Genomic DNA, 62977 nt, shown 5'->3' with positions numbered 1-62977 from the left:
GTATTACCATCACTATTAATTTGGAGTTAATTTGAAGATCGGGTCTAGTAGGGGGTTGATTGGTGGATGGATTTTGGAGTTAAGTGGTGATCTATTGGACTGGTTACTCTACTTGAAAGTTGACGGAGTGTCAACTGCCACTTGGTGAAGCTATGGCGGAGTTAACTCGCAAAAGTTACTGTATTCTTTTACCTGAAATTGTTGGATATCTAATGATTTGTTATTTGAAGTGTTATTACTCATTTTTATGAACTCTTATGCTCGCTAACTTAATATTTCAAGTTTTATACAACGGTTAATTCGTTACTTGGGTTTGCATGAAGTTTTGGAACCTCACTGAGTTTTGGTTCACCCTATTAGTTTTGTTTTCCTTACAGGGGGTACGAGCGTGGGCGTGAGACTGGTACAGGCTAGCGTCATTTAGTTTTTAATTTTTGTGAATTATACTCGCGCTAGTGCTTGATTAAAGTTGGAAGTCATCTGGATCTTAAATCTTTTGTTGTATTTTGGGGAATGTATGAATATTTGAGATAGACTTGAGCATAAATGTACATTCTAAATTTGGAATTGTTGTTCATTTCCTTTCGAAATTATAATTTGTTTTCTTGAAGTGAATGAGTGAGTTCTGGCGAGAGCTGAATAGGCGGTCCGCTAAACCCTAGGGTACGCCCTAGAGAGAGGTGGGGTCAGTATGAGTAGCATGTAATATATTTGTCTTTGATTTTACTAACAACTACAAATAGCTTGTTCGGGTGAATCAAATAGAGATATATTCTATGTGTATTTGTATTGTTCAGGTTAAATCAAATAGATATAGACATGGGTTTTCAAAAATAAGAAATTTTTTTTTTTATCCATGATGAATGAGGGATGAAAATTTTCATTTTATGAAATGTGAGGGGCGAAAGAATTAATTTTGACAAATGTAAGGGATGAAAAAATTCATTTTAGAAAATGCTAGAGGCTATGGGTCAAATTTTGTGAAATGTGATTCGATAATTTTGTCCCTAAAAAATGATCACATGATGGATTTGGGCAAAAAATTAGTCGAAAACCTAGATAGGAATTAAATTTGACAAATGTGATTTTCTAAGGGACTTAAAATTATACTTTTAAAAATGAGGGACGAAAAAAATTATTTTATAAAATGTGAGGGACGTTTTGAATGATTTTTTCTAATTGAAATTCCAACTTTTATTGGATCCTTCAAAACTTAAGATACCTCAACCCTCTCTAGTGCAGTCTTTGGTGGAGAAATTCCAAACCTTTCCAACTTAGAGAATCTTCATCTTGGTTATGCAACCGAAACAATAGCATTCAATAGTTCTCTAGCCATAAAGAGTCTTCGATGTTTTGCCCAACTTCATCCGTTGAGAACTTTGGACTTATTTGGGGTGCACATAAAAGAGAGTCAAGATTGGTTATGCTCAGTTAAATGCTCTCTTCTTTGGCATAATTGAATTTGAGAATGTGTGGACATGATACCCTTCCCTTTCTCTTTACCATGTTAATCTAACATATCTTTCTTGATATTGGTGTAAACATTCTTTATTCTACATTTCCCCTCTGGTTGTTTAATCTGAGCAACCTTGTGACACTTGGTCTGGACGTTCAAATTCCTGACGTGTTAGAAAATCGACCTCTTTACTTGTATCGATCTTTCTGGGAACAATTTTAGTTCTTCACTGCCAACTTCATTATACACTGAGGCTGGCCTAATTCATATATATGAATCTGGAAGGAAATCAATTCAGTGGCTTGCTTCCTTTTCGCGATGGGACTGGACTTCTCTTATTGTACTTAATCTGCGAGGCAGCAAAATTCATGGTAGAATACGTTGTGAATACGCTATCTGGGACAACTTAGCAAGATCAACCTTGCTTCAAATTAGTTGGAAGGTTTAATTCTGTCAAGTCTGGGGCACTTATGAAGCTTAAGAGCCTAGATCTTTCTCATAATACTTGTTTGGCAAAGTACCTTCAACACTTGGGAAACTAAGAAAGCTAGTCTTTTAGATATTTCTTCTAATTCATAAACTGGCGTTCTTTCTGAATACCACTTTGAAAAACTTGAATTGAAATTTCTATACACCTCTTTGAACTTCCTCACTTTGAGTGTGGACTTGGAATGGATTCCTTCATTTCAACTTCAAGGAATTCACATATATTCTAGCAAATAGGTCAATTTCCTTTATGGCTTCAAACATAGAAGAATGTTAAGATATTTAACTGACGAGCATGGAATATGTATATAACAATTAAACTCATTCCACAATCAAATTTTATATTTATAAAATTTTAAATACCCTATACACGATTTTCTGCAAGTATACAGGTCGAAATTGAGTATAAGGTATTAAGAGTCGAACCCACACGAAAGGTTGTCAATTACCAATGGTTTTTGAACTCCTTCATTATTTAGACTATCATAAATGTAAGAAATTAAATTTACACTATAAACATGAGATAAAAATAATAAAAATAACAATAGAAAACTCTTGGAGAGATGGAATTCCTCACTATTCTTGCAAATGAAATTACTGTTTAATTGAATATTATTATCTTAGCTAATTATGGCGTAATTTCTTAATGTATGTGAAACCTACTCTCATAGTAAATCAATTATACTTGTAACTAAGTCATAACTACTCTCATGGTTATGAAATTAACTTCCAAACTCATTTCTTCGATAAAATTATATGAAATAAGTCACTAAAGTAACAAAGGCGCTCCTCTACTCTCGTGGGTGTACTCCTTAAGTTTAGCACTTTCTTGAACTAATGTTAAATTCCAATTCTCATTGTACACTTAACACCTTAAGATTATCACAATTAATGGCCAGTTAATCATGATTAGAAAAGCAAAAGTGTCAAATAATTTGCTCAAAAATAATATCATCAAATAACTAAGTGAACATCACAAACAAAATATAGAAAATTCATCCATAACTCTAGGTATAAACTTTAGCAAAACATGATAAAAAGATCCAAACTTGTATTATAACTAAATATGAAATCAAATACAAAAGGGAATGAGAGAAGAGAGGTCACCTTTGTCACATGAATTCCAAACTCTCCATCTTGCTTCTCAATTTTTCATCCAAATCTAACTACAAGTATAAGAAGGATAAATTCCAAATCTAACTTCAAGTATAAGAAGGATAAATTACACTAACTATACTATACTAAACTAATAAACTAAATTAATGAAGTAAGAAAAACTAGTAAAAACTACATTTTGGTAGCGTCTTTAGCCTTCTAAAGTTATCAAATAAGCTCTTCAAAAGCCTCTATAAAAACTCAAAGTGAGTTGTTTTTAGTTAGCAAATTTGTCTCTTGAAATCACTAAAAGTTGTTTCTTGAAGTCACTATGCTTGCTTGCTCAAATCTAGTCAAAATTCTTGCAGAAAAATTGATTAAAAAACTTGTGTGAATAGAACACAAGTTGCAGAACAAGTTGCAACTGCAATTGAAGAAAACGCAACCTCACAAAATGTGGTTTAGGTCACGTATTTACCCCACGTTTTCTTCTTTTGCAAGTTTTCTCATTTCTGGTCAGTTTTTAAATTTGCTCTGTTTTTGCATCAAATTCAACTGGTATTTTCTAGGTGATAGAAGTTGAGCTAGCTCTTGTGTATAACATAAAAGTTATACATTGAGTTAGCTTTCCAATGCATTAAGAATCATCCAATTTGGAGCTTTGTAAGTTGATAAAGAATGAAAATACCCTTGACTGGTCAAAACTCTATTTCATCTTTTGACAACAGAAATGACTGACTGTATTTTCATTAGGAAAACTCATGAACTAGATTTCGATATTTTCATAAGAAATGTAGAGTTATAAAGTAGCTTCAAAATAGATAAAGAATCACGTCAATCCGATACTTGTAACTCAAGATATAGCCAAAATACCAACGGGCGTCAAAGTTGTCAAACTTTTCCTCTTTTGTACTTAAATTGTATTTCATCTTTGCACTTCATATTCTATTTAAATCACTTCAAATCATCAAAAATCATCCAATTATCTTCTCTAGTCACACCAATTGATGATTGAATTATTAAACCCTACAAAAATATGAAGTTTTCACCACTTTAATCCATATAAATGTAATTTTTATATCAATCTTCACTAGAAACCTAGTTAATTAGCTATGAAAATGACTAAAACACACCAAAACTAAATAATAAAATGCTTAAAACATGTAAAATATATACTTATCATTAACCATGAGTAATGCTATAGCATCTTAGATACAACTCCTGATTGGTTTGAGATGGTGTTTTCTGGCATTCGTATGTTAGATCTCTTAAGTGGAAAACTACCAGACCTTAGAGCAGCTAAGAATAATTTGAATCAATGGATAGTTCTTAGTTCTAGGGGTGGGCACGGATCGGGTACCCGGCCCGAACGACAATTGGCTGACCCGACCCTAACATATCGGGTCGCTATTTTTTTGACCCTAATCCGCTCCGATCATCCTCGGGTACCCGATCCTCGGATACCCGAAAAAATAGGAGCGGGTCATAGGGTACCCGCCCCTATTTAAAGCATGCAAATTCTTGTATATGAACCTGCCGTACGTGATTAATCCAGCCAAAACAAAGACAATAGCAGCATTCGTTTCAAACTAGAAAGCCAATAGCATATTCAATTCTCAATAGTTCAGACTTGTGTCAACAACTTGAATGTCAACAAATACAATAAAATTTCAAGAAAAATTACAATCCCTAAAATGTTTTATCAACCTCAACCTTCTACAACACATTAAGGAGCACAATCTTCAAGAATCATCAATCTTCAATATTAATAATAGAATGGTCCTCTGTCAAATCTGAAAAAAAAATTAGCTCTGCAACAAGACACGTTAGGATCTATGCAGCTTATTTTGACCCTGAAACTAGTGAATTTGATCAAACACAGATGGACAAACTTACTCTTATTCTTGATCCTACTGATGAGTTCGTTTGGACTGATGATACGTGTAATCAGGTTTACTCTTATTTCCAAGAACTTGTGGATCATTACGAGGTAACTTTTTTCTTTTTTTTTCACTTTGCTTAATTATTTAATTCATGGAACAGGAACTTGCTTTTTCGTTCTCTTTTTTTTTCCCAGTTTTTGTCATGTTGGCTGAATTAGGATGATTAGTACTATAGCAGGTCTTAAATTACGTTTACATTATTATTTTCTGGACTATCTGTCCTAGGCTCCTAGCCATCACAATTTGCAAGATGCAGCATTCAAGCACTAAGCCTACTCAACAAATCAAAGTTTTCACTGAAGGTCGGCATTCTAAAAAAAACAAAAAAACAAACCTGCAGATGAAGGTCGGTGTAGAACTTCTGCTTGAGGCTTGAGAAATCTGTTGAACAGTCTGCTTGAGGCTTGCAGAAATCGAAATCCAAAGTCTCTGTTGAATCGTCTGCTTGAGGAGGCTTGCAGGCTTGAGTTCAACTTGACAAAATTGAAGAGATGGAGAAAGGGAGTTTTCGAGAAAGAGAAGGAGAAAGTAAAGTGTCGGCCGCTGATATGAATGGATGACCATTCCAAATTTTCCAATTGACCTTAGGGTTAATAACTTTAAGATATTACACAATTACCCCTATATTTTTAATATTTATATATTATACCTCCGGGTCGGGTACCCGCGGGTTTTTATTTCTATGATCCGTATCCGTATCCGAATGTTTAGGGTACCCGACCCTATCTAATCCGTTGATAAAAATCGGATCGGGTATCCTATTTTTCGGTGCGAATCGGATCGGGTTTCTCGGGTTTTCGGGTTTTCGAAATTTTTTGCCCACCCCTACTTAGTTCAAATAATTTCCAGGGCCCTCTGAACCGAATTCAATTTCGTCAGATGCTTTTGTGTTGAAGTTAGTGGACAATTCTTTTACAGGAGATCTTCTATTTGATGGTAACACAAAAAATTTGTCCCTCCAATATCTGATTCTCGGTAATAACAATTTGACTGGTGGCTCCCCTACTGAATTATGTAACATCCGTACTTTGTATGCCATTTTTCTGCCAAACAACTACTTGTCAGGAAGAGTTCCTGAATGCTTGGTAAACTTTCAACAATTGGAGGTGCTAAATCTTGCAAACGACAGTTTTTCTGGTCAGCTTTTTACTTCATTGGGTGATCTGAAGTTCCTCAAATCTTTGCATCTAAATGAAAACAAGTTCTTTGGCAACCTTTCATCATTATTGCAAAATTTGAAGCTGTTGGAAACTCTTGTTCTTGGTGAAAACCAACGGGAACAACCTACCTGATTGAATAGGCAAGGAGTTGTCGAAGTTAAAGTTTCTTAGACTTATAATTACACAACTTCCAGCCAAATAACTTCTATGGTGATATTTCTCAATATCTTTGTCAACTGTCATTTCTTCAAGTTCTAAATCTACCACAAAACGAATTAAGAGGATCCATACCTCATTGTTTCCAGAACATGACTATGATGGCATCTAATGCCATGGATTTGACATATAATGTTCCTTTTCTGCTTGAATTCCTTCTAAGCTTTGTGAAAGGGAGATAAGTTCAGTACTCATCAAATCTTATGTACGTTAAATCCATTGTGCTTTCACATAATAGCTTAGCTAGAGAGGACCTGTTGGAAATCAAAGACGAGCAAATTCGGGTTACCTCACTTCGAAGCTTTGGTCGCAGCGAATTTTTCTGAGCCAATATTACAGCTGAATCACATGCTCTTAGACGGGTGTGAGTGGAAATCACACACTTGCCACCACCCAAATCCTAGGCTATATTTGCTCTTTTTTTAGAGGAGGAGAAAACTGAAAGAAAGACTAGAAAGCTCTCTATTCTTCTCGCTTCTTCTATCGATTCTTATAGAGACATTTGTCGGTCTCTATTCTTTCTTGAAACAGTGGGACGGTAGGGCGGTGGAACCGGTTTACCTGTTCTCCCCTTTTCCTTCCTTTTTGTTTTGGTTTTTACTTTCAAGTAGAAATCGGGTCGGACAACCCATCATGGGCTCCCACCCATTTCTCTTACATTCTCCCACTCACACATGATGGGATAGACCCATCTAAAATCTCCTCAAACTCTATTTCCAAGAACACCATAACCTTCATACAGGAAAGTGGGTCGTGTGACCTATGAGCATACCTGCGCTTTGGGAGCCAAAAAACTATGCACCTGTTAGGGAGAACATAGCGGCTTCAACCCAAAAGAAAGTACAAGAATACATTATCTTGTTGTGCCTCAGACTCATTTTACCACACCATCATAGTATACCCAATCTCTCAAAGGTCATACTTGATATCCATATTTCATAATGCATTCACAATTGTATTACACCTCAAATAGTAAATACAATTGGTCGACCAGTGAATACATGTGAAAGGTGTAACCAAACCAGTTTTCTTATTGCACATATGTCACTTGGTAATGCACAAATGGCTTTCCCAGTCATGCCCAGAAGGTAGAATCAATCATAACCATAAGGAACATGCTAGAGTAGCAAACATTTATTTATCACCTTGTAACATTGTCAAAAGTCACATAGGGCACAATTGAAGGAGCTCATACAAGTGAGGAGGCAGAGATTTCCAAAATGAAAACTCACTCACTTTCCTTCTATGGTCATCATAGCACATGTGGTATGAATCACATGTTATGGTGGGTAACTCTTTATAAACAGAGCATATGTCTTTACTTTTTAAATATACCATCATATGAATCTTGACTTAATCGCTATCACATAAGCGCCTGGTCTGAAATCTTTAATAGCTCGCTGTTCTAAGCATCTCATTAAGATTTCGCATTCGGCTATAATCCAAGCTTACATAATCGTGGGATGTCATATCTGGTCTGCTATATTTAGACCTCATCTTCACTTTGGTCAAGGCGACATTTCTATTGTACAGTCATAAGTGACCTGAAGTTGTCAGCTAATCAAAGAGTGTAATTTAGTCTCATCTCAACTCGCTCCCATAGCGCCTGAGGTGGTCACTCATATGAGAAAGTCGACCAATGCTTGGAGACATATTCATTGAAATATGTATCAGTGCTAACAAATGTAAATAACAAATAACACATCTATTTCATTATAGATATGAAATATTTACATTACCAATTCAAAAAATCATACAACAACTTATCATAATCTACGCAAGCCCAGAGTTTTAACATGATACAAGAAGGCATCTCTAGGAATCGGCTTGGTAAGGGGATCTGCAACCATCTAGATATATGTTGCAAAATTATTTTCTTTTGCGTGATAATATTTCTAACAAAATGATATTTAGTGTCTATATGTTTCGTTTTACCATGATATTTGGGGTCTCTAGTATAGTCAATGGCTGCTTGACGATCACAATTGATCGCAGTAGGCACAGAGGAATTGACACCCATCCACAAATTTTGTAAAAACCTTTTTAGCCAAATAGCCTCTTGTATAGCTGTAGCATATGCAATGAACTTAGCTTCCATGGTAGATAAGGCTATGCATGTTTGTTTCTTGCTACTCCAAGATATGACACCATTATTTAGCAAGAATACGTATCCTGACGTAGACTTCCATTCATCTAGATCCCCACTCCAATCTGCATCAGTGTAACCTACCAAATGTAGATTACCATATTGATAGCACAAAATATAATTGGAGGTACCTCTAAGATATCTCAACATCCTTTTTACTGCTCTCCAATGAGCTGATCCAGGATTTGACCGATATCGACTTGCTATTCCAACTGCATAGCAAATGTCTGGACGAGTACACATCATGGCATACATTAAACTTCCCATAGCACTTGCATATGGAATTCTGTCCATATTTTTAATTTCTTCTGGAGTCTTAGGACACATTTCTTTACTAAGGGAATTGCCTTTCATTATAGGTGTGTCAATAGGTTTACAATTTTGTATATGAAATCGTTCGAGAATTTTCAACACATAAGGCTCCTGTGAGAGGGTAAGAAATTTCTTCGAACGATCTCTATGTATTTTCACACAAAGAAGATATGCTGCTTTGCCCATATCTTCCATTTCAAAATGTGAAGATAACCATTTTTTAATGGCAACTACAACATTCATGTTGTTTGCAGCCAATAGAATATCATCCACATAAAGTGACAATGTTACAAAGTTATTGTTTTGCATTATTTATTCTCATGAATGTTAATGCATACTAAATGTATGTCGATGCATGCATTTTATGTCATTGCTGTATATATTTTATGCAAGTGGGAGGCATGGGTTGGTAGAGTTAAAATTCCCACCCAAAATTAGCGCGAATATATTGGAATAATACTATTTTAGAAGTTTTAGTTTACAAGAAATGATTGGATGCTATGCGAACTTTCGATCTTGTACTAATTACCTCTAGGAAATATTATTTTAGTAATATTGGCTGCAAATGAATAATATGTTTTCAGTGCTACTTATTTTTCTTTTTTGTGCCTTTGTCTATGTGTAGCTTGATTCAGAACATGGCTATTGCGACAAAAAATATTGTGGCTGAATTAAACAAAGGGGAGAAACTGAACGGAGACAATTTCTATGTTTGCTATTGAAGGGTTCAGTATATTCTTGAAGAGCAAGAATATTTGGAGGCTCTTCATCATACCATGAGTGAACCAGAGTATGGGGATACTCCTCACCATCAGAAGAATCTAGAGGCTTATCAAGCCTAGAAAAAGAAAAATAGTAATGCTCGCATCATGCTGCTGAGTAGTATGCAAGATGATCTGATGGTTGAGTATGAGAAGTATCCAATAGCTCATGAACTATGGACCGCTTTGAAGGCAAAGTTTGGAGTGACTTCATCTACTAAAGTCAGACAGCTTACAATCAAGTTTGACACTTATGTAAAAAAACAACATCACTCGATGGAGCAGCATCTAAGAGAAATGTCAAACATGATTACTGAGTTGAAATCTGCTGGACATATATTGACTAATGAGCAACAAGTACAAGCTGTCATTAGATTGCTTCCCCAGAGTCGGGAGCATATGAAAGTCAACATCACCCACAACATTAGCATCAAAACATTTGAAGATGCAAGGCATCATGTTGAGTTGGAGGATGAGCGCCTAGAGGCAGCTAGATCTTTCAGACAGGCTTATGTTGTTGAGTCAAACACAAGTAAGCCTTTTGACTCCAAACGTAACAAGAAAAGGAAGTTGACCAAGAAAGCTATCCCAGAATCTAAGAAAACTCAAACTGGCAAGCGCAAGAGAAGTAAGTGTGGTGGTAAGAAAAAGGACGAGAGCTTTAGCTTTAGCTTTAGCTTTCTTCACATCTATTGACACAGATCAGGGCATAGTTTCTGCATAAACTCCACAAGGCCTCTTTGAACCAAGCTTTATTCAAATCGGTCAATTAGCGTAGCCTCCACAACAATAATATCCACAACTGAATTTGGGTGTATAAATGCAAATTGATCATCTAGCGTAGCCTCCACATCAACCATGATTTGAGCTTCAGCTTTCTCCACATTTATTGATGGTGAGTTTGCAAGGGATGATGGATGGCATCGGAGATCAAGGAGTCTTAGAAGCTGACGGTGTCTTTGGAGGCTCGATGTTTGGGATAGTCAATATCCAAGACTCCATAAACTTGGCATCACTGAGAGTCTCAGTCGGAACATCAATGAAGAATGGGTGGCACCAACTCATCACAGAGGAAGTGGCTCTTGAAAGCAATTGGGGTTTCGAGATGGATTTTTCACTTTCCAAAAACAAAAATTGAATATTTGCATCATGAAAAAAATATCGACTAAAGATGATGAAGTAAAGAGGGAAGGAATCTAGTTGGGCATATCCATAGTTAGGAGTCAAGATGGGAGTATCTTATAGCTTTTACGGGATGGAAATTGTAGAGAGGAAAATGTGATCATCTACTCTAAGGCCCTGAAGAAAAATCTAAAGAATTTGATGTTGTGCTCTAAGGAAGAACATGGCTTTTGATTTCTGATGATGTGTTTCTGGGGAGAAGGAAAATGAAGAAGGAAGAAGACACAAAAAAAATAGAAGGAAGAAGGAGAAGAAAAGAAAATTTTGTTTAATTACAAATTTCTAAGGTTTTTTTTTGTCTTAGGTCTCGTGAAATTATATTTATATCCCTGCTAGATTTGGTTAATTTTAGTTATAATAATAACTAACAGAATTGACAACCATTCTATTAGGTTTTGTGCATTCCGTCAAAAATTGGGCTACGGTGGGACGGATTGTGTAGTTCAAAAATTTAAATGTCCTATTTTGAAGTTTAGCGACTTAAGTGGGATTTTGGATATAGTTTGAGGGGACAAAGTGGAATTAACCCTTTTCTTAACTTCCAATGCTGATGAAATATGACATTTGGTATTCAGACACTTTCAATAAATCACGGGAATTGCCATTTGATAAAGCCAAAAAGATAAATGAGACCATGAAACACAAGAAAAAATATTCTACTTATACAAAAATAATGAAAATTTCAGTAACATGAAAACAACCATTCACCTTTATTGAAAGAAAATTGACTTTAGAAAAATGAATTTGTACACTCAAAAGTTTATGTTTTGTGACAGCCCCACCTCACCCTAAGGCGAACCAAAGGGTTTGGCGGACCGCCTGCCCAACTCTCGCCGGGATTCAGTCATACCTCAATCAAATCCGAAATAAAACCACAAGAGAGAAACATAATATCAAACCTAAACTTAGGGCAAAACTTATATACCTCCATCTCAAGAGGGAGTACCAACTCAAATATACAAAGGTTCTTAATTCTTCATACATCCAACCCGTGTCAAGCGCTAGGGCGAGAACCATTACAAAGATTCAAGAAACTAGTCTATGCTAGTCTATACAGAGCTCTCGTCCTTGCTCGCCTTCCCCTGTTAAGGAAAACAAAACTAAAGGAATGAGCTAAAAGTTCAGTGAGGTTCCAGACACATAAACAAGTAAGTAACAAGAACATTAATCATATAACAACAAATAATCCAGAAAACATTTCCAATATAAAGCAATGATAACACATACATTAAAAGGATACGGGCTCACAGGGAGCCATTTATTCGTTCGTTTGTTCGTTCTCCTGTCATTCCCCTTATTCCTCCAATCATTTGAAAATGCATTTTTGTAAGTAAAATCCTCGTTCATTCGTTCATTTCATTCACCCCCTCCTGGACGTTGGCCAGGTTCCACCCGACAACAAGGTAATACTCGAGTATACCATACGTTCACCCAGGGTCACCATATCGCCCGACCGACTCTGCTTCTGACTCGAGTCGATCGGTAACGAAGGGTAGGGCCCAGTTCAACCAAAAACTTACATCATGCACAAGTAATGTTTCAATCCTTGAAATCATTGAAAATTTCACATTCATTTAGGTCGAGTACGATAAAGTACACATTCGGCTAGAAAACTCGTTTTGGAAATCCTTGAAAGCACTTAACACATTATCAAATAATAACACAAGCCATGAAGTCAAGGAAAATATAGCAAACAAGGAACACTCATCTCTTTACGTAAAATAACGTCCAAAATATCCTTCCGGATAACACCCTCAATCACCAAGGAACCCTAATAGTAATCAAAAGAACACATTATGCTTCAACCATAAAAAACCTAAGTGATTCAAAGAGAATCCAAATACGTACTAGTGCAATACATAAATATGAGTTTTAAGGTGAAAAGTGTATATTTGGATTAGAGGACATTAGTAACTAAGAGTTTTCCCAAATCAAACACAAAACCATACCAAAAAGGTTTTTTAGAAAATTCCATAGAAAATAAATTAATAGTGCCACGTCAAAATACGGTCGGATATGAAAAGACAGTTGTTCAATTTTCGTAAAGCTCTTCGTTTTGTCCGAAACTAACTCATATGCAAAGAAATAACGTATAACAAGTGTCTTGGGCAAAATCATATGAAAAGGAAGCTAAACAAACCCTAATAATAACCAAGAGAAAATATTACAGTTAAACCCTCAAAATTTAGGTGAACCAAAGAAAATCCGAATATTTACTTGTACAAAGCATAAATATAGTTTTGAAAGTGAAAAGAGTACATCTACCTAGCCCTCGGGTGCAAATTTGGGCAGCACGCCCTTTGTATTTACCTATTTTCCAGCCATTTATGACTTCATTCTTTTTCTCAATCAGTCCCAAATTCATACACAACGTAAGCTCATTATAATAGCCGTTCAGTAGGCTCAGAGGCATACAAGTACAAAATCAAGTTAGGAACATGTGCGGAAATGAAGTTTAAGTTGGAAAACAAAAGACAGATTTGACGTTGCTTAGCGTATCGGACACAACCGAAGTTACGCTTATCGGATTGGGGTGAAATTTATTCCGTTTCGAAGCTAAGATAGAGAGCTACAATTTTGATGAAGGCCACTTAGTCCAGTTCGTAGTGTATCTAGGTCAAAATTTTGAATTACAAAACCAGAATCTCACAAACAGGTCAGTTAACCACACTATGCGTAAACGACAATAAATCAGGCTACCGAAGTCCGATTGAGGCATTCTCAGAGGCGTTGGACAGATAAAACATAGGGTTAAAAGTTTCATGTTTTGTCCAAAGACTGGATTGATATGAATCAAGGTGAAAAATGCAGCCAACGTGAGCAAATGTCAAAACTGTCTGCTGGACTCTACCTAGGGTAGTCTCAGGGGTATTTTTGTCTTTTCATGAGCTACAGTGCTCGGATTGAGTTGAAATTTTGTAGTCATCTATAAAACATCATTCTATAAAACTTTTATGTTTTGTACTAAGCCTAATTTGGCCTCTATCATGGTGAACTAAAATCGGGCAGAACAGGGCACTAAAGATTTTCACTTCTGGAATTTTGTTACACTCAAGGTATAATTCACATTTCCAGCTCAAAACCATCACTACTACCTCATAGACAAGCTTGTATACATCATATACCATCCACACAATAAGAAATAGGGCTGAACAATACAAAACCCTACCTTACTAATGCACCCAAAATCATCACAACTACTTGAATAGCTACCAATTTAATCAAAACATGGGTTGTATAGCAACTTAAGCAAAACTAAACGAACCAAAGATAAAGGACAGCCAATATACCTCAATAACAAGCTTACAAAGGATATCCTCCACTACTTCTTGCAAAGTTTAACTTCCAAGCTTCCTAAGCTTCCAAACTAGTGTTTAATCGGTTTAGTTTTTTCTTGTTTTCACTCAAGATGTTGGATTCAAGGTTGGAAGTTGGAAACTCTCTTCACTTTTCTCCCTCTCTTGCTCTCGGCCGTCCCTCTCTATTTCTCTTAGTTTTTGCTTTGTATTTATTTTGATTTGCTAGCTTAGAAGATATTTAAGCCAAGGGTCAAAGTATGCTTTTTGTCCACCAATCAAACTTGGGCATAAGAAAAGCCTAGAAACTCTTAGATTACTAGTACCCTTACTTTGCTAATCCTCACACTATGGCCCCAACAACTTCTAATCTTTGCAATTAACTCTAGCACCTTGTATAATAATAACACTTAGCACAAAAATCACGTAATCACCAAAATTTTATCGCACTAGCGGGTCCCACGTCTATAATTCGTTTCAAATTTAACATACACTAACTTATACTAGGAAAATGATTTAAAACTGTACTTACTTATAAAAATGCATAGAAACTTTAATATTTTAAAGGCAAGTATAAAAATGTAGGCAAAAATAAAATAATGCCTAGAAAATACGAAAATTTTCGGGTTCTCACATGTTTGGCGAACCAAAACACTTTGATCTCACACAAAATACCACATTTGACCCTTTGGATATCGTCTCTCCGGAGTTCAATGTTGGCAACAAAAGCACAATGTAAAGAGAAATTCAAATGAACTGAGTCACCAGCCCTTCAAATCCAAACTCACTTTTTCTCATAAAACCCTACCTTAGCGCCCTTTCGGGTTTTCACTAAGGCTACCCCTACCTTTTTATTTTCTTTTTCGTCATTTTTCTTCTTTTCCTTTCTTTTTTTTCTCTTTTTTTTTTCTTTTTCAAAGGTACCCTTTCGGGTTTTTACTTGATAAACAAATCCTGCCGATAGCTTTTATCAACTCAGAAATGTGTTTTAAGAAATGATAGCATCAGTGCGACAATCCTTCCCTTGCAAAATTGGTAAAGATGTATTGACATTATTTGCCACTTGATTAGAAAATTTCCTAAAAGAGGTAATGCAAAGAATGGAAGACAGGACTTTCAATTTTTTATAATGTGGTCAGGTAAGGTGCTAAGAAAAGGTTAAGGCTTGAAGGCAGATTTTATAAGTGTTTAAATCACCTGAGGTCGTATCTTCAAATTAACTCTACTTAGGATTAAACTAAAATTGCCCCAATTTATTCTCAACCGAGATTCTTTTCTTTAATTTTCTTTTCCTTTTGTTCCTCTATCACTTTTTACTTCTTGAGGTTTTTCTTTCCTTTTCTTTCAACTCAAAACTTGCTCTAGTGTGGGTTTGCAATCCTCAAGGGTTGCCAAACAAAATAATTTATTCTGAAAGTTCAAAAGGGATAACTAGGGATGGAATGTTTAATCGAAAAGGAAGAAGGCCTGACTTTCATTCTATTCTTCACATTAACCATGAAAGGAAACTTTCATTTATCAAATGAATAATTTCTTACACATTTTCGAATTGATTGGCTGTGAGAAAACTTGTCCATCCATTTCTGCGAGAACAAGTGCTCCACCAGGCAATACCTTCTTGACAATAAAAGGACCCTGTCAATTTGGGCGAACTTGCCTTTGGCCTCCTCTTGCACTGGCAAAATTTGTTTCAACACTTTATCTTCTTCTTTGAATAGTCCCGATTTGACCTTCTTGTTGTAAGCACGGGCCATTCTCTTTTAATAGCACTATCCATGAAAAATGACATTTAACATTTTCTCATCAATTAAAGACAACTGCTCATAAGGTTGTTTAATCCAATCAGCTTCATCTAGTTTAGTCTCCATTAGTATGCGCAATGAAGGAATTTTGATCTCAGTGCCAATATTAATGATTTCTGTTTCTTCTAAATTCGGTTTGAATTTCTCTTCATATTATTCAAGAATCTTTAACAAAGATTCAAATTCTTCCTCGTTATCGCTCTCGTCCTGAATTTCGGATTCGTGAGAGATATCGAGACTGCAGTCATCAAATTCCAGAATATTGATATCCAAAAGGTCAATGTGTTTTATTTTTGGCCATCTGAAAAAGAATGAGATAGATATAGCAATACGTAATTAAAATAATTAGAAAATGAACACTGTGCATTTCACTGAATTTCAAATAAAGGACCAAACGTCATGCTATTTAACAAATGATACGCTACTTAATATAAGACTCCTATTGAAAAGATAGTTGATTCAAAACTATTTACAAAACTGAAAGGTAAAAGATGAACAGTGCAAATGATTTCTTTCATAGTTCTCAACCAAAGACAATCCCTTAGATTTACCGAAATTTCCTTCGAGAGGGAATGTGCTTTGCAGTCCAGTTTTTGATGGCTCCTTTGAGCACAAAAGGCTTCTGGACTATTTCAATTACTTTATTCTCTTCCACAATGTATTTGGCAGGCGCCTCAAACTCCTTCGTCAGTGGTAATGGCCCCTACAGTATCTTTATGCTCAGGAAGAGGGTTCTTGCTGACATTCGGCCCTAACTCATCTCTTTTCCTTAAAATTATGTCCCCAGCATCAATTATGTCTTGGATTTTATGTTTTAGTGCCTAACAATTGCCAGTAGAGTGGCCAGGACTTCCAGAGTGATATGCATAAATGGCTTGCAGATCATAGCCAGTAGGAATGCCCCTCGGGTAGGTTTTAGGAGGCACCACGCTAATTTTACGAGCAGTCTTAAGTTGCTCGTATAATTGGTCGAGGGGTCAGCCTAAATTGGTACAGGTGCGGTATTGGATTTTATTTTGGGTTTCATTGGTTTGAGGATAATTATAGGTTTGGTTATTTGGCTGAACAGGTCTTGGATTAAAAGAAGGTCGAGGTTGAGTTTGCAAACTTGATTGAGAAATCTGGAAAGGTGGTGTATGTATGTTTGTGTAGTTGGGCCGAGGTTGAGGATGGTTAACGGTAGTGTGGTAGACAGGATGAAAGTTTGGGTAATGCGGGTAGGGAGATGAGTAGGTGAGGCGGTTTGAAAATCTAGGTCTAGTTGAGGAGCCCTGGTCCCACACAAAAGCGGTTTCTCCTTCTTTCTTGTTGAATTGAGGTTTTTTTCCACTGTTATTTTGACCTTGCAGGGCTTCTAGTTGCATTTTCTATGTAGACACATTAACTATCTTCCCTGCCTTGACGAATTCGTCAAATTCCTCTAACTTGTTCACAATAGCTGCAAACGAGCATCTAGTCATTCTAAAAATTTTCTCAAAATATAGCGGGTCATGAGTTTTGATAAATGTTCGAACAATTTCGTTTTCGGTCATAAGAGGTTCCATCTTGACAACCAATTTCCTCCATCGCTTGGCATATGTCTTGTGATCCTCAGATGGCTTTCTTTTAGTACCTTCAAGTGTGGTCCTCGTCGGAGCAAGCTCACAATTATACTCGTATTGTCTTACAAACATAGTTGACAAATCCATCCATGTCCTCATCTAATCAGACTTCAAATTGCAATATCAATCCAATGCATCGCCTTCTAAGTTTTCGGGAAACAATCGAACTGGCAAATTCTCATCATTTATTGGTTTTCCTAATTTGTTTGCAAACATTCAGAGATGTGTCTTGGGATTGCCCGTTCTGTCATACTTGCTAAATTTGGGCGCTTTAAAACCCACAGGCAGTTGCATATCAGGAAACAGGCACAATTCATTATAGTCCAATCCTTCTTGTTTGCTCAAGCCTTGGCTCTTTCTCATGAATTCGTCAAACCGATCCAACCTCTTTAACAAATTCTTGTCAATTGGCATGGAGGATTCTTCCATTTCAACTTTTCCTTGTGCAGTGGTATCTAGCGTGAATGGCTCAACAGTAGAATAATAATATGGTCCTTGAGGTTCAAGTGGTATGTTCAGACTAATAGGTGGATAATTTTAAGGTGCTTGCATGTGAGAAGGATTGATTTGGATATTTGGTGCATAGGTATGTGTTAGGCCATGAGTAGGATAGGTGAAAGCTTCCTCAAGTGAATTTACGACATGTGGAGCAAAAGAGGTTTGAGTATAGGGTAGGGATAATGGTTGAGGTTCAGGTTGGCTAGCAGGTAAGTGATCTTGCTGGACACCGTTGCTACTACCAGCAACCAATTGATCAATCACGCGCCATTGTGCGGCCATCTCTGTGCTTAATTCATTGAATTTGTTTAATACTTCGCTCAGTTGAGCTCCCAGATTTGCAAGGTCAGGTGATGACGTCGCTGCAGACCTATCGGATGATTCAGAATGCGTACTCATGTTTATACTATTTCTCGAAACTTAGCTACGTGATCGTGTAATGATGGGTCTTTTTTATATAGCTATGTTTACAATTACCTGAAAATTTAGGAAAAATCCTATTTAGATTTCCCTCTTGATTAACTGCTGACAAAAAGAAAGAAAAAGACGCGAGTTAGTAAAAATTTAAGTAATTCGGATACATGTCCTATTGGGGAGCCCTTTTTATGCCAAGAGTTGGCCTAGAATGAAAATGCAATCCTCTAGGGTAGGCACCATATAATACTTGATGAATCCGCTCAACTTATTGATATTCGAGTGAAAAATAATTTGAAAAATTTGGTCAATTGGAGTGGCAAGAGACATTTGTCCTAACAAAATGAGAACAAAGTCCGAATGGATTGATTACTTTGATTAACACATAAAGTGATGTGTGAAAGAGCCTACTCTTGAAAAGATTGCAATGTCTCGACTACTTTATTCAGTGAACCTTAGATCGAAACCCTAAAAGAGAATAAACGGGCTAAATGGATCGGATGAAATTGATGATTTATTCAAAAATTGGTTGGACCACCCTAAAAATGGGTAAACTGGTCAAATGGATTGAATGAAATTGATAATTTATTCAAAATTGACCGGATCACCTTAAAAATGTGTAAACTGGTCAAATGAATTGAATGAAATTGATGATTTATTCAAAATTGACCGGATTGTCGTAAAAATGAGTAAACTAGTCAAATGAATTGAATGAAATTGATGATTTATTCAAAAATTGACTGAATTATCCTAAAAATGAATTGATCAAATAGATTATATGGAGTGGATGGTTTATCCAAAAAAAAATCGATTTAATCATCCTAGAAGCGAATAAACTCGTAAAAATGGAATTGATGGCTTATTTGAAAATTGACTAGATTGCCCTAAAAGTGAGTAAACTAGTAAAATGGATTATTTAAAAATTGACTCAATTGTCAACCCATTTGTGGTTTTCAAATTGTACGAATTTCGTTACAATGCATTAGTTTATGAGCCTTCTAAAATCAAGATTTGGTCTCGATATATTTATCATCTCAACAATGAGAAATTATTTGTGAATTTCTTTAACTTAATGTCCTTTACGCAAGGAAATTTTACCAACTACGATAAAATGATCAAAAGATGATTGTTAGATGCTCATATGCTAATGTGCAAAAGTTGCTTTATTATTATAGAAAAGATCGGATCTTACCTTACCTTGCGCATTACCCCTTTAGATGATACAAAAAATATAAACGAGCAAGTCTCATTGGATTACATATCCGAAACACAAAGTGGCTTATTCCTAACGTGGGATTCCCTATACGGCATTCTCTCTAAGGTTTATGCATGACGCTAATTTATCAAAATAATTAAATATGCAATTTGAAATGAAAACATGACCTAAAAGGACCCTTTGTATGCCAGGGTGGTGTGAGAACTCGAAAAATTATGTGCATACTTCGAATTTATTTCATTATATTTGACTTGTTATTAGAAATATTATATATAACAAATAAATGGTTAAATTAAATGCATAATTGAATTCCTATAAAATTGAAAATTTAGAAAAAAAAATAATAAACAAAATAATAGAATGGTGTAGAAAATTTTAGAAATCAAATAAACATATGATAGGCATATTGTAAATTGTGATAATTGAATTTATTATATAATTGAATAAGTACATGTCCAGTTAATTTCTTTAAAAACGAATGCATGAAAATTTATTAGATTAATGTAAGCAAATTTTTCCAGGGAAATACAAACAAGGTTAAAAGATGAAATTACCCTCGGAACCTAAATGAATAACCATGCAGGCCAAGCAAGATAAGTTATTAGCAATTTTGACAACAGGAACCGAGGGGAAAAACAAATAATGGGAGAATCTGGAATTGAGTGGAAGTAAGGCTAAACAAAGCCTGGGCGGTGATCAAATAATTGCCAAAATAATTGGGCGGTGATCAAAGATGAACCAAAGGAAGGCAGCTGCCAATGAGCTGCTAGGTCCACGCAGTGACTAGTGGAGCAAATAGAGATTGCTTCATAAGTTGGGCGGTGACCGAAAGAAAGCTAAGAGAAACCAATTACAACACTTAGGCGATAGCTGAGTAGAGAAGCAAAGCTTCAAACCTTTTCTGCCCAACCTAACAACCGAGAGGAAAAAAAAAGAGAAAACCATCTGCTGATACATTTGGACAGTACTGAGAGTGTAGAACTGAGTGTGAGAGTGGGAGAGGAAGCTTGGCCAGCTTCATTGCCAACTAAACAAAAGCAAGAAAAGTACTGCAAGGAAAGCGGGAGAAGAGGAGCTAGGACCTGAAGGAACTGAAGCAGGAAGCTAGAGCAGCCTTTTGTTATCGGATTTTAGTGAGAAAAAGGGGTAAGAATCTTCACTAATTTTCTGCTTATTTAGTATAACTGGAACCATACATGAGTTATAACTTGAGCTTAGCCAGTAACTTAGGTTCTGGTACGAGGAAATATTAAGCAGAAACTGTGAAAATTGCAGAACTGGAATTTGTAACTGTTTTAAAAATTTTGGGATGATAATGCTAAGAATCTACAATAATCTCAAGCTTATTTGGTAGAAAATGAATGAATGGATAAGCTGCAGGTTAAGTTCGATAGGAGAAAGATTCGATTATGCAGATGAAGTAAATAAGTGACTAACCTGGTAGGAGCTGAGAAGCTTGAGTATGGAAAGCTGATGCATGCTGTTAAGCATCGGAATTTGTAACTGACGACGGAAATAAGCTTTGATTATGTTAGTCTCTTGAATCTTAGACTCACGTTTTGTTAAGTAAACCTGTAACCGAATAGATATTCCTTGCATGCTGTGTGTGCTGGAATCTAGCCAAGAAAAACTAAGTGTTGTTGCAGGAGAAATTTTGTTTTGAATCGATTGTTTGCTAAGAGGAAGTTCTGACTTCTAACCATGAGATAAGTGCTAATTGTGTGGCTAGTTATCAGAAAAATGGGAACTACAGCTAGGAAAGCATGAAATACGTCCACTTTAAGTAGTAAAAGAAGGATTAACCGTAGGAGTTGTAAGAATTGGAACTGTGGGCATGAAAGTAACCTGGTGCAGGCTGCTATGCACCAGATGTAGCAGGCTTGTGCAGACTTGTGATTTTATTCAATTTTCCTCTGAAATTTTGGTCAAGAACTACCTTGTCTAGCTTAGGATAACCTGCAACAAATTAAGTATCGACTGCATGAGTGATTGAGACCAAAAATTGAAGAAGAAAAGGGGAGAAAATGTCAAATATTAATGATAAACTATTGTTTTGCTGAAAATTTAGTGACTGCAGCCGAAAGAGAACAGAAGGAAACTTTGATTGTCCTCTGCAAATTTTAACCTCTAGACAAACGTATAGAACTGTAGCATGTCATAAGCTCTTAACTTCAACAAGTAACACAACCATGAATTGAAACTAAAGGGAACCTTGAAGGAAAAGTAGCAATCTGCTGCAACAGCTTCTTACACTCTAGCTGAGAAAAAATTAAAACTTGATCCAGCATTGCTCTCTGATCTTGGTGGTAACCTTATATTCTTGCATAAAATGCTCTCTAGTTGGAGTTGGGAGGAGGAAAATAAGAAAATGTGGGGAAAACAGGCTTGCATTGGATTGTGTAGCTACTTGAAGACCACGATATCTGATGGCAGTTTTTGCAGGGGAATTTGGTTGAATAACCTGTTGAAATTATGAGACATTGACCTTAATTCATGTTGGACAGAATGTGTGTCGTGTGTTTGGAGTTTCGGGCAAGAAAAAGATGGAAACTCCACCAAAACTCTGAAGTAATGTTGCTGGAAACTTGTCTAATGGTAGAGAGAAAGAGGGGCTGAAACTTACATGTAATATCTGAAAATTTCATGATAATTAGCTGCCATCTTGAGTAAAAAATTGTGTAATATTTTGTCCCTGCTCTCATATACACTCTATTGACCTTTAAAACTTGGAAACGATGGTCAAGCCTTAGAAAATTCTAGCTAAAACTGGCAAGGAAAGCTGGTGCAATCTGTTAGGATGCCGAGAGGAAGGAAATTATCTTCTGACTAGTTTTCCTCCAATTTCCAACACTATAAACCTTCATAGATGATAGTCAAAGCTGCTCTGTAGTTTAACAACTATGTTTGGCACTATGAGTAGAGTTAAACTAAGGCAAATAAGGAGGAAAGCTGTGAATCAAGCTGCTGAATTACTTCATGGCCGAGAGAGAGGGAAGAGTTTTGATCAGTCTTTCCTTTGAGTTTAGCTACAAATTTTCCACGTTCTGTACAAAGCTACTTTGTAGCTTAATAAATGTAACTAACTTGTCTAGTTGGGACGTGAGAGTGAAAGGAAAGATTTGAGGGAAACATACCGAATATTGGACCGATACATTGCTAGAAAGCCTAGTTAATGGTTGCGATTGAAGATGACAAATTTTGTATATGATGTGGTCAATCGACATGCTGAAATTATGAGTTATTCACCTTGAATGAAATGTATACTAGGTGACTAAAGTTTAAGCAATTAAAAAGTGGAGTTGTAGGTTAAGGAACATTTGAGCTAAAAAAAACTGTTTATGCTGACCGGATGAAGGGAGAAATGAAACTTTTATGAAATCTTGAAATTTAAGCTAATTCATTGTGAAACTCCGCTTATGAGCATTTAAGAAATTTAAACAAGAAAACTAATAAGTTTATACAAAACTTAAATTATAGACAACTTAGAATTTGATTTGGAAAAAAAAAAAGAAAAGAAAAGAAGGATGAAAAGTTTATTTATTTTAACTTTAAGATATAGAGTGAGAAATGGTTTAATCCTAATTTAAATATTTATAAATCATAACCTTAGAAAATATGTATATTTCTTGGTTAAAATGACAAGGTCAATAAGTTTAGAAATAAAATGTAGAACAAATATTGAATACATTATATTTTGTATTTTAAAGTCAAACTGGATTTTAATAGTTCAAATAATAGGGTAATAAATAATAAATGAATATCTACAAATTGTATATTTACTTTGGACCTATACACTTATCCCAGGGAATAGGTGTGAGCCAGGAAACAAACTCGAGACTCAAGAGTAATTTAATTGGATATTTGGTGAGTGTTTCCGAATTGTGTGTTTAACTGTTTATGTTTATTTAATTAAAATTATGTGTTAAAAGTGCTTATTATGGGATATTGCTAATGATTCCTTGTAAAGTGTATCTCAATTGTCCCTCATCTTTAAGTCAGTGGTGTACTTTATCGCACTCGACTTAGTTGAGGTTGAAGGTTGATAATTGACTAAATGTTACTGTAAATGTGCATGAATATAAGACGTATGTGTACTTTACCGCATCGGTTGAACTGGGCCCCAAAACCCTCTGTTCAACGGACTATTCGAGCCAGCAAAGGGCTTGGTCGGATAGGACTGAAGATTTGGGTAACTGTTTCGGTATATTCGAGTATTACCCTGAAGTTGGGAGATTATTGAACTGATTATTGAATGTAGGGGATTGTTTATTGTTTTGGAGGACATAAGGAGGTGAATCGGCGGAGTGTACAATGATATTTAAATGAATGTACAATGATATTGAATAAGTGTGCAATGATATTGAAATGAGTGTCTCTTGACACTGAAATGAATGCTGAATGACATTGAAATGACTCCCAGAGGGAAGTGGCTCTAATGCGAGCACCGTATCCTTTTAAAAGTGATTGTTCAGTGAAGTGTTCTTTATTTTACTCAGTGAAGTGTTCCTTAATTGCTTAATTTTGTTATTGGCTTATCTGGTTTAAGTGCTTATTGACTGTTGCTTGCATGGAAACCTCACTAAGCTTTAGCTCAACCCTTTAGTTTTGTTTTCCTTACAGGAGTTGGTGGTCAAGAAACGAATGAGGGAGCTTAGGGAGTTAACATGAATTCTTTTGTGATTGTAAATTATCTAGTATCATATTACGACTGAAGTTTTGTATTAAACTTGGTATTGTAAAAGATTTGAACGTGTGATTTTAGTATACCACAATGTTATCTCTGAAGTTAATATGAGTGAGTGAGCCCTGGCGAGAGTCAGGCAGGCGGTCCGCTAACTTCTAGGGTACGCCTTAGGAGAAGGTCGGGTCGTCACAGGTGGGCCTAAAATGATGTGCACTTATTAATCTACAAATGCAATACATCGAAATTTAAACGTGCAATAACCTATCTAAGAGGGTAGGTTGTAAAAGAGTATCATGCCAGAACTCTTATTTCTAAGGCTTTTGAATGCAATAGAACAAAAAAAATGTTAGTTCAATTGATAGATGACACATAACATATTGGAGCAAAAATAATATGAAAAATAGAAGGCAATTAAAGAAAGAAGGGTGTAATCCCTCCCCTCGTGCCTAGTGTTCCTAAAGTTGACTCTATCCTAGATAATTTCTAATATGGATGCATGAGGTTGGCTCACTAATGCATCTAGATTCTATAAAGTTTCAGGTTCCCAAACCTTCAGACCAAAGGCGAAAGGTCTTCAATCCCAAGGCTTAAGAGTTGATGGTTCGAGTGATCCCTCAGACATTGCTACGCCCACGTCGTACCACGGTCACATGTCCAAGTGGATCGATCCTAATCCTAATAAGGAAGAGTGGTATGACAACCACTAAAAGTAAAAAGATATGAGGGATTATAAAGTAAAACGTATGCACGTATGAAGTGCTTCTTTTGAAGGGAGGGATTGAATACCATCAAATGTGGGTGAAGGCTTTAGGGTGGCTATCCCCTCCTTCCCAAGATGCAAGCTTGATATATAAACATAAGTGAATGAAAAAAAATAAATACATTATTTATCACATACACGGATATCGAGATGATTGCACGTGTTAAATGCAAGAAACCCTAAAAAAGAAAAAATGCAACCTAAAACCTCCAAATGTGATATATATATAGATATATATATAAAGGTTAGAAAAAAAAAGGATTGACTAAATCAAATGCTTGGATTCTCTAAAGTTCTCAGTGGAGTCGCTAAGCTGTCGTGCCCCATTTTTTGAAAAAATAAAATTTACAAGTTGTAAAAATGAATTTTTTGATTAATTTCGAGTGAAAGGAGTTTTTGATTTTTTGAGAATAAATAAACAAAAAGGGCCTAAAATGGGACTTAAAAAATGCGATGGTTTTGACTCAAAATAATAGTCTAAAAAAGGGTTTTTAAGAAAAATCAGGAGTCACCACTTGATATTGAGTTAAAGTGTACCAAGTCACCTGAAAATGAATTTTAAATGAAAAGTAGAGAAAACCCTTTTTAAACGACTCCAAGTCTACGAAAATCAAGAGAAAAGGGATTGGGAGTCACGGTTGAAGAAAGGGAAGGCAAGGATAAAATCCAAAGCACCCTTTCAACCTAATCAAGGTTAGTTGCATGATTTAGTCGAAAATTTTCTTAATTTAACCTAAAAAACTTATCACATTTGGATGTCACTATATGAATGCAAACCTAGATCTAATGTATATCAGCGGGTCGAAATATCTTTTCAAATCTTGATTTGTGACAGCCCCACCTTCTCCTAGGGCGTACCTCAGGGTCTAGCGGACCGCCTGCCCAACTCTCGTCAGGACTCACTCACTTACATCAAATAAAATAGGGTGCAACGTTAATAATAAATAACAGTTCCCAAGCTTAGAATGTATACTTGCATACATTTCTATCTCAAATAGTAATACAAACCCAAATATAAAAAGGTTCTCAATTCTAAATACATCCAACCCTATCCAAGCGCTAGCACGAGTAAAATCGCAAAAATTCAAAAGAACTAGACCGTACTAATCTGTACAGGTCTCACGCCCTCGCTCGCATCCCCTGTAAGGAAAACAAAACTAACGGAATGAGTGAAAAGCCCAGTGAGGTTCTATACACATAATCACATAATTAAGTCCAAGACATTAATCATTGAATAACAAATAATCCAGAAAATATTTACAATATAAAAGCAATAATAGCACATTTATTAAAAGGATACATGCTCACGTGGAGCCATTTGTTCCTTCATTCACCAACCATTTCCTTATTCCTCCAATATAAACAAAATGTATTTTGTAAGTGAAAATCCCTCCATTGATATTGCCATTCGTTCATTCATTCCATCTCCCCTACTAGCCAATTTACTGGCCATTCTCTACCAGATTTCGTGGTAATACTCGAGTATACCAAACATTCACCCAGGGTCACCAATCGCCCGACCGAGTCCGCTTCTGGCTCGAATCGACTAGCAACGAAGGGCAGAGGCCCAGTTCAGCCAAAAGGCTTATATTCATGCACAATTAGCATATAATCATTTAATCATAGAAAATTTTGGATTCATTTAGATCGAATGCGATAAAGTACACACTCGCCTAGCAAAATTCATTTTTAGCAATCATTGAAAACATTTAACATTTAATCAAACATCCACAACAAGCCACATAGTCGATGAAAGCATAACGTACAAAGAACACTCACCCATTTAAGCAAAATAACGTCCAAAGTATCCTTTCAGATAATACCCTCAATCACCAAGGGACCCTAAGAATAACCAAGAGAAAATATTACGGTTCAACCATCCAAAGTTTACGTGAATCAAAGAAAATCCGAATAACTACTAGTACAATGTATAAAGATGATTTTTGGAGTGAAAAGAGTACATTTAGACCAAAGGACATGAATAAAATATTTGTAAAACTCATGCTCGCTCTTAAAACTTTGAAATCTACATTTGAATCGAAGTGACGAGGAAAACGTATTTCTATTAGTCGTTACTTTTATTTTTTCCAAGGGTACAAGTTTCAGGCGAACTCTAGCTTATATACCTCTACAAAAAAAGGACTCGAATAACCTAGACAATTTGAGTTAGATTCATCCTCAAATTCTTACTCAAGTCGCGAGTATATCTACCTAACCCTCGAGTGAAAATTTGGGCAGCATGCCCTTTGTATTTACCTATTTTTCAGTCATTTATGGCTTCATTATTTTTCTTAATTCAGCCCCAAAATCACACACAAGTAATGTTACCACCATAGCTCTTCAATTAGGCTCCAAAATCATCCAAGTACAGCACAAGTTTACTAATACAACCGCAAATTAAGTTTTGAAGACAAAAGGCTAAATGGCAGATTCGACATCTTATAGTATTTTGGTCACAACTAGAGCTATGTTTATCGGATTGGTGTGAACATCATATTGTTTCTAAGCTAAGACAGAGGGCTACATTTCCTATGAAGGCATCAACATCCAATTCGGTCATTTTCAAGGTCAAATGTGCAATCTCAAAGGAGACAGAAAACTGTCCGCGAAACAGTGCATTTGGCAGTCAGGGGTAATTTTGTCATTTAACATGCTACATGGCTCCGATTGAACTTAAATTTTACAGGCCGCTTCCTAACTCCATTCCCTACAACTTTCATTTTTTAACCTAGGCCTGATTTGGCCTCTAATATGGACGAATGTGTTGGTCTGTGTGGTTCTTAAAACAGGGCAAAATTAGTACTAAGTGCTGGAAAGTTAAACCCTAAGCTGGAAATTTAGAACTAAAACTGGAAAATCCTTATTTGGAAGCTAAAAGTCATATTAAAGCTAGAAATCTTCATATCATCTCTCTCAAGTCCATAACAAAGCTAGGTATAATCATCTCATGGCTGGAAAATATGAATCAAAGCTAGAAAAGTTCCACCAACTTCACAACCCATGAAATCTTTCATAAAACTTCCATATTCAAGTAATATAGCAACTTAAATGCAAGATTAAAAGGAAAAAGTAGTTCCTTGCCAAGAATACCTTGAATCCCCAAGATGAACAGAAAAATACAGCTTGCTTTCTCCCAAAATAGCTCCACTCCAGCCCACCTTTCTTCCTTGTGTAACTTCTTATGAATTGGTTTTTGATTAGAGAGTGATTTCCTACTAGTTATAGCTTGGAATCAAGGTGAAATTGGAGCAGTTTTTCTTTCTTTTGTTGTCTTGAAGGTTACGCCAAGAGAGAAATCAAAATGAGGGATGTTTGGTGAATTTGCAAGATAAGGACTAGAAGTTTCATTGGTCAAAGAATGCCTTGACAATGCCAACACTTGGCTTTCCCTCAATTGTCCTTTATTTTGGCTTCTTTTCCCTTCTTTTCTAGTCAAGGATTTCGGCCACCCTTAGCTAAAATGGAATCAGAATTTCGGCCATCCTCAGCTGGAATGAAATCAAGAATTTTGATTGAAATGGAAACTTACACCAAAGTAAAGACAAGACTAATGTTAGTCAAGGTCTTGGTCCAAAGTTAGGTAGTTGATTGAGACTTGTGAAGGCAAGAAATAATGCCTATTTATTGAAAGAATATTGTAGACACCAAATTTTGATTTCAAACTTCAATCATTTAAATTTTTATTTTATTTGTTTCGATTTTAGGTCTTTATTTGATTTGATTTTATTTTTGTTTTGATTCGTGTCTCTTGTCTTACTTTAATTGAATTAAGAGTTTTTGGCACTAAATTTTTGAAAAAGAAAAATCAATCAAAGGGACAAGAATAAGACACATGGACCTATTTTGAGGATGAGATCTTGGCCTTTCATTTTAGGGTTAGTTTTAAGGGCAAGATACAAAAAGAAAGGGCTCGGCTAAAATAAGTGGAGGGACGACTGAAGAAAATTCAAGGGGGCGAGCAAAAGAAAAGAAACAGAAAAGAAACAGAGGAGGCCAAGAGAGGTTGCAGCTAAAAATAGAGCAAGGGGGCTGAGGGCAACAACAGAGAGTGATAGAAAGGGGGAGGCGGTTGAGCTTGGAAAAAACAAGAACTGGAGAGTAAAATGGGGCGGCAAGAAAGGGCGAGAGGAAGTTTTTGAGTGGAAAAAAAGGGAATAGGAGAAGAACAAGGAAAAAGGGGAACGGCGGCCAGAAAAGAAAAAGCCATGGAAAGGGGACAGGGGGAAAAAGAGAGAGTGAAAGGCCGAGAAAGAGAGAGACCGAGGGGGCTTCGTCCAGGAAAAAACCAAAAAAACAGAGAGTCGGGGGTTTTGGGAAACAGAGTTGAGAGTGAAAGAGAGGGCAAGAAAAGAGAAGGGCAGAGGAAGAGAAGGAAAAGGAAAAAACCTGAAAAATTGGTAAGGAGGGCGGCGGACAGACAGAGCTTGGGAACAAGAAAAGCAGAGAGAAAAAGAGGAAGGGGGCTTGGGGGCAAAATGAGAAAAGCAAAGAGAAGGAAGAAGACCTACGGGGAGAGGAAAAAAAACCAAACCCTAAATCCTAAATGGATCAAAAAATTCCCAATCTTCCTCAACTCGATCCATCCAAATTCTCCCAAAATAGTCTTTGATCATGAATTCCTAAATAAGCCCAGAATTCTTGCCATTAATTTCCATGTCACCGCCTGAACATTCGCAGTCGGTCATCGCCACGATGACCAATTACACCGTTCCATCACTTCCACCACCGCACGCCCGGCCCCTATCGCCATCGTTTCCGAGCTCCTCGCCGCCTGGCACGCCACCGGCCTAGAGACCGCCCGCCACTGAGGCGCTGATGCAGCTCAATTTCTCCTTATTGAAGGGGGGCGGCTGGAAAGCAAAAAGGGAAATTGAAGGGGTTTCGGTGAACAGAAATCAGGAAGAAAAGCCAGTGGGAAGGGGTTTTGTCTAAACAGAAACGGAAGGAAGAAAACGAAGTGAAGAAAACAAGGAAGCCAAAAACAGAGGAAACAGAAACTGGAATCGCCTCCATCACCTCGTCCGGATCCGTCGTCATTATCGGCGAAATTTCACCAAGCAGAGCACTGTAAGCTGCCCTTGTTCTTTAAAAATTTCAGTTTCTTTTTCAAGCTTTTGATACAGATTCTCCGTGGCTTTGCTTTAGTGCAATTTTTCTGTTAATTGGCTGAAATTTTCGAACATACATGTTTTATGTATCGATTAGGTTGAATTTTCTTGGGTTGCTGATAAAATTTTGAACTGAATTCCTTGCTTTTTGGATGATTTTGGGGCCGGTTGTAATGTAATTTGAGCAGAGATTTGTTGGAATTTTTCCATGCCCATTCACTGTTTGTTAAAATGTCCGAGTGAAGTTATACTTCAAGATGATTGTCTGCATTTGCGTGTGAAGAAACCGGATAAAATCAGCAAGTTCCTTTTCCTTGTGTTTTGAAGAATTTTGATCTTTTTCTGTTTTTTGTTCCCTTATGCTCAATCAAGTTAATGACACGAGAGGGATTCGGAGGAGATTCATGTGAGAGTCATTTGTTTTTCTTTTGTTGATTGGAGTCCGAAGTTGAATTTTCTGATTGCAAAGAGGAATGAAATAGCAGCGGACATTGAGCCAGTTCGGAGAAGAACATTTGCTTGATTAAATTTATGATTTCAGTTCCTTCATTTTCATTTTTGTTTTTTTGCAATTTACCTCCAGAATTTTTAGAACTCCATAATTCGCCCCAAACCTCTCATAATTCTTTCGATTGAGTCCTTGTTTTTATTGCATTGGAACCCCTCAAGTTTCCTTTGTTCTGATATGGCCCAAAAACGTTTGTAATGAAACCAATTTCGCCCTTTAAATTTTAATCATCTTTTCACTTTTAATTAGTCTTTTGGGGTAGATTAATTATTGATTTTAGGCTATAATTGTAGTTTCATAATTTTAATTGATTTTTCCATGTTGGACTTTAGTGAAATGGGTTTTGGGTTGAGAGGTTATTTGGATTGGGTTTGTTAGAATGGGTTTAGTTTATTTTTGGGTTTTTTTTGGTTTGGGCTAGAGGGTAGAAGCCCACCGGTTTTGTTGGTCAAGCTTGGGACATAAATAATAGATTGATCCATTCCTTTTGCTCTGAATGTCCGTTGGGCTGGGAGAGTCTTAGGCCCAAACAAATAAGAAAACGGCCCAATGGCTTGAGCCACTAAGAATCTGGAAACGAAATTTCAAATCAGTCCCTAGACTTTCTAATGATTGTACTAAGGCCCTAAAAACTTTAGTTCTCTTTCAATTGGGTCCTTAATATAATTGCAATTAGGTCCCTAGACTTTTTTTCCTTTAATTTTAGCCCCTGAATTTTGTTAATTTGTTGCAATTAAGTCCCTTCTTCTTCTAACTTCCTAAATGTGGGTTTTTTACATGATTTAATTGATTCAATTTCATGTTCATTTTTATCATTTGTGGTTATTTGTTAATTAAAGTGATGCCTTGACCTTTTTCTTTTATTTTGGAGGGTAAATAAGTAATTAAACCCTATTAGGGCATCAACTCAAGGGAGGTACACTCTATCCTTTATTCTTGACTTTATTTGACCTTATGTGACTTTATGTGCTCAATTGCATGCCATTTGAATGCTTTCATTTTATTTGTTTATTTATTTATTCGCTTTATTTGTTTAATTTAGTATTTTTATTTTATTTTAGTTCAATTTTTGATCATTTGAAAGGCACTTGAATGCCACAATTGTAATAGTTAGGCTATTATATCATTTCATTTAATTCCTTCCCTCTTAGATTGTAGTAGGCTTCCTCCCCGAATGTAATAGTTAGGGCTTTATTAGCTTTATTTGCCTCATGTGATTTGCATGCGTATGTGCTATGTGTTTAATTGCTTTCTTAGATTTTGGCATCTAGATATGCATGCTTATGTGTTATGTGAATTACGTGCTCACATGTCTACTTGCTTTAATTATGCACATTGCTTATATATGTGTGTATGATGGATGCAAATGCACGTAACCGTGGCTAGTCCAATGCTAGTCATGGTTGTCCCCTCGAACTCTTGCAAGTCCAATTCTTCTGAGAGAGCGTAGATGTGGGCTAGTCCAACACTAGCCCTTAGGAGCCCTTCGCGCATTAGATCATGATTGCATGGTAAAATCACTTCATCTCATGCATATCTTTACTTTTAGGGCCTCTTTCACCATGTTGCATGACATCCCTCCTTATACGTATAGCCCTTATCCCTAATTTCCCTATATATATACCCTTATGTGTGATACATAACATTAGAATTGCATTTCATTCTAGAATTAAGATTAGGATAGGGCATTTGCTTGATTAGATTAGGGAAAAACCCCTTGAATATGGGATATGGACGAGTTTGACTTTTCTAGCCTTAGCACGCTCGTATTCCCTCTATTAAAGGGAAAATTGAGTCACGAACATTAGTCCCCCGTACCCGATATGATGCATTCCTTTAAGACATGTATATTTCTATAATTATTTTATTCTTTTCCTTGGAGTCTCATACTTTTGCATCATTCGTGATCTCTCCAAAGAGTCATTATTGGGCGTCACAATTAATGTGATTGGCACCATTCAAGTTTTGAAGAGAAATTTGCCCCCCGATGTCCCCCTAGGTCTAGGTTTTGCATTGATATAGTACATCCAAATGTGATAAATGCTTTGGTTAAAATAAGAAAATCTTTGACTAAATCACGCAACTAGCCTTGGCTAGGTCGAAGGGGTGCCTTGGATTTCATCCTTACCTTCCCCTTCGTCAAATGTGACTCCCGAACCTTTTTCGTTGGTTTACGTAGACTAGGAGTCGTTTAAAAGGGGTTTCTTTTCTATCTTTTTCCTTTAAAAAAATTCATTTTTTAGGTGACTTGGTACACCTTAACTCTATACCAAGTGGCGACTCCAATTTTTATTTCAAAAACCCTTTTTAAACTATATTTTGGGTCAAATCGTCGCATTTCCAAGTCCCATTTAGACCCACTTTCTTTGTAAATCAAAATTCATCTTTCAAATAAAAAATTCACTTTTTAAACCAATTTATTTAAATTTATTTATTTTTCTTATAAAAAATGGGGCGCGACAAATATGAACTATGAAATCCACTCTAAAAGATGGGAGAAAGTGATTTGGTGAAGGTTATTTGAAGATTAAATGGTGAAAAGTGGTGTTTTAGTGAGTGGTATGTGTTTGAGGTGTTAGTGTGTGAGTTGGGTTGAAGAAGAAGGGAGAAAAATTGTGAGGAATCCGTGAAACGGATTCTTCTTACGCTAGTTACTATTCACAATCCGGCCATAAATTGGAGGGATTCGTGGAGGAATTCTGGGCAAAAAATTTTTTTATTTTTTTGCTGTTGCATATCCGGCCAGTTTCTGGCCGGATTTCCGGCTGGATTCTTGGCCGGATTGCTACAGTATTTTTTATTTTTTTTTACTATTCGGCCAGTTTTTCGCCAGATTTTCGGCCGGATTTACGGCCGGATTCTGGCCAGTGAGCCCGAAAATATTTTTCTTTCTCCCCTGACTATCCGGCCTTCAATCCGGCCAATATTTGGCCGGATTTGCTGCAGAAAAAGCTGTTTTCTGCAGTTTTTCCTCCAAATTTGCTTGGCCAACCTTCCACATTCCACCTGCTTTCATGTTCTTTGAATAAATCCAAATTTAACATTAGAAATGTATCTTTCTAACCCAAATACACGTGAAGATACATGATCATGCATGAATATAACTTTAACATGAAACACTTTAAATGCATGAAATGTAACAATTGAACATGAAAAACTCCCTTTTTGCCTCAATATAGACACTTTTGCAATTGAAATCATTTGCATGAACTCTTGCCATTACCACCTACAAAACACACAAAACACTGGTTAAACAACTAAAACTTACTAAAAACAAGAAATTGTTGGGTTGCCTCCCAACAAGCGCTTCTTTATAGTCATTAGCTTGACTATATTACTTCATTATCAAGGAGGCTTAGTTAATGAATAATCCACCATTTTAGGCCTTGGTGGATCATTGTAAGGTGACTTAATAGAAAAAGCCACATGATCTAATGATGTGAGAGATGGAAGTGACTTACATATTCCAAGTGTTTCATAGATATTATCTTGAATATGCACCACTTGAGAACTTACCAAAGGAAATGCCATGAAAGTATCTTGGGCAGGAATATCTTTAAAACCTGTACTTTTTATACACTCCTCAAGAGGGGTGAAAATTGAGTCCTTAAAACTCACCTCTTGAGGTTCAAAGTTAGTTCTAAAGATATTATCATGTGAAATGGACATTTCCTCATTGAAACACAAGTTAGAATCATCATTTTGATCAAAATGCAATCCATTTTTACATACAACATTCCCACCATTCATGCTAGGATCATTTTGCACATTATTAGAGGAAATAACTTCACACAATGCACTCAATTGCTCATGTATTCGACCAAAGTGAGAAGCTAATTCATCTATTCTTTCCTCAATCCTATCAAAACGATCGAAAGTTGTATTTGCTAGCTTTTCTATTGCTAAATCAAATTGATTAGAAAAATTTTCTACAGCTAGCTCCCAAGATGCATTAGAATCATTAGCTAATGGTTCATTTTCTAACTCCCAAGGTAGAGGTGTATTAGCTAACTTCTCTATTGCCAACTCCTAAGATGGTTTTGATTCATATTGGACACTTTCAGGTTGGTAATCATAAAAATATGAATAATCACTATAAATACATTGATCATCCCAACCATAAGCAGGAGAATTGCTCCAATTAGCACTATATCGATCAAAACAAGGATTGTAATGCTCTAATTCATCATAATAATCCACATGTTGTGCTTGTCTACATGTATTAGAAGCATGATAACCTCCACACAAGTCACAAATCACATGATAAGAATTAAAAGCATTAACATTCCTCCCTTGCTCAATTTCATGCATAATTGTGTCCATTTGAACTTGTAACATCATAACATCAAATTTAGTCTTTAAGCACCTTATACCATCTTCAAAAGACATACATTCAGTAAATTCTTGGTTACCTCTGTTGAAGGAGCTTTGCACTTAGTAACCATCCATTGCTAAACTTCCATTTCTCAAGCATTGTCCTCCAAATTGACCTACCCTTCTCATCACCTAAAATTGCTTTTAAACAACCTCAAAAGCAAAATTAGTAAGAAAAATAGGTAATGAAACACATACACACATAAAACACAAAAATAATAGAAAATAACATTCACACTATAACTAATGAAATGTCTAAACTAATAAAGTTGTTCTTCACACCGATATTGCCAAATCTTCCCCGTCAACGGCGCCAAAAACTTGACGAGCGCGGGATATACATATAACATTAAGCTCATCCTAATCAAGTTTTACATTTATAAACTCCTAAATACCCCACACGCGATTTATCGCAAGTATACGAATCGTGAGCGAATATAGGGTAGTAAGGGTCGATCCCACAAGGAAGATTGCAATTACCGGCACTACTAAAGTTTCTTTATTATTTAGACTATAAAATGAATTATAACAAGTTAAATCTACTGAAATTATACAAAATAACAAATGAAAACTCCTTAGGTTATGGTATCTCTAACTACTCATGCAATTGCCATTTTTGGATCATTGAGTACTACTATTTAGGCTAGTTATGGTGTAATTTCCTTAAACATGTGAAATCTACTTTCGTAGTGAATCAACTATACTCATAACTAATCCATACCTATTCTCATGGTTATGAAATTAGCTACAAGTTCATTTCTTCAGTGAAATTACATGAAATTAATCACTAAAAACCACATAGGTGCACCCCTACTTTCGTGAGTGTACTCCCTATGTTTAGCACTTCTTGAACCAGTGTTAAATTTCAATTTTCATTGCAAAAATAACACCTTAGATAATCACAATTAATGGTACCAGATTAATCATGATTTAAAGAGCCAAAGTGCTAAATAACTTGCTCAAATCATAGCAATCAAATAACCAAATAATAAACACTAACAATCATAGAAAGTTCAACCAAACCCAAGGTATAAACTTTAAAACACATAATAAACACAAAATCCAGAACTTGTATATTAACCAAACTTAAGAATCTGATACAAAAGATAAAGAGTTGGAGAAGAGATAACCCATGTCACTTGAACTTCAACTCCTCCATCTTCATCTCCATCTTCATCCTAATGTAGCCAAGATACAAGAATGAATGATCTATACTACTCTACACTAAGCTAAACTAACACTTAGAAGATGAAGGAGCTACATTTCTACACTCTCCAAGTTCTCCCGTATGTCTCTCCCTCTCCTCTTCAATCTTGCAAGCTTTTGCTATATAATGATGAAAGTTGGTCAAGAAGTGAGGTTTACACCTCCCTTTTACAGCTGGAAATGATTTTCACATGTCTAGCATCACATGTGAGTTGGTAGAGGTGAAATTGAGTTTTTTGCGTAAAGAGCACCCTTCTCTGACCACAATCCGGCCAAGTTCCGGCCGGATTGCTATAGTGACCTTTTGGTCACTTTCTGCTCAATTTCCAGCTCTGCTCCAATTTTACATCAACTTCAACTGAACTTTTCTTGATGATAAAAGCTGATTTAGCTCTTGACCAAAACATGAAAGTTGTAGCCCTTTGAGTTAGCTTTCCAATGCATCAAGAATCACCTCATTTAGATTTGTGTGGGCTGAGAAATGACCAAAATACCCTTGACCAGTAGAAATTGGCTACTGTAATTCGGCTTTTTGACTTGGAAAACCTTCAAACTGGATTCAGATGTCTTCACCAAAGTTGTAGATCTATCTCTTATCTTCAAATGGGTTCAAGAATCATCCCAATCCTATCATTGTAACTCAAGTTATAGCCGAAATACAAAAATGTGTCAAAACTGTCAAAATACACAAAATCCAAGTAAAAAGTGATAAAAACCTCATTTAATTATTTAAAAGCATTTTTCACCAATTATAGCCAAAATGATTCATATTCTTCCAATAATATAACCAAAGTGACTAAAAATAATATAAAATATCATACAATTATTACGTAAATTAGTCATTAATCAATAATCTAAGAAATTAGCCCAAGTTTTAGGGCTCCTGGGGATGAAAATCTTTGATTAGTGATAGAGAAAACTAAGGAAAATTAGAAGTAGAGTTCAAAGACTTATCAGAGGAGTTGAATTCTTGTATTCTCTTCCTTTGTTAGCTAGGTCTCTTCAGGTCAACTTTTCTTCTACTGAAACTCTTACTCTCCACTTTTATGGTTTTCTTCTTAATGTTGTAGAAATTTAACTGCAATTAGACAAATTATAGTTGGAGTTATTCCATGTATAGCCATTCTTCTTGACGTAACTCCGCCACTCAAACTAACTTCTATCTCCCACTTTATCTCCTACAATATCTACTAGTTCATGTCTTTCCCTATTTTCTCTCCCATGATATATCTATTAAATTTGCATATTTGGTGTTGGTTTGATGGAGAGAGCAAAAACACATTGCATCTGTTACTTAGGCTATAGAATGGGAGTTAGTTATCCAACTCTCACTATCTCCTAGTGATTGAGATGGGATAGGGCATTATCATCACCCTCTAAAAGAAATAATTAACTAAATAAACTACTAGTAAAATAATCAATAATATTGGTTAATTAACTAGTTTTAAACAAGAGAGACAGAAAATTCGGGGTTTCACATTGTGCCCTCCTTAAATATAGTTTCATCGTCGAAACTTCATGTCATTAAGGAAAGATCAAATGTATAAATGAGATCTAAGTTGAGTCACAATTATTAAAAATGTTTATAAAATTTGCAAAGTCAATTTGATATTTTGGTAGTGGTAGTAAAAATTATTTTAATATTCATTTTATTATAAAACACACCAAGATACTAAAAAAATTTTTATGCACAAACTACTGGCAGATTCTCATATTAAAATCTAATGATTTTGTCGTAACATTGACACAATACTTAGCCATTTCTAAAATTTTGAAACTGCACAAATTTAGAAAACTAAACGTGTTTGAAAATATAGAAGTCAAGTAACTATGCCTCTTACACTATCAGAATTTAAAATATGAAGAGAATCTAATTAGTAATTATGGTAAGATTCTTTTCTACATGATATGCAAAAAAATTTTTGTTCCTTAAAATGTAGGACAAATTGAATAGAAAACCATTTTCTAGATTAGATTTGTATCATAAATATATTTTGTAAAGTGTTATTAAAATGAAAATATACTTATTTAATTTATTTTTTGCATTTTTATTGTTATTTTATATATATTCATACTTATATATTTTTAGAAATTATACTTAATGAATGACTATTTGATATATGTACTTAGTCAAAAATTCTGGTCATAAGTTGTTTGGGAAATAAAATTATTAAATTTTAGTTGTACATTTTATTCTTTTTTTTTTTTTGCAAAAATTATGTAAAATTGTGTATTGTAAGAAATTTCTAAAATAATTATTCACTAGTCGTGCTGTAATAATACCAAGAGTAATACTATTAGCTAGTTCAATAAATGTTTCCAGGATAAGATCTAATTGTCTTAAACCTTAAAACAAGTAAAAAAAATGGTTCCATAAAAAAATTTAAAATCTTGTATGGCCATGTAATTTGTTAATTTTCTTGTATTTTTCATCATCTGTGTGTTTCTTCAATCAAAAAAATCAAAAAATCAAAAAAGACGAACTCGAAGTCTGCCAATAAATGAACAAAATCCAAAGCCGACTGATAACGTACTCAATTGGCCACATCAGATTACTTTTATGGTTGATGTAATTGTAATAGTTTATTGGACTTTAAATTAGTCATTGAACATTTGAGAATAATAATATGATTACGCTTTCCTATAAACTAATTCTCTTGTGCAGATATCTTTTAGATTCTAGTTAAATTTGTCAAGTTTAGAGCCTTGAGGAGTGATAGGGGCTAAAGATTTATCTATTTTCAACTTGGGATAGGTAGAAATTAAGGGGAAAAAAACTTGGGATGGGTTGGGTCATCTCGCCTTAATATGTTAGTTGCTCAAGTACTAGTAAATTGGTCAACTAATCTAATTAAATTTTAGTGGACCTTTCATCTTTAATTGTCTTCATACTTATGTAGTAGTGTCCAATTTGTAAGTTCAAATGTTAATGGACTTGTCATGGATATACATTCAATTTGTCAAGCTTAAAGCCCCAACGAGTGATAGGCAAACGACTTATCTATTTTCAACTAGGGATTGGTTAGGTTGCCACACTCTAATATATAAGCCGCCCAAGTGGGTCATTATGAATTATTCAACGTAGCGGTGGCCAATTTATAAGCTCGATTGTTAATATACTTGTCATGGATCTACATTTAATTTAATTTAATTTAATTTAATTTAATTAATATTAATTTAATTGAGTTGATAGTGACCGATTAAATAATAACAAAATTTTGTTACCTATTAGTTGAATAAGTTTGTTTTGAGCATTTGAAGTGGTAATATTTTTGTTTTCAATTTGAGGGAACAAATTATTCTTATTAGAGTCTTTTGTTCTTCAATGATTCTATATATACATGAAAAACAAGAAGCAAACGCTAAGATTTTTAGTTCATATGTTTGAAAAGACGGATAATTAGGTATAGATAAACAAGTTGCTCTAATAGGGCGCATTATTTTTTCCACATATCTGGTTGGGTGAAGACATATAGAAGTTAGCCTTGAGGAAAAAAGTTCTTCAATTATTATCATGCGAAATTTGCATGTTGCTTTATACTACATTTACAACAAATGTAATGTGAACTGTATGCGAGCCATCGAATAATAGTATAGCCCCATAATTGTAACCCTTTGAGGCATATTTGCTGTCAAATGAGACTTTGAGAAGTAATTTATTCACACTTGTTGTAAAATTAGTGTTTGGATTGCATTTTCCATCATTTTTCATGGAAAAATTACTGTAGCGATTTGATATATGTAAGGGAAAAATGTGATAGGGAAATATGATCACGGAAAACGACAATATTTTCCGACAGAAACAAGCAATCCAAGCATGGCCAGTTTGGAATCACCTTGACCGTCAGACCAGGTGGAGCTCGTAACGAAGAGAAATATGTAGCATTTGGTGGACCAACGTTAGTCACAATTCTTTTGACTCTTTTTGCACCTTGGGATCTGTCGAGTTCGCCAATTGATATGGAAGGGTAATTGACGTTGGAGATAAGTTCTTTGGCAGAGTTTCCTTTCCTGGGCAGCTGAAATTTCTATTTGACATTGATCTTATAGCTTTTTCTTTATAGCCATAGTAACAAAGGAACCGCAAATAAGAGGTCTCAAATACTAAACCAGGATGAAGAGCTCCAAGAGGGCCGATTTCCCCAACCCCCATATCATGAGGATTTCCATTGTAATTTGAAGTATTTGTGATTGGTTTTCCCAAGTTGTTAGATGTAGTAGCGGCAATAAGAAAAATAAGTTAAAACTTTAGTTGAGCTGATAAAGAAAAAGTTACAATTCACGGCATGTAGACCAAAGTGACAGCAAAAAATTCGAGGGTTTCTTCCGTTTTCACCCTAAAACCATGACATGATAACATTTTTCCGTTGTCACTATTTTTAGGCATAATGCTCAAATGCTTTTATATTCTAGTGCTTTATTGTGATTATAAATTAACTAAACAAAACTAAAACGATATTAATTATTTGAATAATTAAGTCAATATTCAAGACACAACGCAAATGCATAACAAGATGACGAACGGACAATTAAAATTTTCGTTGGAATCTCAAAATTGTTTATTAGTATTTTATATGTCTTTGCATAGAAGTGCATGAAACAATTTAAAGTATTGTGATAGACGATATTCCAAACCGATGGAATGCATAAACTAATTAAAACTAGTTTATTTTGTGTGGACAAATTTTGATCAATTCATTTTGCTAAACTTAGACACAATACATAATCATGTATTATTTTATTTGTATGTGAAACTCATTTTGGAGTGCATAATGCATCCTATAAATTTTTATGTACAACAAGGCAAAATGAGAAGAATATAAGAAACAAAAAATATTAATAAGCATCATTTTTTTCTATGTCAGTGTTATGTTTGTCCTCTTGCAACTTATTTTATTTATCTTTCTTCTAGACCAATGTTCCTCCCAAATACGGTACAAGTATTCAAAACAATGCATGATAATATTAATGGACGACTTTTTTTTTTTTTTTGGGTCATTATAACTGTAGTCATCAGAGCAGATTTGATCATTGAATAGCTCCAATTTGGGTGAATAGATTTAACAAATGCCATAGCCCCAGTAACATGTGGCCAAGCCATTGATGTTCCAGATCTTATGCCAAACGATGATGGCTTCATTCCAGGAAGAAGGTCACCCATATTACTTTCTGGAATCATTGCTGCTAAAATTGCGACCCCTGGAGCTACAATATCAGGCTACAAATATATGTTTTCAAATTTTAATGTTAGTTTAAAAATGAACCAATAGTGATGTTGAAATTAAATGCTTGAATCAAACTTAAATTTGTACTTTTATCTGTTATATAACCTTAAGAATGTCTTCTGTCAGTGTTCCAGGACCTCTTGAAGAGAAATCTGCAATAATTGGAGCTGGCTTAAAATTGGGAACTTCAAATGTTGGAAGTATCGTTGCTGTTGGATTCCTGTTTTAGAGAAAATTACTTGTGACCATCCAAATTACTTGCAGAATGACTAGGTTCTAATTGTGTGGTAAGCATGGTCATTCTTCTATTGAATGTTTCTCAAATGTAGATTGGGTAGGTTCTATGATTGATCAAGATCTATGAGTGGAATAGCGCTAATGAGACTTGATCTTTTCCTCCAATTTACGCCTACCTTGACACCTTTTTCTTTTTAATCCTTTTTTCTTCTATATTTTTCCACACCCTTAATTTTTATTGTAAGTACTAAATTGCTAAACTTTTTCATCAAATCGAAATCTTTGATATAAAATGCAATGCGATGTGTGTTGTATTGGCCCGTTGAGATGTTATTCATTCTTGAGATACTACAATGCATACTTTACATAAAGAAGTTAAATGGCTCGTGTAACTTCTCTAATATATGTATTTTTCCTTTCCAGTGTTTACTTCCGAGGTTTACAATTTATAGAGGAATTCAAAAAAGTTGATCACATATAGGTCAATCTTTTAAAATTTAAAGAAGGTTAGTGTAAATGTGAGATCTTAACTCAGGACTTCTCGTTTCCATTCCCTCCCTACATACTATCCAATCCATCCCTCCCCAATTAAGTAATCATTGATAATAAGCAATACATATACTTTATCTACCTTGTGAATAAGCTATGATGATCTGTGAAGCAAGCCACTTACTATGAATAAGTATCTAAAAGTTTTAATTACATGCCTTTAGGTAACCATGGGCATAAGTTGCAATTAAAAATAATGAGACAATAGGATAAAAACAAGAAAAAAAATACTAAATTTAAAGATTGCTTAAATCTAACGTAATTACCAATTTAAATAATAAAATCAATGCTTAAAAAATGTTGCACGTAATAATGAAAAACTAAAAGCATAAATGCTATATCAAGTAATTTTTTCTTTCACCTCCCGTGGGTAGCTCGGCTGGAACCGGTCGTCTGTAGTTATAGCAAGGTCTCAGGTTCAACCCTCACGTGCTACCGTTGTTGAGTATCTTTGGGGCAAAGTTCTGCCCAACCTAGAGGGATTAGCCTCCAGACCTGGAAAAAAAAAAGTAATTTTTTCTTTCAAAAATTATATTTACATTGAAAGAATAAACTTGCTTTCGTTTAATACTCTTCCACTTTTTCCCACCTTCTAATAAAAGTAAATTGACGTCATCATACAATTTGAAATTTGCTCATGGAAACTATTCATAGAATGTCATTCAAACAAACTTTAATAAATGTTAGTAGTATACTATTTTAGAAAGAAGTATTTTCTAATTACTAAGAGGTTACAATACGTAGTTGCACTACTTTTTTTAATTAATAGTTAAAATATGGGTGCATGGGTCTATGTAGGTTTGGATTTTAAATCTGAATTATTCAAAACAAAACTCTACTCTGATCCATAAAGAACTCTTAGAGGGTCTCTGTCTGGTTAGGTGTGATTAGTTTGGAAAAAAAAATTAGATTAAGACTCGTGGAAATAATGATGGGTCTGGTTTGGGTTTGACCCACTATATATGTAACAGTAGTTAAACTAAAATTATTGTACAAGTATATTGTTTATATAAATTATGGAATACTTGTATAAATTTTAATCTTATTAAACTCGTGTGTCAATTTTCATTCCACAAAATATAAATGGAGTCTTTTGGAATTTAACCAAAAAACATTTTATCCTCCATAAAAGATGGACAAGTTGTTCCAAAAGCATTGAGTTAAATGCATATTTGACATTTCAAAGAAATATAGATTCAATTAAACAACGAATCCACATATCAAATGAAAAATGATAAACAAGTTGAAGATACTAAAACATGACGAAATTACAAAAAAATATGTTAAATAGTCAAAATGTTTACAAGGTGTAAGTTTTGATGTATACATATATATACTTAGCCATATATGTAGATAGTTAAGATTATTGAGAAAAAATGAAATTGCAACTTCTGATGAAGTAAAGAAGAAGGATACTAGATAATTTAAATTTAAAAATGTATACTAGATAATTTTTTTCTAACAGGGGAGAGGTGGAGGTGAAATTTAAGAAGTAAGAAAGGGATATGGGTTTTAGAACCCAAGACCTCTCTAATTACTAATATTTCATTTTTAGCCACTAAACAAAGCCTTCTCGGCAAAATTGAAAAGCTACTCTTGAATTAAAATAAATGACTTCACATGCATGGATTTAGAGAGGAAAGTGTTACTCTTACTTGGTCGAATTTAGATAGTTGAGAATTGGAGATCCTGACGACAGCTTCCCAACTTCTTCTGTAAATGGAAATATGCCGGAATCAAGTAGTGAACTTCTTTTTTCCTCATCAATTAATATCAAACCCTCATCAGCTTTTGCATCTTCTACTACCAGCTTCTTGATCATCGATCCTTGATATTGTTGGGTTATCATTCAAACAAATCACTCTATTTTTCCAGCAACTTTTTTGCTATCTAACGACCCTGGAGCACAATTCCTGCATAGCATAAGAAATATTAACTGTACATGAAACAAAAGTACGTGTTGTACGAGAAGTGCAGACATATATAGTTGCAATCCAGAAAAATTTAGGAGAGGAGATACACTTTTAATTACTATTATTCGTACGTATATTAAACAATTACATGAGTTGGAAGAAGAGAAACAAACTTTTGCATGAATTCACACAAGTTTGGCTATGCAGTGATGGATTATCGTACCCATAAACTCATGTCTTTGCTAACAGAAACGGAGAAATGCAGATCTAATTCTAATATTTGGTCTGCCTGTGTATTATGTTAATTAGTTCCTAATGTTTCAATCAAGTCGAATATGGTTTCTAAGTTTAGATAGATTTATGACAATTGATGAAAATTCAACAATTCCTAACTCTCATAGTCGAATTTCCATTAGTTAACAGTTTTAGTCCTAGACAAAAAATGAAAGCAAAAGAGTGCCTGCAGGGATAAGTTCTATTCTAGTTATATAATTCCTAACGCAGCAGCGTACAGACTCATCAAAAAGTCCCCACTCACATTAATTGTACTTGTTTTTCACACAGTTTTCAACCGCTGCTCTTCCAAAAAAGGAAAAAGAAAAAAAGTTCAACAATGGTCTAATTCGAACTTTGGATGTTCCTTGGCAATTTTGGTCTTATTTATGTTTAAGCATTTTAAGAAGTCAACATTCATACAGGTTCAAATCCCCTTCTCTGCTTCTAAAGTTCCACCCATCCTCACCGGAAAATTTTTTTTAAAAAAAAAAAAAAAAAGTCAACATGTCATCCGATGGACAAATAGAAAAGTTGTATTAGAAAACCAAGGATTACTTTGCATCTGATGGAGAGACAAAAGGAGCTGCAACATTTTCTCCAAATGCAAGAGGATAAGCTTTTGATGAGTACTTGAGAGGCGAGAAATTAATTGCAGTCCCCTATTTTACTTTGTTTGGATCAACAAAGATGAAATTCTAGATTTTGTGAAGAAAGCAGACTCAATTGCAAATCTATAAGCATATATATAGTCATATACACAACATGTGTTGCAGCAGCCAAATACATTCACAGGCACAATCAATATAATTTAGTTGTGTCAAATTCCAATGTGATACTTTAGTCTAAACACGATCGATGACAAATAACCAAATCTTATCTGAGTATTTCCAGATACGAAATTAAACAGTATAAAGCAAAAACCCTTAAAATGAGTAAATTGCTAAACTCGGTGGAAGTCCAACCTTTAAGAGAGGTCTCAAGTGTTGATTTTTTTTAAAAGTAAAAGTGAAACTAATTTAGAGAAGTGTTTAAATGCTGGATTGTAATAAATGTCAATGTGATGCATTAAATTGATAAGTTAGAATAATCTAAGTGTACTAATTAACAAGTGTCCTCAACACTGGTTAGAAAAATCCTTCAAATATAATATTTGTAGCATATTGCATCACATATTGGTTAATTGTTAATATTCAAAGTAAACAAGTAAACAAAAAGAAACAAAAGTAAACAAGTAATTAATAACTTCATTTAAGCATTTTGGACTTGTAATTTATATTCAAAAGTTATTGAATAGGCCGCAATGTCCCAGACATTAGATGCTTGATTTATGGGTCTAGTAAATAAACCAAAATTTCAGATTTTCCTGGACATTAATTATAGACTCGGTTTATGAAATAACGAAGAAACCATTCCAGATCGACTGATAGTATGACAAACATAACATTAAACACGAAGTGAATTATACTCCTAATTGATGTGGTATAGTCTTTATTTGAACCTTAATCGAGTAGCTAAGAATGAGATCTCAGGATTTAGAGATCCTACATCCTAATCCCTCTTCCCCCTTCTCGCAATTTAAATTCCATCCCTTCCCTATTAGGAAAAAAGAAAAGACAGCACAAATTTCTTAATTTATATATACCTGATAGGATCTGTTGTTTCCAAGAATCACAATGGACTGCAAATCACGGTCGACTGTAGATGCTGCCACAGTGAACAGCCATGGTGCTGAATTAACAACGGTATAAGGTTCAGGCCCTTCATTTCCAGCTGAGCATATGACCATTACTCCTTTCTCTGCAGCATGGAAAGCTCCAATGGCTATTGGATCACTCAGAAAATCAGACTGAAAAACTGAACTCTGACCGACCGAAATTGATATGATGTCCACCCCATCACTGAGGGAATCTTCGATTGCTTTGATGATGGTGGAACCGCTACAACCATCTGTTGAGCAGGCCTTGTATGCAGCTATTCTAGCAGAGGGTACTCCACCCCTTGCTTTGCCCCTTGCAAGGCCATAATAACTGGCATTAGCAACTGCATGCTGCTCCAGCTACTGCATCTCTTGGTGAGCCTTGACGCTTATTTGGTTTATTGGTAGAAAGATCAAAATCGTCATAGAATCTGGCGCCTATTATTTTCCTAAAACATGTGTGATGACCAGAAGTTAGATTACAAGAATGATATGACCCTATAGTGAATTGCACCTTCAACACTAATTAGATCCCAAATTCAGGGTAAAAAAAGCCAGCTAGAATTGGTTTTATCACTTGCTATAAGCCTCTAACCAATATTCCTTCAAAGTTTTTAATTATTCACATAACCTTTGTAGTTCTATATAAAGTGAAAATTTGATGGAAATAGTCTACAAAACAGCATTAATTAAAATGCTCGTATTACCCTAACTTAAGCGCTAATTTAAGACCTCCCACTTAAAAAAAAAGAAAAAGAAAAAAACACTTACTTAAATGGAAGTTTAACCTCTTTGTTTCAAACTATAGGGGGATTCAACAGGATAATATGTGGATAAATATAAAACTACAAATGGGTTAAGTGAATATTTATTTAAAATGATAGGTGGGTTTAGTGGATATTTTAATGTCATCACACGCACTTTTGGAGCGTGTCTCGATCAATCACCATAACCAGATATGCTTTCCATCTATTTTCTATTTTACATAAAATCATAGCGAGATTATGTGAATATTTTAAAACACCAAAGAGCCATGTGGTATTATACAAAAATAAGGGAGTAATGAGTAATTTACAGTGCTATTTTGTCTTTAGTCTTGTAAATTTGGTTCTAAATTCTCACGCTAGAGCCAGGCACAATAACTTTCACTCCCCCCTTAAGATTTGACTAAAGTCTATACTCATACTTTACGTTTAAATATAAGGCATATTATCTATTTTTAATTGTTTTGGCTATATATATATAGGTATGTATGTATGTATGTATATATTTGAATGAAGAAAATATGAATACAATCCTTTGGTCAAGTTATATAAACTAAAAGGATGATGAAATTACTTTGCCGAATACAGAGTTTAATAATACTTTCTAAGCTTGGCAATTGGGGATGGAAAGAGTGTGGGGAGGGGAGGGAGGGTAAAACAAAACAAAATTTAACAACACTTTGTGTTTACAAAAGTTTACTGATTTTTTGTATTGTTGTTACTCGCATCAAAGTCTAATGATAAGAAGAAACAAAAAGAGTAGAGAAACATTATTAATTCCAACATGGACAAGAAAATTTTCTAAGGATTCTGTTAAAGAAAATATTTTCTTAATTTCTATCATTGTCATTATTTGTATAATCTCATTAAAGTTTAATAGAAAGGAAAAAGAAGATAAAAGTGCGCATTAAACTAAAAATGGATAAGGTGAATTTTTATGAAAAATAAATAAAAAATATTTTTCTTTTTATCAGTTTAATACATGTGTACAAAGAAGATTGTTGATCATGGTATATACTTTTGATGGAAAGTAATAACAAGAAGATGCATTCAATTCCCAACCACACATTCCAGTGTGCTGTTATGTCTTTCCTTCTTTATTTGTTTATTTTATTAGGCAGATAAAGATTATAGCTTTACTCCTTATTGACAGAAAACGTGTCAGTAGAATTTAATTAATTTGATCAACACATAATAACGGGATTTATATTCTTTCCAACATACTGGAACACAATATAACCTTGAATAAAGATTGGCAAAAGCTACACTTCATCCTTTTCCTGAAAAAAGCCATCCAAAATCACTTGAGTGAAAAAGTTTGCCTTAGTTTTCGTCGGGGGAGAGTGCTAACTAGCATAAACTTAACCATATTGGGGCAAAATGAAAATTATGCTACTTAGATTTGGTCATTTTGACCACCTAAAACCATAGTGAAAAGAGTTCAAAATGTAGTGGACAATTTTAAAATTGGGGGATCTAATTGGCAACACTGCTGATAGTTTAGGGGCTATTGCAATTATTTACCCATGGACCAAAAAGGGAAAATAAAATAATGAACCAAAATTTTGAATGCAAAACCAGTCTTACTTTTGGGAAAGAAGATCACTACCTATTACAGTTGGACTTCTTAAAATTAGGTCCTTCCATGCATTCTCCTTTCCACCTTGACGGGTTCTTGCCAACACCCCTGTCGCTGAAACTGGGCAACTCTGGCCATATACCTGAAATTACCCAATCAGACAGAAAGATTCATTTCCAAGATAAAGATTTTACACAAATTATGTCGACAATATACAAATTGATGTAAATTTTGTAGTTTCGTTTTGAGGATATATATGACCTAACTTTTCTCCTTTTACTTCTTAACAAAGTGAACAAAAGTACATCTAGATTGTGTATTTTACAGAGTTACCAATTTCAAACAAAATTTTATCTAACAAACAGTAAAAATAAGTTACATGTCGAAAAATAAAATATTAATGTTGGAGCACTCTGTACCTCAAAAGGTTACCATAAATTGGGGGAAACATGTAAATAGACAAAAAAAAAATAATTTTTCCACAAAAAGAAAGGAGTATACGCACCACATACTACTATTTGTCTGTTCAACTTTTGGAAACTTGCATTTGGATGGGAATATGTCATTTTCTTAGAAGAAAAATAGTGTCTTACACCTCAGTTCAGGGAATATGATCGCAATCATGCAATGTTTTGCAGCCTATCCCTGTAATTTGGACTGTATTTGAGCTACATAAAAACATCAAATAAATTAAAAAATAAACCCAAAGGCCAAAGCCCAAGACTTGTGGTCTACTTTTCCTCTAATTAATAAAGAGTCTAAACTAAACCAACTTTCCTTCTACCTGTTTCGCAGTTTTGTAAACACCTCATAATTGTCTTAGTGTACAATTTTTCAAGGGGCCATCGTCATGCAAATCCTGTACTTCATTTCCTTTAATTTTGAAAATTAAAAGCTTCATAGTAACGAGTTAGAGGTTAATTTCGATCAAGGTTTTTCTTTTCTTCCTTTTTTTCAAGTTTTTACCATTTTAAAAGCTTCATTTTCTCTTTCTGATTTCAGACGAGCTAAATAGAAAGCCAAAAGATGTCATCATGCATGAAGATGCATGATTTTAGAATGAAGAAATAGATATATATATACCTGTGTCTATGATTCCAACAATAATTTCACTTGATATCTGATCAAGATGATAGTTCGATCTGATTTTGGACTGTTGTTCCAAGAAATCCCAAGAACGTGTCGTATGGAGTTTTAGAACGGGATCAGGAAATACGCTTACCACCTTTGAGTGAGCTGTTTTTCAATTAGTCATTAGATAACAACCATGCAAGTATAATACCATGGTAGATTATAACCAAATTTCACAAGAAGAAAGTATAAATAAAATAATAAATAAGTAAATGAAAAATATCTTATTAATAAAATTGAGGCTGGCATGTCCTCCTCATCTACAGGATTTGCTAGAAAAAAAAGAAGGTTAGTTTTGCAAAATATTGCCTAAAATAGAAAAAGGATTAACTGCCAAAATAATATCACAAACATTGACAAAACTGAGAAAAACTGTAATTAACTCCTGGTTTATTAAATTCCCTTCCTCCTAATTGACTAAATATCCTTCATCACGTCATGATAAACTGCACTAAGTATCTTCCTGGCCTTTAATACTAGTATAACATTTACCGGGCAACTCCATAAACAGAATGGGATTCATTATCACGAGCACTGTAAGGCATATTTATGCACGCACTCTCAAGAACAAAATTTGGTTATAAATATGATAGTGGGAAACTTATGGGTGTGAATAAAAATATCGGTTTAGAAAATTATTACCCGAAATAACCACTCACCCTTTGTCAGAATACTAGTAGTTACTACTTACGAGTGACAAGTGGTGAATGATGGTGAAAGTTTTAACTCTTTGATCGGTTAAAGATAATTCAGTTAGTGGTTTACCAAACTAATCTTTTGTGGTTAATTATTATACTCAGTCGGGTAATTTGATCTCATACTTTATCTAAAATTTCCAACAAATAGTTCAAATTTTCGACTTTCCTGAGGGGCTTGAAAAAAGGGTTACCAAGAAAAGAAAAGCCGGTGGACAAGTTGTAAAGCTCAAAATCGTGTAATTTCTTGTCTTCTAATATTTCAACAATATCGTTATTTATACGCCTCTTTTCCGGGGATGGGGTAGGGAAGGAGAGAGGGCAAAAAATACCCAACAATATAGAAGCTTCATCCTCGGTAAGCATTGCTGAAAATCCACTAAAAGAGTGTTGATACGAGTGTTGTATAGAAAGTCTGTCTCTCTCTCTTCTCTGAAGAAAAGTATGTATGTAAAATTATGTACAGTTGATAACAACTTTCGAGTGAGATAAAAGCATAGTTGGGTTTAATTTTCGCCATTGTATGAGATCAAGAATAGTCAGCAACAAGAAGGATGAATATTGGAAGATTACCTTGGAATAATGGAGGACAACAATTGCAGATGAGACAACTTTGCTGCATCCGAATCCAATTTATTGTAATTTGAAGAACTCCCCATATAGACCACGTACGGCTGCCAAAAGAATAAGTTTTATTTAATGAGTCTGAAAAGCTGAGGTTTGAGGCCCTTAGGTCCAACAAAAATGTGCATTGAATTTGAACAATTAGGATTTATTTTACAATTGCAACGAGTTAGTAAGCTTCCAAACAAAACTGGTATTCATGATTAAATCAAAGCCATGCAAATGGAATTTGTGTTGTGGAACTTAGCCATCAAATGTCAAGAATACGTTAATGCACAGTGACCTGGGGTCTCGGATTTGATGCTGCAGAGGAGGTGAAGATGACAAGAGCTGTAGACAAAATATGGACGAATTGCAAGAGAGAAGCCATAGTGCCTTTTGTGCAACAGTCGTGCAAATTGACTACTGAGCAGTATAGGCAAAGTCTCAAATGAATGAGAATACGAACAACTCAGTCACCTTTATATGGGTAATTAGTTAATGATTGAAATGGGTAATTAGCCGGCAAGTCCTTTTGCAAATTCAGCTTGTAAGTTCAAAGGGCACATTTTCGAAACTTGGTATAAGGGATCATGGCGGAGATGGGACCCTAAACTTAAGGGAATCGAACTCCGATATCACAAGAGTTGTAGTAATAGCAGAATTTGAAATCAATAAACATGTCTAATTTAAAAATTCATTTTTTTTCTATTAAATATGTTTTAAAATCTAAATAGTGGTTAAAATTTAATTTTTAATAGGTCTAACACTCTTAAAATTCAAAGGTGATTTAATATCTATGTTAAGCACGATTTAGATTTTAAAATCTATGACCTTTGGTAGGTCTAACACTCTTTGAAAAGGGCAATGATTATTAACTTCCAATTATTTAGAGGGACAATGTAAGATAGGGGAAAAAAACTCTAAAAATTTTAGAGGGGACAAATAAGAAACAATTTTGAAATCTTCTAAACTTTGTAAACTTAAAACATAATTTTCTCAAAATTAATTGCGGCCCCTCAGCTACATGTGGTTCCGCCACTGCAAGGGATTGATTTCGTACCCTTGTATTTAAAATTTACACAATCCATACATTTACGCACAATCGATATTAAGTAGACTCACGCAAGGTGTGAATTTTAGTACAACAAAATGTGTAATTTTATTAGTTTCTCTTTTAATTTAAAATTTGTTGCTATTGAAATTGTGCTATAAAAGTCATAGAATTCAGTTAGCAAGCAACGAAATGTTGAATAGCTGATTTTTTTTAACCCTCATACCCCTCTCTCCACCCTTCTTATTTTCAATTGTCAGATCCAACATTTAAATCCTGAACCTGATAGTAAGAAGAACTCTAAAAACTCTCTCATGGCCACTAAAGTTAGATAAAATACAAAGCACCTAATTAAAAATGTTAACATCAGCTCATCTTATAAAAAATACAGAACAGCTAATTAAAAATGTTGAAACACGTTTTCAGTGTCTTAAAGCATATGTCTTGGCAACTTTTATTTGCCTTTGCCTTTGCCTTTGCTTCATGTACAAGGAAACCTTTATTGCAATTCTAATGTTGTCGGTGCTCACTATTTTGATAAAAGTTTAGTTTACAATAATTAGTTAAGCCTTCCAATCATTTGCCAAAGAGCACAAAGTATAAAGAGGGTTGTAAAATATTCTATCTATTAGCATCAATTCAACAAAAATCTTGCTTTAGTTTTTTTAAAACAAAGATAATCTTCTCCCTGCTGACTAAATGTAGATCCGCTTACGCCTACTGGTGTGGATTACAACTCAAAAGTTTTATGCATATATCCAAATTAAACAGGCAGAACTTACTTTCGCAGTACTGATTATGTACCAGAAAAGTAGTCCATGGAAAATAACAATAATCTCCGTGAGCTGCCCATTGCTTTCGAACATTTGGGACACCTTCTCTTGCTTTTCATGATTCTAATTAAACATAGCTTTTTATACATTTTTAGAATAGAAAGACCGTTCGTGTAGAAACTTGAGGGGAGGAAGCATATTGTAGTATAAACAAATACTTGTCAATGTTGTTATAATTTAAGGTATGCACATAAAATTAGAAAGAAACATATTAATAGTTAGATTAATTTCACGAATTACAAGAGAGGTACTTGTAATCATGACAACAGAAAGTAGTATGTACGTAGTTTATACTTCTCTTTTTCTGGCCAAAGTAGTAAATCATCTGGAAATTTAATTGGATAGTCTTAAGAGCTAGTTTTAAAGGTTCAAGATATACCTATATATGTACGTACGGTTTTTACTATTTGTGAGAACACTGTAATTTTACGAGGAATTCTACTTTAGTTTTAAGCCAATTCCTTTTTCCTTTCCTTTATGATGTGTTCACAAGGGATTAAGTGTTAGTATTGCAAGAGCAACTGTCAATGGCCCACATTGGCCAAATGATCTTGATTCCATATAGATTGTCGATTTAAAATTAAATGAACGGTTCAAATTGAATCGAAATTATTTGGCCAATCTGCATCGTTAACCTCATGCGCGGCTTGCTACTGCAACCGCGTAGAGCCTGTATTTGTTCGCGAGTTCTTGAAGGCAGAAGCCATAGAATACTTTTAATTATTGCCTTGACCTCCAAATGTTAAGCCTGCAGGTAACTTATTTTGTTTTTCATTTATGTTATTTTATTTTACTTCTTTTAATTTTGTAAGGGGGCCTAGGGTAACTTATTCATTTGTCTTGGTGAACCACTGATATGTGTTGTAGCGTTGTAAGCTTTACCCATGGCTTTGATCCACCTCGGCAAGTACATGGAAGCTCTCGTTAGAGATTGTAGTAAATATCCTTAAATTATGGATAGCGATTGCAATGCAATTTGTACTCGAGTAATATATAAAAATAAGTCACCGAACTCAAACAGGACCAGCCAGGTAATTTGTCCAACCAGTAACTCGTCCTTGGATCCTTGAACTCACTAGCTGAAAAGTGAAAATCACAGGCGAACAAATCAATGAAATGGTAAAAATAGATAGCGCAGGTGGTTGGACCTTTTTTTAAAATTTTTTTGTTTTTCTAGCAGGAATGGATGGGGTTTAAGAAACATGTAGGAGAAGGTGGATTAGAACTCAAAATCTTTGTTTCGTGAAATTCTCAACCTCAAACACTAGACTAAGGACCTCTTGGTTCAATTAATATTTCTTTACTTTTTTTTTTTTTTAAGTTGTACAAAATTGACAGTCTATTACCAAACCAATTGGAAAACAAATCCAAGGTCCCTTTCCTATTAGAAATTGGAAGAAGCTATGCACATGCATACTGATGTCAAATGTTAAATGTTACTACCCAAAAAAAAAAAAAAACAAGTGTTAATTGATGACTGTCGATACTGAAAGGTCCAACAGTCACGGAAACCTGCACATAAGACCAAAAAAGGAGGGAATGGGAAGGAGCCCAAGGCCACCTGATGCTTAAGTTAGAAAGAGTTCTAAGGAAAGGGAAGGAGGCTGAGGCCGGCCACTCATATGCTCAATTTTATAGAGCGTAAACAAGTTATTGCAAAGACAGAACCAGAAAATTCACTTTGAGTGAGCGAATTTTAATATATTTAAACTTAAATGTATAACACAAAATATTTTTGTATTTTGCGGGGACAAAAGTCTAAACTTATAAGGGTAGATTCCACTTTGCACTCTTAACTTTATTCAAATTCTGATTTTGATCTTTAAACTTCAAATAGGACATTTTAGTTCTTAAAATATAAAGTTTGTTCTATTTAAGTGAATTATGACCCACTTTAGCCCATAAAACATAACTTATGGTCTACTTTAATTAGTCTTATACTTTGAGGACTAAAGTTTGACATATTTTGTTTAAGTGGGACAAATATTATAAATTTAGGGACAAAAATGTCTAATTTGAAGTTTAGGAATCAAAGTGAGAAATTGGCTATAATTGAATGGTACAAAATGAAATTAACTCAACTTATAAAGAACATTTTTATTTACCTTCCAAATGCTTTTGTTGTTCTGCGGCATCTGAGGAGTCTATTGAGCATTTATTTTCCAATGGCCACATAGCGACGGTCATATGGAATTATTTTGGAGGTCTATGTGGATTGAATTTTTCAGGATCTTACTTACGAGCTCGCATAGTAGGTTGGTGGTTGCGATCACATGACTATGAGCTACGACGGTTTATTGACCGCATTCTTCCAAGTGTAGTTTGCTGGCAGATTTGGAAGGCGAGGAATAAAGCAATGTTTGAGGGTATCCAGATGCGATCGTCGGCCATTTGCCAAGCCATCTTCGCAGAAATCCATACTATGGTGGGAATACAGTTCAAAAAAGTTATTCGACTGCAATCATTCAGTCAGTTGTATGATTGGACGATTCCTTCTGGTGGCAGGGTTGCATATAAAGTTATCCGCTGGGAGACAAAGGAGACAGGAAGGTATATACTTAATACGGATGGCTGTGCTAAAGGTAATCCAGGAGTGGGTGGAGGTGGTGGGGTTCTTCGGGATTCAACTGGCTTACCACTGATTGCCTTCTCGGCCTACTTGGGAGAAACTACAAGTCTCCGCGCAGAGGCTCGAGCTCTTCTAATTGGCCTTCAAACGTGTATACAAAAGGGCTTCGAAGACATATGTGTACAATCAGATTCATTGGTTTTGATTGGGATCATTCAGCGTCGTACTCAGTATCCGTGGCAAATTCGAAGAGAAGTTAACCAGATTTGGAAGCTAGTAGAAGATCCTGCTAGATTCTCACATTGCTATCGGGAAGCTAATACAGTTGCTGATGCTTTGTCTAATGTGGGAATATCTCATCCACAGCAACAAATCAAGGTTTACGATACCTTTAGTATGTTCCCAAGACTGGCTCGTGGAGCAATCTGTTTGGACAGATTAGGAATGCCTTCACTTCGAAAAATCACAAATATGTAAGAGGAATATTTTGTATTCAATCCCATGAATAAATAATAATAAAAAAAAAAAAAAATAAAGAACATTTTTAGAAATTTTCACTTTTCTAAGAGAGGAAAACATAATTTTTGTAAAACTTGGGGGCGATGGTCCGTCCTCCCCTCCAGTTCTGTCCATGGTTTCTTGTCCAGGTACCCAAATGCAATATTTATTGGTTATAGAGGTGGTTTAAAGTAAATATTTGTTATAGTTTTTCACTCTACAACGTTAGCGTTCGCTCAATAATCATCTAGCATTTGAACGAGTTTCTACCACCAGCAATAAAATTTTATTGTCTACTACTTAAAAAAAATTGTCATTGATGTTCTTTGTTCCGTTGATTACTAGTGTAATGGGCCTTTGACCCTCCAAGAACCAAAAAAAAAAAAAAAAAGCATTTCCATTTTCATTATTTCATAATATTTCACTTCCTATTTTGCCGTCAATTGCTAGCTGATTTTTTTTTTTTTTGGTGAGCTCTTTAGCAAATGATAGATACATTGCGTGCTTCATGGTTATTTGTATCACAGCCTCCAAACTAAAGTTTGCTCGGATTTACTTTATACCAACAAAAAGCAAAGGAACATTAAATCTTGTTTAGCACTAAAGTAATGTACCATTCATCTTTACAGGGTAACAAAAAAAAAAGTAAGAAGTTTTGCAGTACTTTAGTCCTTTTTTTTGGGGGGTTCTTAATTCCTTAGTGGCCGGAGGAGGAACACTCTTCGCCCAGTGTTCTGGTCGTTAAAGGTTATAGAATTAAGGACATCTTTTTTTTTTTCTTTCAATGAATGGGCTTCTTTTGTAGAGCTCTAGCGAGATAAGTTTATTCACACGGTAGAGGATATGGGACAGGGATGGTCATCAGAAGGACTGTCCTTGAACAGTTCCTCACAAGCTCTAATAAGAAGCCCTCATGCATCCACATTGATAGAGATAAAATGCTCCCATTTTGCTTAGTGAGCATGAAAAAAAAAAATTTTAAAATTTGCCTTAGCCTAATAGGTTCCGCTACCGTCAAAACGCTATTCCAAAAAAATCCCGCCCAAATTGATTGGGCATGACTGTCCATTAAAACTCAAGGCCTAAAACTCTCCTTCCAAAAACCAATCTCTTACTTTTCATCCAAAAATTGTCAATATAACTCCATAACTCCAGAACCAGGGCAAAATAACATTAAAAAACAAGAAAGTTGCAGACGAGGAGTGCCAAAGAAGAGCCATGGAAATATACTATCACCCATCAATCATTACACTGAGGAGAAGGAAGAACTGCTTGTTGAAGGAAAAGGTGTTGGAGATCTGATAGTAGAAGGTGGTGGAATCTGAAACAGAGAAATACCCAATTGCATCCACATAAACCTTCAGGTAACAATGTTGTAAACCAATGACTTAATTTCCATTTTTTGGTAAATGGTATCCATCTATTTTACTTGTAGTCTCTGTGGAAACCCTTTGAATAGTAGAAGTTAAATTAGTTGATGGACTACACAAGAGAGGAGGGTAAAGAAAAATTTTACACACCAAATGTTTGCAAAATAGAAAAAAGAATTTTTAAACCCATTAGTAGAAAGAGCTATTACTAGGGGATATGCAGGTATATTTGTGTACAATAACAACAACATATCAACAATATAGTCAAGGTTTCAGGTAGATAAAAGAAATGAAAATTTTCAAGTTATATTTTTCATTTGTGTCGGTTAGTAGGGACGTTTAATGGTGTAGATAGAATTACTGGGTGTTTATGGGTGATTACAATGAAATAAAATAGGAAGTACATTAAGCATAATAGTAAGCAAAGTGAATGATTAGGATAAATTATAAGATGTTCCAGTGAGTGTGCCTTTACATCAATGTTGGATAGCAAAATTTGTAATTAACTAGTGACAGTAGAGAAACACTTTCATGCAGTTGTAAATTAATAACCACTTGCACTAAAATGTTAAATCTACTTAAATAAGTCACAATGGAGGAAAAAAGAAGGAATAGAGGCCAACAAAAATAGGGAAGTGCACACATTATTGACCATTAATGAGTGGTATCTCATGTTTCAAGATTAGTACTTATTCATATAACAACTGTCTAGTAATTGAAGTGAATTACTTCAAACTTAATTGGTATGAGTATTTGAAATAATTTATATATATTAGGTTGAATGTATATACTATTTAGTATGCCTTATGTAGTGCAAAAATATAATTATAAGATGTCTTAGTAGTGTGCTTGTACATCATATTAGATAACTATTATTTTTTATGAATAAACAGTGACTGTGGAGAAATACTTTCATATAGTTGTAAATTAGTAATCAATTAACATAATGCCTCTGTTAAAGAAAGGTGTAAAGGTTTGACAATAAAGGAAAAAAATAAAAGAAAATGCATCCATCAAATATTAATGGTGGTCCCTATTTGTACAATAGCAGAATAGCAATTGAAGTGGATTGCTTCAAAGTCGATTGGTATTAATATAATTTCTAATTTTTATGTGTTAGGTTGAATGTATATATTATTCAATATGCCTTACTTACTAGTAGAAAATGGTTACAAGATGTCTTAGTTAATATGCCTATACATCATGTTGGATAAGTATTATTATTGGTGAACAATTAGTGACAATCGACAAATACTCTTATATGACTGTAATTCAGCAATGAGGTAATAGAAATTATAGAATGATGTTAAAGCAAGATCTAAGGGATTTATAATGAAAGGAAAAGAAATAAAAGGAAGAGAAGCGAGGTGAAGTGCACACGCTATTAATTTGACAATTTATTATCGCATGTTTGTAACTTGGTAACTATTTGTACATTCCTAGTCTATGGGATTAAACTTGATTGGGTAAGTATAGGTTGTAATATGTATGTATTACGCTAAATGTACTCAATGTTCAGTATGCCTTACTCAGATTTGAATCTAGTATATCATATTTAGTTGTGATTTTACAACGTCATATGAATGCCAGGAAAAAAAGGAAGCGGGGCAAGGACGATTGATCTCTATCAATCGTCCCTGAACAATGTAATATTTTTTGAATATTTTGTAACTCTATATAAACTTCTAGTACATCCTTACAACAGAAGTGTGATATTTTATTACTATTCATATGGGTCCCATATGTAATAATTATGTCTCTGTTGTTAAGTTTTACAAGTAGTTCACATAGAGTTATACTTTGTTTAAAAAATGTTACTTCATTCAGAATGGTTGTGTTGAACAAAGTAAATAGCCTTTACAATTTGCATGAACAGTGGCAAGATGGCACGGAAAAGGATAAAGAAGAATCCAAGTGAAAAGGAAGAAATATAAATAGGGGAAACTACTGAGCTTGCAGAACCAATCCCTTCATTTATAATTAGAAAGGAAAAGAAAAAACCAACTTGAGAAGAAGAAATGGAGCAAGCAAAACTCAACTAACAGCATTGTATAACTCTTTTACCTTCATTTTATAGATTTTTGTTATCACAACATTTGTAAATTTTCAATTTCGATTTATAGAAGATGTTATGTAGTGATAGGTAAAAATCCTTGTAGATATCATTGTAATCATCATAAATTTTTGTTCAATTTGTAGATTTGTTTGAAACATTATATATATCTATTATAATTGTTGTACATATTGTTATAACTAGAGTATACATTTGATTTTTTTTGTTCAATTTTCAGAAATATTTGTAAATAATAAAATTATCTAATAAAGAGGCACTTTATTATGTTTATAAACTTAACAAGCTCCTACATTCTTCATTCTTTTTGAGGAATCCATTCTTCATTTTAAATCACGCATCATCTCTTTTTATGTATATGTTATTTTTATATGCATCATACCTAATAAACCCAAGGATATTTGTTCAAAAAGCAATTAAATGATAGAAATATGCCAAAATTGACATCCAAACCATGTTTCTAAGGTTTTTAGTTTGGGTTTTGATAAAAATGGAAATGAGTGACACTATGGTTGGGTGTTACAAATTTGCTAATGAGCAATTACTACTTTTTGATATTGTAATATATTGACAACTAAAATTTTACCTAAAGCCATTACTTCCATAATTGTGATAGATGACTAGTTAAATTTTTGTTCAATCAGCATGTATGTAACTTATAAATAACCAAATGTAACTAGTTTCCACCAATTTGTGAAACAAAAATCTTTATTTTCTTAAATATAACATAAAATGGACTAAATAGTTTGTAAGATGTTAGTAATGAAAAGTCAATAAATACCAACATGGGATACAATATCGGAATGTTACTAATTAGCAATAGAAAGTAAATATTTTTTTTACCGATTGATAGAATAGAAGTTATTATTTTGGATATATTGTAAAACAGATCAAGCTAACAATAAAAAAAATTAACAACAAATAGTACTTAAATACTAACTAGATTTACAATATTGATAAACATAATCTAAAATTAGCAATTTAACTTTTTTTCCTCTAGTAGATTTTAAAATAGATTGAATATGTGGTAATGCATTAAGAACTAAGTACATTCTAATGAGTGCTACAATTCTGGCACAATGAAACTATCTAATTATCCAATCTAATTTCCTTACTCCACCAGCATTGATTGATATCCATTGATTGGTCAAAGGAAGCCGTCTTTGCTCTTGACATGCTGCAAAATAAGGTGAAGAAGATATAATGTGTTAACAATTACACACAGGGCATAGTTAATCAAACCCCAATTTGTACTTCTATATGAACTCTATGTAACCAGTGAACAACTATATAATAAATTCATTCTTACATTATGTGTATGCACGTGACAGTGTGTAATGGCTAACAACCGCAATTACAAATTCAAACAATAGACTAACTTTTGTAAATTTATGACCATGTAAACATACATAACATATAGCACTACTCCATACCCACGAACAATGTGTACGCTCCACAAAAAAATGCTAATATCAACTATATCAAAGTTCTAGAATACATTCCAACTCACTTAACTACTTTTTGCTATGCTATATCTAATCTCCCTTTTACAAATATACGCAGTCAAGTAACTAACACCTAACATGATGTGCATTTTTGTAAACTTATTTTACCTTATAGATCATCCTGTGTAAGGTGCTCACAAACAAACTAGTACTACTCATATAAATAAAATTACACATCTATTATAGAGAGATGCATAAGTTAATTAAAGGGCCAATAACCATTTCAAAGTTATGCGCAACATTGTACTACCTTTTATAGATATACATAGTCAAGTAACTAACATCTAAGATATTGTACATTTTTGTAAACTGATTGTACCTCATAGATCACTGTGAGGACCCGAATTTCTATTATTATTTATTTTATTTTATTTTTACTGACTTATCTAATTATTTATTTATTCATTTGCTATAATTAATTTGTTTCATTTATTTTAATTGTATCTGTATGGCACATTGTCTCATTTTATATTTTTAACACATTTGCCCTTAAACTTAATTTTTCTATCGCCCAATTAGTGAAAATTAGAGAAAACACGTTTTTCGAGGCAATATTCGGGCGGAGAGTCCAGTGGTCTTGGAGAATTAAGGATGATCAATTCTAGATTAAGAAAAGTTAATTAAGGGATTAAATGTGAGTGAGTTGAATTAAACTCTATTAGGAGCACTAATGGACCACTATTCAATTGTTGACTTTTGCACCCTCAAAAGTAGCTTTATGTCACTTCTTCCTCTCATCAAATCACATCACCAAAATCACACAAAACTTTTCTCTTCTTCCTTCCCTCTTGGCCGAACACTCACTCCCTCCATTTGGCCAAAAATTTCATCTTCATCTTCTTTATTTTGCTCACTAAAACTTGCTCCAACTTTGCCCATACTCTTGGATCATCCTCAAGGTTAGTAAGAGACTTGGAGGAGGAGAGATTCTGATTGGTTTAGAATTTGATTTCTTGAAGTTTTGCTTACTACCATTGGAGGAAGGTAACCCTTCAAAACTTCCATTTTTCTTTCTTCTTTTAGTTAGTTTTAGTTAAGTTTAGCTAGATAAACTTGGGTTTGTTGATGGGTTCCATGATCCTTGACATTAGGTAGATGCCTTGAGGAAGATTGTTAGGTAGTGGCCTTGAGGATTTCTTGTTTGTTTGGTTGTTGTTGTTGTAGTGATTTCTAGCATGGTTTTGGTGTGAGATTTCGAGAGAAAAATTTAAAGAGAAAGAAGAAGCAAGGCTGTCCCATTTTTGCTGGTTTATTTCCCTTGTTTTAATTTCAAAATTTGTGGTTATATTGATGAAAAAATACTTGCTACATGTTGGGTTATGTGTGTGTAAATTATCTTCCAAAAATCACTTCATTTGAATGAGTTAAAGTTAAGCTAAAGGGAGGAAATCAAACCTGAAAATTTCTGATCAGTGCAGCCGACCAGTGTGCACTAAATAGCACAATGTTTTGTACAGGAGTCAAATCAAGTGCTATTTGTGGTATATGAAACTAGACTCCGAGAGATTTCTAACGGTATAAAATGCACCTGCTAGTTCATTTTTTATGAGTCGCAGTGAACTAGCAAAGTTGGTTGTTTTTCCTTACTGTTTTAATCGAGAGTCAAGCATAGCTGCAGTTTGTAACTCATTTTCATTCCTCTTAAGAAATGAATTTGAAGAAAGTTTCTTCTAGTGATTTTTAGCATTTTAAATCTAGTTTTCAAAGCCGTAAATGATGCTAACTTTTGGAATTGTGTAGCCTTAGTTATGACCTGATTTAGAAACTGTGGCGGATGTTCCAAAGCTGGAATTTCGTGAATCAGGTTTCAAAAACCAGCTTTAGAAAAATTGTTGTATTTTGGTGTGAAAAAATCCAAATTGAGTTTCTTTTGTTGTATTTGAAACTAGACTTGGAGTTATTCCAGTGGTATAAATTTCAGGGGCTAGTTCGATCCCTATGAATTTTTCTAAATTTTCAAATTTCACTGAAATTCAAGACTGTTTTGCCCTGTTCTTACTGAAGCAGTGATTTGGAGCTAAGATTTAACTAATTTTTTATTTGAATCTGGAAAAAGTGCCTTCTAGAGAGTTTTAGTTCCTTGAGTCTATTTTCCAACAGTATAAGATTTGCCAATTTTTAACTTATACAACTCAAGTTATGATTTTTCAAAAAATATTGCCAAAACTGAATTTTCCTTAAAAAG

At 34.5% G+C, this 62977-nt stretch overlaps 1 protein-coding gene, 3 long non-coding RNA genes and 1 pseudogene across 4 annotated transcripts; 2 read left to right on the top strand and 3 right to left on the bottom strand.

The window, feature by feature from the left end:
• Positions 1 to 7937: 7937 nt before the first annotated feature.
• On the bottom strand, positions 7938 to 8796 carry LOC140021310 (secreted RxLR effector protein 161-like). The gene is made up of 3 exons (XM_072072075.1): positions 8634 to 8796; positions 8292 to 8582; positions 7938 to 8032 (listed from the first exon to the last, which is right to left on the bottom strand). Exons 1-3 carry the CDS (start codon positions 8794 to 8796, stop codon positions 7938 to 7940), a joined length of 549 nt encoding a protein of 182 aa, XP_071928176.1.
• Positions 8797 to 20390: 11594 nt separating this feature from the next.
• LOC140020972 (uncharacterized) lies at positions 20391 to 24348 on the top strand. Its single transcript, XR_011824934.1, has 2 exons — positions 20391 to 20730; positions 24205 to 24348. It is a non-coding gene; the product is annotated as an uncharacterized lncRNA (long non-coding RNA).
• Positions 24349 to 25985: 1637 nt separating this feature from the next.
• Positions 25986 to 28387, bottom strand: LOC140021461 (uncharacterized). Its single transcript, XR_011825262.1, has 3 exons — positions 28119 to 28387; positions 26808 to 26870; positions 25986 to 26168 (listed from the first exon to the last, which is right to left on the bottom strand). It is a non-coding gene; the product is annotated as an uncharacterized lncRNA (long non-coding RNA).
• Positions 28388 to 28533: 146 nt separating this feature from the next.
• Positions 28534 to 40387, top strand: LOC113717806 (uncharacterized). Its single transcript, XR_011825261.1, has 2 exons — positions 28534 to 31560; positions 39986 to 40387. It is a non-coding gene; the product is annotated as an uncharacterized lncRNA (long non-coding RNA).
• A 2156-nt stretch (positions 40388 to 42543) lies between these two features.
• Positions 42544 to 50117, bottom strand: LOC113718300 (CO(2)-response secreted protease-like; annotated as a pseudogene).
• Between the last annotated feature and the right edge of the window lie 12860 nt (positions 50118 to 62977).

This window comes from Coffea arabica, chromosome 11e, assembly GCF_036785885.1.
Source record: "Coffea arabica cultivar ET-39 chromosome 11e, Coffea Arabica ET-39 HiFi, whole genome shotgun sequence".
Taxonomy (NCBI): Eukaryota; Viridiplantae; Streptophyta; class Magnoliopsida; order Gentianales; family Rubiaceae; genus Coffea; species Coffea arabica.
This window is presented reverse-complemented; position numbering and strand designations above follow the sequence as displayed.

Coding starts and splice junctions, on each gene's coding strand:
- LOC140021310 (XM_072072075.1), bottom strand. CDS start 8,796: ATGGACAGAATTCCATATGCAAGTGCTATGGGAAGTTTAATGTATGCC. Junction 8,583..8,633: donor GATGTTGAGATATCTTAGAG/GTACCTCCAATT, acceptor TACATTTGGTAG/GTTACACTGATGCAGATTGG. Junction 8,033..8,291: donor TAGAGACCCCAAATATCATG/GTAAAACGAAAC, acceptor TACATTTGTTAG/CACTGATACATATTTCAATG.